This window comes from Drosophila eugracilis, unplaced genomic scaffold, assembly GCF_018153835.1.
Source record: "Drosophila eugracilis isolate 14026-0451.02 unplaced genomic scaffold, ASM1815383v1 contig_223, whole genome shotgun sequence".
NCBI lineage: Eukaryota > Metazoa > Arthropoda > Insecta > Diptera > Drosophilidae > Drosophila > Drosophila eugracilis.
This window is the reverse complement of record NW_024573067.1, coordinates 1,308-73,396: the sequence shown is the minus strand read 5'-3', so window position 1 is coordinate 73,396 and position 72,089 is coordinate 1,308. Positions and strand designations below refer to the sequence as shown.

General features: G+C 39.4%; 2 protein-coding genes, 3 non-coding genes and 1 pseudogene across 15 annotated transcripts in view; 5 read left to right on the top strand and 1 right to left on the bottom strand.

The window, feature by feature from the left end:
* LOC108118125 (serine/threonine-protein kinase GG21441) overlaps positions 1–415 on the bottom strand; it is a 4,569-nt gene extending 4,154 nt beyond the window's left edge. For 2 of the 5 annotated variants that reach the window (XR_001772916.2, XM_017230672.2), the window contains exon 1: positions 1–321. This exon is cut by the window's left edge and continues 27 nt beyond it. The gene's annotated coding sequence lies outside the window, so the exon portion shown is untranslated. The other 3 variants (XM_017230673.2, XM_017230674.2, XM_017230675.2) reach the window with 3 other exon arrangements.
* A 22,094-nt stretch (positions 416–22,509) lies between these two features.
* LOC121530106 (nuclear pore membrane glycoprotein 210-like) lies at positions 22,510–27,178 on the top strand. 7 transcript variants are annotated; one of them, XR_005993786.1, is made up of 5 exons: positions 22,510–22,545; positions 22,617–22,793; positions 22,855–23,442; positions 23,792–23,890; positions 23,956–24,523. XR_005993786.1 is itself a non-coding variant. In XM_041818500.1 (5 exons), exons 3-5 carry the CDS (start codon positions 23,313–23,315, stop codon positions 23,994–23,996), a joined length of 270 nt encoding a protein of 89 aa, XP_041674434.1. In that variant the 5' UTR covers positions 22,586–22,793; positions 22,855–23,068; positions 23,159–23,312; the 3' UTR covers positions 23,997–24,523. The 7 variants fall into 7 exon arrangements, 1 of the variants encoding a protein (XP_041674434.1); XR_005993788.1 differs by lacking the exon at positions 22,510–22,545 and adding an exon at positions 26,316–27,111 and having other exon boundaries at positions 22,580–22,793; positions 23,956–25,843; XR_005993790.1 differs by lacking the exon at positions 22,510–22,545 and adding an exon at positions 27,159–27,178 and having other exon boundaries at positions 22,584–22,793; positions 23,956–24,139.
* On the top strand, positions 23,471–23,601 carry LOC121530109. Its single transcript, XR_005993793.1, has one exon.
* Positions 27,179–28,314: 1,136 nt separating the features above from the next.
* On the top strand, positions 28,315–28,445 carry LOC121530108. Its single transcript, XR_005993792.1, has one exon.
* Positions 28,446–33,111: 4,666 nt separating this feature from the next.
* LOC108118124 lies at positions 33,112–51,487 on the top strand (annotated as a pseudogene).
* Positions 42,534–42,664, top strand: LOC121530107. The gene has a single exon (XR_005993791.1).
* Positions 51,488–72,089: the final 20,602 nt, after the last annotated feature.

Sequence of the window (72,089 nt, the reverse complement as noted above, 5' to 3'; positions counted from 1 at the left end):
GTGTATGTATGCAGGTAGAGCGTCAAGCCAGCTCGGAAGTTTTATTGACTGTTGTTTGGAGATTTATCATCACCATCTGCAGCCAAAGCTTGTTATAATATATGATAACAGTTTAAAAAGATAATATCGAGCCGAGATGAAAGTTATGAATTTGAAATGCACTTTAGTTTTGAATCGCTAACTTTGCACATATGAACTTGAGCAAGCGAAATTTCTCGCTTATTGAGTCCACTGTCGACAAAATATTGGTTACAAAGTGCAAAAAATATAAAACGATAAAGAGTTGAGAAAAATTCGAATATATTTAATTAAAATGCTTTGGACACTTACCGACAGAAAAAAATATACGACAAAATACCAAACTGTCATAACTGTGTGCCCCTGTTTCGATGATACTAATTTCCCAATAACCAAGCTTCGATGATATTAATTTCCTAATGTACATCATAATAATTTTTGCGTTTGCAGAACTTTTGTGTACAGTATAGAAGTATTTGAATCCATTTTGCATATAAACGGGAGTTTTTTTTTTCGTATATTATTAAATAACTATGTATTATTATATACCGATGTTAATATTAATAATAAAAATAAATCGACAACAAATTTTTCATATACATATTTTCAGTTACTAAAGAAGTGCCTGGCGGCTTAAAATGCCTGAGCCAATCGCGGTTTGTCGAAATAACTTTCCAATATTTGCAACACATACGCAAATAAATTCTTTTAATCAGTTATTGTAAACAGCAGTACGAATTTGAAATGAGCGGTGGACAGGAACGGACGCAGGTATCGCCGCTAATAATATTTCAAATCAGTAGTTTATCTATAAATGTTTTACAATGTTTAGCAATAATTTAATACATCCAATTTTTATAAGTTACAGAAGTTTGTTGTAAGATGTTTCGATCCAATAACGGATGGTTTTTAACATAAACGCACCGAATAAAGAAACGAAATACACAAGTTTTAGTTAGTTTTTAAATAAAATTTGTACTAATCCTATTTATTAAGCTAATTTTAATTAATATTTCCGATCGTATATAGCAGAAAAGTGGTAACCTTTCTTAATTCGATGTTCATATAATTATATTTTAATATTATAAGACGTCCATCAATTTGTTATGATTGTAAATAGTATAAATAATATATAATAAGGTAACATTCAGCAATGCTATTGTCGATATTGTTATCGAGAAAAGAGAGAGGAATAAAATTAAGTTGGACGAGAAATTTTAAGTATTATATGATAAAATAAGTTATGTTTTTATCCCGCTTTGGGCTGAATATTGGCGTTTACCCCACTATAATAATTAAATTATACAATCAATTGAAATATTACATTATTTTTAATTAATCTTATTACAAATCTTATTATTATTAATTTTTTATTTAGTATTTTTTAAGTCTTATCCGAGTTTATTTAGTTGACTTAGCATAATAAGACAGCTCTAAATGGTCGGTCATAAAACACATTCGAAAAAGAAAGGCATATTAAAGCAATAGACCACATTCCTTATCAACCAAAACATATGTATGTATGTGTACATATGTATGTATGTATGTATGTACATCCATATGCCAAATAAGATCATAGGGCTAACAACATACAGAGTGAAAGTGTTGTAAATTATTACAAAAGTCATATTCATTAGCATTATTTGACATTTGCCCATAACTCTGATACTATCAAATATTTTTATAAATTTTAAATTTTAAGCCAGGGGTGCTCAAATTCGTCTTGCGCCAAAGCATTACAAATACAAAAAACGAGCACATATTTAGTGACGCTTTTGTGTTGGTATGCAGCTGTGAACTGTGAGAAAAAAAATCGGTTTTCCAATTCCACGCGAAATAAACTGTAAATTGCAAACCGAAGTTACAAAGAATACATTAAAGTGCAAGAGTTCAAGGAAGTTTCAGGAAAAAACAAGAACAAATTTTATTGCAGTTACTGTCGAAATGAGGAGGAAAACGAAAAACTGTTTGTGGAATAGCAGCGCGAGAGTTACCGTACAGGCACGGTACGTTGAACCTGCAACGAAACCTGCCAGTGCTACCCTAGTTACGATACACAAACTAAATTGTTGCAACTTTGACTTTTATTGACAACGAGAACAACAACCGACCAAAGGGCCAGTCGTTAGACCCATGTTCGTCAACGCAGCACTTGACAGGAAACCCCAACTCTCTCTCAAGCCAGGAAATGGGACACCGACTCAGCGGATCTCCACTTGATTGAACTTCACTTGAACTGCCCACATATGTATGTATATGCACATTGTATTAGTATGTAAGATATATATAAGAACTATGTACTTTTGGCAGCGGCGGTCTCTTGGTCACTGCTTAAAATTATAAAATTCAGTCTCTAAGTTGACAGATCAGAAGAAAGTCATATTTTCTCTATTCATTCTCCATCCACCTCTCTAAGAAAAATATTAAAGAATACTAACTAATCACCAACTCCCACGAAGAAAGAAATTATCCGAATTAGCCGACTCCAGACCGAGATGGAGAAGGTAGTTTTCCTGTACAAATTATGGGAAAAAGGTTTGTGGCCCGATGGCGGTGCTGCTCTCGAATGAGCGGATGAGGCAGTGGCACCGGTAGGGTGCCCGCCGGGAAGTACGACAGCCGCTGGATGGCTGCTGATGGTGTGGCACCGGCAGGGTTCTTGTTGGGTGGCAGCGGCTGAATGGCTGCGGGGTGGCACTGAATGGATGGCTGCTGTCTAAGTGGTTACTTAAGGACTGCCGGCCGGCCAATAATGTTGCTCCTAGATGGCCGCTGATGATGTGGCACCTGTGTGGTGCTTGCTGCTATGTCAGTTTATGGTGAGAGAGTCTATACCTCTGGCCTTAAGCTCAGTGGGCGAATGCAAATAAGTTGACGGCGATGGCCGGAGTCAAGTTTACCAGCCAAGTGCTCTTCATTCAAATAAATGTAAAACAGTACCGAAAACCGAACTGTACGAAAAATGCTTACTTGGTAGGAAGGCCAACTGCGTGACAGTGGAAAATGCTGATGATTGCAGAATGAGCATAACTCACCATACCGCGGACCAATAGGACCCAAGCACGGCCCACAAAGGCGGTATGCTGAGTCGGCATCTAGAAACAGTAGGATGATCCAATAATCATCCGACATTTCTACCGACTGTTTATTACCCTTCAACTGCTAATTAAAAAGCTTACTCCCACGCCGACAGCGATCCAGATGTCCGTTGATCCAGCCGACTTTACTACGTTTTTCCTCTGAAGCATTGGCTTACTTAGCACGTGGCTATGCCTTATAATGTTTAGCAGGGGGAGGCCGCCACACCCGCAGTCTTTCTTATGCCTTCACGCTGGTTCAAATGTTATTATATGCGTGCCATTTCTTTCTATATTTGGGCCGTCATCCGTGGTAACTATTGCCGGACACTCATTGATTATCATTATACTATCGTCTACCAGCGTTATGGGGCTAAAGTGACTGGACTGCGTTTCGCAGTGAGCCGTGACCCCTGCGTGTAGATCTCGGGTCGGAGAATGGTGTGTTGGAGGGAAAAAGGAAAGACGGTAATCTTTTTACATGTAAATTTTATCCTAGGGTATGCGATGAGCACGGGAATAATATTATCGGACTGAAGGACTTTAATATTAGATGCCTCTATTAGGCTTATAACGGGGACCACTGTGGGGTGATCAACTAAAACGGACTTCAAATCTGCATGGTTACAAATAGGGGTTATGATATTTAATTTTGCAAGTGTGGCCGTGGGCATCAGATTCTGTATCTCTATAATTAGCATTCTATTTCTGGCCAAAAGAATTCGTATAAATGTGGGGTGTCAACCAGTTCATTCTTTATTGCCTTAATGATTTCGTTGACGGTTAATTTGTTGATCTGCCTTTGCGTTTCGGTGTTAATGACTACTTGTCTATTGTTTGATTCAATTAACCGGGATTCGGACATTTTTAACATTTCGAGGTCAGCTGCATCAGGAGTGCCCGATACCACTTTTAACACGGTGCCTAAAAAGTCTAGGCAATTCGGTGGTGTACCTTTAATAAAGATAAAATGTTTCTAATATGATCAGTATCAACGTCTAACAATTTTCTCGTGTGTGGTTGTGGAAATAACGCCGACAATCTAGCTGTTTCGTCTAACATAATTGAGAATTCTATCAAATTGCTCGAATGCCTAAAGTTATTCCTATGTTCCCACACCAATGCAACTCCGACGGTTATGGGGATGTACCGGGCATGAGTGTAGTCTGTCACTCTAGCGTTAACTACTGCTAATATTGTTAATATGATTCCTGTATCCTGCAATCCTGTAAGAAAAGGACAACTTACATCTACTGGCTTTTCCTTAGTGTGAGTATGTGTTGGGTGTGTTAGGTGTGCGTAAATTAGAGGAAAGAGTTATTTAAGGTTTTGCTTGTGAACAACCCTCCAATGAGGACAGCTGTTCCCAGGTCCTCTTGAACGTTTTTCCATGTATAACAAAGCTAACTTATTGCCTAGTCCTCTATTGTTCTTTAATTAGACTTTTTCTCCTACCTCAATTATTCTATTTTGTCTTGATGGGTTACATCTTTCAAGATTATCCTTTTGTGCTTTTGTAATATTAATTTTTATTGCTTGTTTAACCTCGTCGGAGGCGGAATGAATCACGTCGATCGATTTTTGGTTAATGACCGAATGTAATGTTTTATTGTATTCAACGGTCGCCCGCATAACTAGTTCCACTGTATAATTAATTTGCTTATCCAATTTAATGCACCTCGCTATTTCTGTCAGGGTGCTGTGTAGGCGTCCGTTTTAACTACTGTGCAGCGGGGGTTCATTTACAAGATTTATGGCATACTGATTTTTGAGTAACGAGGTGATTGTTTCAGATCTGAAAGAAGCTTCGTTATCACAGTATATTGTCTTGGTATTTGGGAATAAGTTTATTAGTTGGAAGATAGGGATTTTTACGTCCACTATTGCCCTAGACACTTTTGGTTATACTATCGCAAATTTGGAGAACCTGTCGATGCAGGAAAAATGTCAATATGCAGCACTTCGCCGACATATGACGGAATTGGATTCATCCCAAGTTCTTGTTTCTTGGGGTGTCTGTCATACTTCGCTGTAGTGCATATTTTGAAATTTGTTCGCTAATCTCGACATTTTTTGAAAGTAATAGTGACGAAGGACTTGTTTGATATTTTCCTGAGCAGCTCTTTGTGTTCTTGCAATGCCAACATTTCGTCGCTGGAAAATTTGACACCAATGCATGTTGAATGCTGGCCAATGTTGGCAAGTTACAATGAATACCGATGACTACTTTTGGGTTGGTGATTGGTTTAAATGTTTCTAAAAGGTTGGGTTTTTCCGTGAAATGTATGATATGGCGGGATTTTTTTCCGGAAAATATAAATTACCGCTTAAGCAATTTTTTTCCTCTTCTAGGATTATCTGATTTCTGAAACTATTTAAAGGTTTTTCCTTTGTTTCTAGCGTATAAGTGTTGGATTCTTCTTGCACAATCAGATTCGGGAGTAGTGTTTGTTTATGACTTTTGCACGGTAGTCATCTATAAATGCCTTCCATCGCTTTAATTTGTCATTTGGGTTCTTGTCTAAGACATTGAACGTTAGCGGTTTATGGTCAGCGTACATTCTTATGTCACGAGTGCCATACAGATACTGCCCTAATTTTCCTAGAGCCCAGACTATAGCGAGTAACTCTCTTTCGTTAGTTGCGTAACGGCTCTAGCACCGATAAGCCCCCGTAAGCTGACGCATCGGTTGTCAGATCGAAAGGGTTCTTAAAGTCTGGGTATTTGAGGGGGACATCTTCTGATGCCAAAATGTTTCGAAGTCTATCGAATGCGTCTCTTTGCTGATCGTTAATTTCTATTGGCATTTTCCTAGACATGTGTTTGCTTACGTAACCGTTTTCTTCCTTGAGTGGCCTGGCTATTGTAGGAAATCTTATATGGAACACCTATACTACCTGGCAAGTCCTAAGAAAGATCTTAGTGAGAATAAGCTGGTCGGTTCTTCGTATTCTTTGATGGGTGATACCTTTTTTTTAAAGAAATGCGTTTTTCTTGTGAGATGGTCATGTTGGCCTGGTTTAATTTTTCAGAACCCAGTCAATGTGCTTGACATGTTCCTTTTCATTTTCCGAATAGATAATGACATCGTCCACATTTGCTCTCTTAAGACGTCATCTATTGCCCTTTGAAAAATGCTACCAGCATTTTTGAATCCAAAAGGCAAGCGGCAGAATTCACACTTTCCTCCGTTGACTAAAAATGAGTTTTATTCGCGCTCTTGCTCCGCGAGATCTGGTGATAGCCGGATTTTAAGTCTAGGGTTGTAAAGTATTTGGCTTTGCCAAGGTTTGCCAGTATTAACTCGATACTTGGCAAGAGGTATATATCAGCAATGTTTTTTTGTTCAGCTTGCTGAAATTTTTTTTACTTTGCATATTGACGGTAGCTCCAACCTGCGTTAGCAAGCCAAAGCCTATGATTCCGTCAAATGTTGAACTGGCGGTCTGCTCGATGTTTTTAAGCCTCTGGCGTCTTTGGTCAGTTATCCTTTCTGAGGTGTTTGGTCTTTTTGAATTTTTTGTCTGCGTATTTTGAGTTTGTACTGACTTGGAAAGACGATGGATTCCAGTCCATAGATCATGCTGTCTGACGTGGATTGGCACGGTCGGCCAAACTCTCAGGCTTACGGTCAAAACCATTTTCCTTCCTATCTTTTTTTTTTAATAATGAATATAAATAATAACAAATAATCTTTTCGTTCCCTTTTTTATCGGGAGCGCGGTATTGACTTACGAAAGTCAGAATTCTGAGTCTTCTGCTCCATTGTGCTAGCATACATTGCTGCGCACTGGCTTCATTCGACGATGGCTTCGGCTTCCCGCTTGGGAGCAGGATAATCTTGCCAGAATGGAATCGAAATTAAGTACAGTGTTGTGTGATACCTGCAACGCTCGTGCTGGGCCCCTAATTTATTTCTGATTCTAGTAATGGCTTGATAATGGGCACTGCTGCCCTGGTGAGGGTTAAAGAGTTCGTATGCGTCCGTGGCAGATTGTCTCCACGCAACATACTCGTCTTGCTCACCGCTTCAAATTCTTCCTCTTCAATTTGAACCTGTCTTGGTCTGAAGCATTGGATTTCTTCTTCTTCACTATCACTCACAACTTCCCTTTTCTCTTTTCTCTTTACGGACCTGGAGAGTTCATTAAAAACTTGAACTTGTGTCACCTAATTCATACGAGGTGCAATGTATATGGCCGAATATTCCGTTCGGCTGGCATAATACTTTAATATGCTTTATAATTATATTCGTTATATTCAATTTTATTTTCACAAATAAAAAATTTTATATGGTCTGCAGGTCACAATTGCAGCTATTATTACTTTTTTTTTGCAATTTGTGAGTTTGTTTTTTGAAGACGTAAGTTTATTAATCAGCCCACTTACATGTTTTCCGTGAAATTTTTAAAGGTCGCTAGTTCGATTTACGTTGGGTGCCAATTATGGAAAAAAGGTTTGTGGCTCGGTGCCGGTGCTGCTCTCGAACGGGTGGATAAGTTTGACAGTATTTCAGCCGCTTGATGGCTGCTGAAGGTGTGACACCGGCAGGGTGCTTGTTGGGTAGTAGCGGCTGGTTGGCTGCTGAGTGGCAACGGCTGAATGGCTGCGCAGTGTCAGCGGCTGGATGGCTACTGTCCAAGTGGTTACTTGAGAATTGCCGGCCGGGCAATAATGTTCCTCCTAGATGGCCGCTGATGATGTGGCACCTGTATGTTGCTTGCTGCTATGTCAGTTTATGGTGAGAGAGTCTATACCTCTGGCCTTAAGCTCAGTGGGCGAATGCAAATAAGTTGACGGCGATGACCGGAGTCAAGTTTACCAGCCAAGTGCTCTTCATTCAAATAAATGTAAAACAGTACCGAAAACCGAACTGTACGAAAAATTCTCACTTGGTCGGCAGGCCAACTGCGTGACAGTGGAAAATGCTGATGATTGCAGAATGAGCATAACTCACCATACTGCGGACCAAAAGGACCCAAGCACGGCCCACAAAGGCGGTATGCTGAGTCGGCATCTAGAAACACTAGGGTGATCCAAGAATCATCCGAGATTTCTACCGACTGTTTGTTACCCTTCAGTAACGTTAACTTATATGTGAGAAACACACTTGCAAAAAAAAGATGTTAAGCTCAGTACACATTTCTGACACAAGTCACAACACACTAAAACGAGTAATTAATATTTAATATGTATATGTATTTTCATAGTGGATATAATTTCGGAAATGAAAATGTTTCTATGAAACATGTTTCTCAGATAATCAAAGTAAAAAAAAGCAGAAAGAAAACGAAAGGAAGAAGTAAAGTAAAGAGAATTTAAATTGTGTGACTGATAAAATGAGAAAAAGATTCTGAAATGCCAGGGCTTGTTTTTCAAAAAAATTTTCCAGTGGTATTAAATTTTGCGAAATAGTTTGAGCCGCTTGTTTATAAAGAAAAGACCAAAAGTAATACATTATTCCCAGGGCGCGTTTTTTCGAATTACGCATGACTTTAAAGTCATTTCAACTACAGTTTTATATTCAAAGAAAAATGGAAAAATTAAAAGTAAATTATCCTGTGTTGCAAGTGAAATAAATTCTGAAATCCCTGCGCTTGCTTTTCAGAATTATTAATGGCTGTAATATTATTTTCGAGGAAAAGGATAATAATTCCAGGACAAAAATAATGTATATTTTTGACACGGATTTCATTGCAAGAAAGGAACAAAATGAAATATATATAAAAGAAAAAAATTTTGTACAGAAAAAAATTGACAAAGAAAGAAATGATTAAGGACAGTGTTTAAAAGTGATCATGAAATCCAAGGCCGTGTTTTTGTGATAAGTTACCGAGAATTCAAGTGGAATGTCGGTATTATAGCTTTATAAAATACTGTTGCTTAATATATTTTGTGCGAGTAGTGACGTACAAATTTTGTTTTATGAGTTGAATATACTAAACATTTTTTCTCCACAGGTAAAAAAAATCCGCATGTTGAGATACCTGGGGAAAGTCACTTGTGCCCACACATATCAATTCGGAATCGGATTCAGTTTGCAAGCACAATTATGTTCAGACGACGAGAAGAGACGAGTGTGGCAAGTACGTTGTGACGCTCCTCTTACGGGACCCCGAGCAGAAGGGTTCCGAGCTATCGGCTTCACGGTCCTTTGCTCTTGCTCAATTCCTGCGTAATGAGCATCGCCTGAAGAGGGATCCGCCCCTTAAGGCCCGCTATGACTCGGTTATCCAGGAATACATCGACTTAGGCCACATGACCGAGGTCTCTCCCACGAGCAGTTCCACTACCTACTATCTTCCACATCATGCCGTCTTCAAGCCTGAAAGCACGACCACCAAGGTGCGGGTAGTCTTCAATGCTTCGAGCCAGTCCGCAAACGGGACCAGTCATTCTTTTCGCGGGCCCGGTCTTACAATCCGACCTGACGATTCAAATCCTAAAGTGGCGATACTTTAGGTTTGTCTTCAACGCCGACATCGAGAAGATGTATCCTAGTGATCCGTGTCCTGCAACAGCTCGCCGACGACGAAGAGTTGAAGTACCCGCAGGCAAGCCAAATTATCCGGCAGTTTATGTACGTTGATGACGTTCTCGCGGGGGCAGACTCCAAAACCGAAACCCAAGTTGTGATTCGGGAGCTAAAGGGCGCCCTAGAGTCGGCAGGGTTTCCACTTGGGAAATGGACGTCGAATAGCAAGGCGATCCTGGCCGACATTCCGAGCGACCACCTCTTTCGTGCTGATTTCCTCGACATCGATGCAGAGAGCACGGCCAAGACACTCGGCGTGCGGTGGAAAGTGACGAGTGATGAGTTTTGTTGTTCCGCCAGAGTTGACTTCCGGCTTGTCCTTCACGAGTAGAAAGGGTTTAATTAAGTATTATCACAAATAGGATTCGGAAATTAAGAAATATACACAATTATTCTTTTCTAAATACCTAAACAATTATATACATATACTGAATTAAAAATAAGTTTAATGCCTAATAATTTTAAATTTATCATCAAAGTAAAAAAGCTTCTGCTTAGTACAAGAGTTACGACTACAAAACACCCATAAACAGCGATTCTAACTCACAAATAATACGACCGATTGGAACACCCTCTACAAACATGAATTCAAGCAATACCTCCTCCACACCGAGCCTGAATACATTCACTAGCCCCACCGAGCTATTTAATTCTATAAGAATCCCTGACATTATCTTATCTAATGAGGGGGAACAATATATATTACCAGAATTTTGTAATAACGTTTAGAAAGTGATGTTAGTGATAAGGGGGACTGATGGCCAGATGTTAATGAGGGCCATTCGGGATCAGATAAAGTCAGGTATATTCAGTGCAACAATATTCAGTGAGTAACAGTACGAGCAATTGACAAAGATTAAGTTGGCTCTATTTAGATTCATCGAAACATAAGAAGTGGAGCACATCGCACTAAGAGTATGGAAGAGGGTCGCATCTCAATCCATTTTAACTTCATTCCTAACGGGCATATATGGTTCTTTAGGAAGTCCCGTCAGGGCTATGAGACCGGAAACATTGGAGGACGCCTAAGGCATGGGAATAAAGGAAAGCAATATTAATTGGTCCGTAAATAACTCGTGTAAGCCCCAGAATAAAAAACAAAGTAGCCAGGTAGATCGTTCCAGGCAATACTCAAACCAATCTAGGAACAAACAGAATAGGGATTATAACAGTATTATAACAATAAATATAATCGTACAGAAAATACGGAGTATTTCCCAGGAAATTGAATAATAATCGTACAAATAGATACTCCGCCCTAATGCCAAACGACGGCATGCCTAGCACCCAAAATTCAAACACCAAGAAAAACTACAGTAATAATAAATTTATTTCGATTGGACAAAAAGTGTTTAAGAATAACAACAAGAATAAGGAAGACAGTTTTCAGGCTGAGCACAACTTTGTTGAGAGCCCAAATTTTCAGTGCGAAGCCTCGCAACACAGACAGGGTTCTTTAGTAAGTTTGAGTTAGACGCAAACTTACCATACATCGAATTGCATTGTAATAGACCAAATCCTTTGAAAATATTAGTAGACAGGGGCCGAAGGATCGTTCATAGATTCAGATCAGGACAGAAGTAAACTCAAAAGACCCATTACAATTTCGATTTGGCAATGTTTCAAAGTTGGAACGACGATGGGAAATTAAAATTCCTATTGTTTAAATTTCACACTTTTTTTTATGGATTATTGGCAATGAATATTCTTAATCAGATTAACGCAATTATTGACATTGCGAACCTCACGCTATTCACACCGAACCATAATTACCCCCTACTCGTGGAACCTAATCATTGTTCTACAGTTCAAGAAGTAAAAGAAGAATCAAAGGCTCTCGTTAGGGTGCCGGTCAATGTTAAAGACGGCTATTTTCTTTGTGGAAAAATAAAACTAGGGGACAATTTTTTTATAACTGGTGGAATTTATAATGACAATAACATCTACAGCCTTCTCGAAGTAAACAATTTGAAAGATTTGAAAGGAACGGATAAAACGAAAAAGTATTTCAAGGATAGCAAAAACTACAAGGTAATTAGATGCAGTTTTATGTTTCCGACTATCTCATAAGAAACAATCTTCATCGTATTGAGGAGACTCTTAACATCTCAAAAAAACACTTTATTGCCCTTATATGAAACAGAAGATAACATAAATAATAAATAATTGCGATATATGTCAAACTATGAAATGCGATAAAAGACCCCCAAGACCAATCTATCAAAGGACTGAAACTCCCGCCCTACCGATGCAAATTGTACACATCGACATCTATACTATTAACTGGCGGACCATCTTAACCATAATCGAAAAATTGTCGCTTGTAGTTATAAAATTCCTAGCACATCTTCGCGCGGAGATATGACGTTTTTAGTTCGGCCGAGATATGTCGCTACCGCAAATCAAAATGCAAAGCGAAGAAGAAGAATTCAAATGCGCGGGCGCGCCAAAGCTACGACGAACAACGCCGACAATACCGAAGCAGAGTGAACGGTCATACGACCCAAGGACTTACGGGGACGGTCACGGTAACGCTTGCCAAAGGGTTATATAAGGAGGACCAGTTCCCGAGAAAACTTCACTTTTGCAGTTAACCTTGATCAGGTAAGATCAATCTACGGTTGGTGTGAGCAAACTTATCTGCAGAGAGCAATCGTCTCTTTGGTAAGATTCAGCCTAGCACTGACTCTCAAGTAATTGTTTGTTACTTAAGAGCGGAAGCTCCTACTTCGGATGTAACGGTTATAAAAACAAAACCAAGCGTTTTCATATTGTTGGTTAGTCCCCATCGCTCTCCTAATTCTTTTTACGGGACATTAATAATAACTTCCAAGTGCAGATTGTTATGACAACCAACCGCTGCTTCATGGGGTTTTCGCGGTTCAAACAAATCTGGTTGTACTCTAATTTAAAGTCTAGGGTAATAAACAAATTTTCTTTTGCTGAGTTCCTAGAATCATGGGTATGTTTACCATAGGCTAACGATCGCCGATGGTTCGTTCATTCAGCTTCCTGATATCGACCACCAGTCGTAGTCTACACTTCACTTTGGGATAATGTCATACTTTGACAGCTGTTTGATTTGGCTCTTATAGTTTTGTGTTAATATATTTTAATAATAATAACCGCATTTATTTGATTTCATTAGCGCTGATATTTACAATACTTAAATTATTCTGTAAACGATGCGAAAAAATCTCTCCATTCTTACCATCGCTTACAGATAGATAACCAATTCAATACTAAGCAGGGTTAGTTGGAGCTGAATTATGTGTTTATTATTATTGTTTTGGGGAAGACAACGAATTTGCCACCCTTATTTAAAAAAATTATTAAACACACGAAAGGTTTAAGTTTTTCAAGAATAACCGAAGCTGCACTGCAGTGACCAACAAGAGGGCACGCAAAACTCGACGGCTTTTTGATCGCTCCGCTTATAAAACTGGAGGAATATAAGCGATAAGTAAGCGAGAGCGGATCGAAAGTTCGGTTAAGTAAAGATTTTAGTCTACGGAGTATAATTTATTTACAAAAATGTATCAAAGCATGTAATACCCGATTGCATTTAAAATTTAACAATTTTATTATTGCTGCTCCGAACATCCTCCCCCTGTTGGAAGGGATCTGCTTCAAACCAGCTCCGATTTAATTGGCAAAACAGCTAGCTTGGCAACAAACTTATTTTGCAACAAAGACAGATAATTTGTGCTCCACTTCCTCCATCATCGTGCTGCATTTGGACCAATGCCATCGATTTAGCCGCTTTAAGATGCGCCACGTCTGCTTCTAAAAACAAATTGAATATTGAGGATTGAGGAAATTGGACAAAGACGAGAATGAAAAATTGCTGATATTTCGTAAACGAGATTTCGGATAACTCTATAAAAATAAAATTTGGCTGTTTTGAATTTCTAATTGATGCCTTCCTCGTCCTACAAATTGCGCAGCAATGGTTGAGAATGTTAACAATTCTGAACGATTTCCAAATGAGTGGCTTTGGTCGCGAAGCGTACAAAAATCTATATTTAGCATTTCTAAGCTGGCTTGTATCGAATCTCCGCAAAAGTCATCTGACCAAAATCTAAAACCTTTTCGTCTTTGCTATTGTTTGGAAGATCTACTGCAAGCACGGATCAGGAATTTGACGATCTTTTTGCACAGTTTTTTCAAACTATCTATTCACCTTTGTTAATAAACGCCCAGACTTACGCTTATGATATCCCCCGGCTTAACTTTATTTCCCGACCCACCTTGTCGGAATGTGGGGTTATAAATGATCTTCAGTATGTGAAGCCAGTCTTTTCGCCAGGTCCAGACGGGGTACCGGGCTGTGTGCTTAGGTACTGCTCTCCTCCCCTGGCCAAACCCTTTTTAAAATTATTTAACCTTTCCCTGGAAACGTCCACATTTCCCGCTATCTGGAAAGAGTCCCTTATCATTCCCCTTCACAAAAAGGGAAAAAAATCAGATGCTGAAAATTACAGAGGTATATCTAAACTATCAGCAATTCCGAAACTTTTCGAAATACTTCTTGTGCCTCACTTGCAGCACCAGTGTAGATCGGTCAAATCTCCATGCCAGCATGGCTTTATGAAACAACGGTCTACCACTACTAGATCGAACTTTGCCAAACATGAACCATTTCGGGTACAATGTTCAAACTACAATGATCTTTACAACATTACATCTAACTATTCTCCTAACTCTTTGAAAGTTTCGAAGTAATCCATTTAGCACAAAACTAACTTTCCTCGTATCTTTAATAATCCACTCGGATCTATCCCCGTGTTCCGAGCCGTACGTCAGACGGTCGTGGGTTGCACGTCAAGCAACGGGAGTCGCGTAAAAAAACGTACGTCTCCAGGATCCAAGCCACGCTTCAGATTCATGCAAAAATTTTGTGTAGTAAAAGACTATTGTTAGGCTGTTAGCGTTGAGTGCGGCAATATTTCCAGAAAAATGGCAAAGCTTTATTCTTTTTCTACTACGAGAGCTATCGATTAAATCCTGTACGGGGAGAGAATAAACTCGCCGAGAACAATCTTTATTCCTAACGGAAATGAAGCGATGTATATGGGCAAAAATACACTGAAGCTTTCCATAAAAATTTTGATACTTGCTGTTCCTGGAGAGATCTACCGCAGCCGAGGTAAACAATGTGACGTATATGCGCTCCTGAAGATCGCGAAGAAGCTCCGGCCAAGCTGCAGAATCCAAAAGCAGGAATGGTTATCCATTTTTCCAGAGCCTTGAGCCTAGTATCCTAGAGCCTAGATCCATAGGGTTTAAATCTGCTGGAACGGGTGCCATGAGATTCCATCTGCCCATTCCTTTTTTTATTATAAACTTTGCTTTTATTTATTGAATCTTCTATAAATTTTGAGACCAACAATAACATTACGAGTCTTAACATTAAAATTTAAAATTTAACATGACTGCATTCTGGTTGCGTATTCAAGTCGGTCGCTGGGTGGGTTAGTCATTGCAAAGAAGACGTGATTGGCTGCTCAACCTTGTTAGACCTCTCGCCAGGTGGGTGCAAAAATAGGTTGGTAAAATACTTTTCCTTCTGTTCTGCGATCACCTCTTTTTTTACGACTCCAGTTGCTTGCCCAGCAAGCCACCTCCCACCCAACCGACCGAGGGGCGCAGCCGTCTAACGTACAGCTCGGAACACGGGGATAGTGCCGAGTATATAAGGTTAGAAACGGCGAAATTAAGTGTGTGCTAAGTGGCGTAGTAAAGCAATTTTTAAGTTAGTAGGAGAAGTATTAGATGTAATGTCATTGTAACTCGAACATAATACCATAAATGGTTCATGAAGGACAAAGTTCGAGCTGCAATGTCCCAAGGATATTTAAGCGACCTATTTGCCTATTAATATCTCTGCTAATACGAATCGTAATAAAGACAATGCCTAGCACTGTCCAACGGTTAGCAAGGGTCGGTAATTTTATTAGTAGTAGTCTACTGTTATAAGAGGGAAGATGTAAGTTTGCATCCCAATTTTGGCCACGAAGAGCAAATATAGTCCATGTAGCGTTTGCTTTTTGAGCTATAGATAATTTTGACTTTGACTTTTCGAATGTCATTGTCAATGTGTCAGATATTTAGTAGAAGGTTTGCGACTTACGAAATGGTAAAGCTTACGCTAGAAGAAATAATTGGGAAATATTGAAAACTTTCTTTCAAAATTCGGAAAAAATATAGCGCCTTCCAGGCAGTTTGTGGATAGTTTTGTGAAGCGTGTGCATGAGACTGGATCGTTGATGGATAAAACAACACGTTTACTTGCTCGTCCAGTTCGGTCGGTCGAAAATATCGCTGCGGTGGCCAAAAACGTCAATGACAATCCGTCGACTTCAACTCGGCATTTCGCGCACTTCCCTGCAACGGATTTTAACCAGAGACCTCTGTCTAAGACCATATAAGATTCAGTTGGTTCTGCAGCTTAAGCCGCATGACCATACAATGCGACTCAGGAACGCTTGGTCGAAGTTGATTAATCAATCACAATCCGTCGACGTCAACTAGGCACCGTGCTCCTGAGTTGGACATTTTGCGCAGTTCCCTGCAACGAATTTTAACCAAAGACCTTGGTTTAAGGCCATATAAGATTCAGTTGGTTCTGCAGATTAAGCCGAATGACCATACAATGCGTTTTCGGTTCGCGGAATGGGCTCAGGAGCGCTTTGTCGAAGATTACCACGTTTACCGAAAAATCGTGTTTTCTAATGAGGCCCATTTCCACCTCGGTGGGTATGTTAATAAAAAAAAGTGTCGCATTTGGGGTTCAGAAAATCCACACGTCGTCTTAGAGAAGCCAATGCATCCAAAACGAGTCGTCGAAACTAAGTCGTCGACTAGCTTAATTCTATCAAGAGCTACATCACACACTGTGTAAGATGTTATTACGGGTTTAGACTTAAGGTCATTACTTTACACTTAGAGCCGTTAAGATTTAATAAACAAAGTTTCACATCATCTGCGTACAATAAAATAAAATAATATTTTAAAGCGATTGGAAAATAGCGAACCTAAATGGTTTCCCAGAGGGACACCAGATGTAGGATAAACCAGACCAGACAATACCTCGGTGGTAATATTAATAAGCAAAACTGTCGCATTTGGGGTTCAGAAAATTCAAACGTCGTCTTGGAGAAGCCAATGTATCCACAATCGAGTGACTGATTGGTCAGATAACTTTCAACACAACTTAGAAGACTTTGACTGGTAGAATATTTAAGTCGAGATGTATGTTTTCGTTGCGAACATACCACGGTGTGCCGGTGATTGTTCTCAAGATCTTCGACTGAGCTTGCTGGACTATGTTAATATGGCTATTGCTGGCATTCCCCCATAACTGGGAGCCGTACACCCACATAGGTTTTAGAACTGAGTTTTACAGCAGTTTATATTCAAGGCTAAGGGAGAGAGTTGATAAGCCAATGAAGGGTGCTGGCTTTTAACTTTAGGTGTGTTCTTTTGGCTTCACTGTCCCGGCGCAATGTAAGACTTTTGTCGAGGTGTACTCCTAGATATGTCACTTCGGTTGCTTGCGGAAGTATAGTGTTGTTTATTGTTAGGCTGAAAATTAAGAGTAGATTCAATAAATAAAAACAAAGCTATTAAAAAAAAAACTGGCATATGACCGCGGCTGGCTCGGATGTAGTCCAATCTGGATGTTAAATTTCGATCTTCCATAAAGTGGATAAATACAGATTCAATTTTTCTGCTCGATGGCGGATGGACTTATTCGGATCTTCCTCAATGCTACCCTCTACAGTAGCAATAGCTTCTTCTATACGCACCGTACGGCGTCTCAATTAGAGTAAACGTGGTGTGAAAACGAAATTAACTGCTCTGATGGACGATTCATTCGACGCACTACTTGCAATCGCCATCTTGAACAGTAAAGCCAACTTAAAATTCTATACCTCTAATAAAACACCCTTTATTAATTATTAGCGCGCCCGACTCGCTTCGCTCGGCATGCTTGCCTTTCGATGAGTTCAACAAAATCGATGTTTGGTCTGGTCGGTTTGGATCAGATATTACAGTTGCACCAGCGTCCTGTTAGTGATTTCATCAACTAAAATCAATGCCATGATATACACGTTTGGTGTGAATAGATTTACAATTAACAAAAATTCTTACGTAAATGATATAAGAAAACCTTTGGAACCTATCATAATCGGTCCAGCCGTTTACGATTCTATAGCGGACATACATGGCTACATTCATTTATATATATATAAGTTATCTTATAGTCCGTTGCTCGGTGGTAAAGCGGCTCCAGATCAGGCTGATGAGGGGCACCAGTAGGGTGCTTGCTGAGTAGTAGTGAGTGTCAAGATAGTTGGGAATTGGCGGCCGGGCTGCTGCTCCCAGATGGCCGCCTATGGTGTGCCACCGGTAAGGTTGTTGATGATGTGTAAAATGAAGTTTATGTCGAGAGGGTGACTGCCCCCCTATACCCCTGGCCTTAAGCTCAGTGGGCGAATGCAAATAATATGACGGCGATTGTCGGAGTAATGTTTATGGGGCTAAGTGCTCTTTATTTAAATAACAATAAAACAGAACTTTGGAACTTAGTTATCACAGTATATTGACTTTATATTGGGCAATAAGTTTATTAGTTGGATGATAGGGAATTTTACGTCCACTATTGCCCCCGACTCTATTGGTTGTACTATCGCAAATTTGGAGAACTTGTCGATGGCCGTTAAAAATAGTTTTTTATCGGTGGAAAAAATGTCAATATGCTGCATTTCGCCGCTACATGACGCAATTGGAGCTACCCCAAGTTCTTGTTTCTTGGGGTGTCTGTCACATCTTGCAACTTGTCACTATTTCAGTCGCCAACTTTGACATTTTTGGAAAATAATAGTCGCGAAGGACTTGTTTGATATTTTCCTGAGCAACTCTGTGTGCACGATTGTGCTCTGCGGTAATTATTACGATCTGCTCACTTTTATCAGAAATCTCTGACACAAAGTTCTTGCAGTGCCAAAATGTTGTTGCAAATTTGATACTAATGCATGTTGAATGCTAGCCAACGTTGGCAAGTTACAATGAATAGCGTTAACAACTTTTGGGTAAATTATTGGTTTTAGTGATTCTAAAAGGGTCGATTTTTCAGTGAAATGTATAATATGGCGGGATTTATTTCCGAAAAATATAATGTATCGCTTTAAGGAATACTTTGCCTCTTCTAGGATTATCTGATTTTTGAAACTATTTAAAGATTTTTCCGTTGTTTCTAGCGTATAAGTGCTAGATTCTTCACTGTGAACTGTTGCACAAACAGATTTGGAATCGTTTTGATGGGCATTGATTCGATAGGGCGTCGGCGACAAAATTTTCTTTCCCCGTAGTGTATATGACTTTTGCGCCGTAGTCAGCTTTTAATGCTTTCCAACGTTTTAATTTGTCATTTGGATTCTTCTCCGAGATAGCGAACGTTAGCGGCTTATGGACACTGCCTTAATTTTTCTAGAGCCCAGACTATAGCGAGTAACTCTCTTTTGTTAGTTGCGTAACGGGTCTCGCAGTCTTTAAGGGTTTTGGATATCATCGTTATGGGGTTTTTGTCTTGCGACAGTACAGCCCCGATGCCGTAAGCTGACGCATAGGTTGTCACATCGGACAGTTTCTTAAAGTCTGGGTATTTGAGGGTTACATCATGCCAAAATGTTTTGAAGTCTATCGAATGCGTCCCTTTGCTGATCGTTAAAATTTATTGGTATTTTCCTTGACATGTGTTTACTTACGGAACCGTTTTCTTCTTTAAGGAGGTTGGTTAGTGGCCTGGCTATTGTATCGAAATCTTTTATAAAACACCTATAATAGCTGGCAAGTCCTAAAATGATCTTAGTGAGAATAAGCTGGTCGGTTCTGTGTTTTCCTTGATGGCTGCTACCTTTTCAGGGTCAGTTGTTGCCCCGTTTCGGGAAGCCGAAGTATTGGACACTTTCTTTTAAAAAAACTGGGTTTTTTCTTTCGAGATGCTCATATTGACTAAGCCTAATTTTTTCAGGACCCAGTCAATGTGACTAACATGCTCTTTTTCGTTTTCCGAAAAGATTATGACATCGTCAACACAGACGTAACACGATTTCCCTATCTGCTCCCTCAATACGTCAACTATTGCCCATTGAAAAATGCTACCAGAATTTTTTAATCCAAAAGGCAAGCGGTAGAATTCATACTTGCCTCCGTTGACTGAAAATGAGGTTTTTTCGCGATCTTGTTCCGCGAGGGAAATTTGGTGATAGCCAGATTTTAAGTCTAGAGTTGTAAAATTTTTGGCTTGCCAAGGTTTGCCAGTATTAACTCGATACTTGGCAAAGGGTATTTATCAGGAATGGTTTTTTTTGTTCAGTTACCACCTGTCTCATCTGACCCCTTTTTATCGACCGCCCATGTTGGATTATTATACGGTAGTAATATGGGGTTATAATATTAGACTTCAGTAGGTCTTTTATTTCTTTATTAACGAACTCTGCGACACCCATTGGGTGTGGGTACGTTTTAGAGTACACTGGGTTGTTATCCTCATTTCGTATAGTTGTCACAACATTTGTGTTGTACGGCAAAGTTTAAGTTGCGTCGGAGAACACTTTAGACCTTTTTTTATCATTTTGATAAACTTCTTTTTTACTGACTCTGGAACGAGTTTATGTTGGTAAAGTTTACATTGTCGCAATCAAGAAACTGCAGGTCCTCAGACACGGAACCATACAACATTTTTTTAGTTTGCATATTGAGGGTGGCTCTCACTTGCGTTAGCAAGTCGAATCCTATGATCCCGTCAAATGTTGTTAGGGAATCTAATATGAAAAAATGGGGAAGTGGTTTCCAAGACACTTATTTGGAACTTTTTATGTATGCCGTTGGACCCGTGAATTGAATTCACCCGAAACGGTGAAGCTACTGGCGTTATATTTTTAAGCTCCTTTACGGGCCTTATATAACTTTTCGCTGCCCCTGTATCAATAAGAATTTTTAAAGTTCTCCCAGCCAACCGTCGTTCGATGAACCGTAGCCGGGACCGCCCTCTAAAAGGAGAAGGTCATGGGAGTCGGCCGAGTCGCTGTCGTCTTCGATTGCGCTCAGCGCGGCTACCGGAGCGCCTTTGATCAGTTATGCTATCTGACGAGTTGAGTCGGCCTACGCTCAACCTCGTCATAGTATGTATGGCATGACGCTTTGGTCACTTTGGCGGGTCGCTCAAGCCCAAGCATAGTTGCCCTGATAAGGTTTGTAGAGTTCGTATGTGTCGTGGCAGATTGCCTCGTCTTGCTGACCGTTAAAATCTGGTACTGACTTTATTACGTGGAGCGGTATATCGCATCGGGGTGCTCCTGGCTGTACTTAGACTCTTTGGTATATTAACGGAAGTGATTTGAGCTTCAAATTCTGCTCGGAGCCTAGCCTGTTGCGCTATGTCGCTATGTTTTGTGTATGTTTGTTGAAGCCGTAAACTAATTAATCAGCCCACTTACATGTTACTCTTGAAAATTTTGAAGGTCGCTAGTTTAGTTTGCTCGTTAGGCGCCAGTTATCTTATAGTCGGTTGTCCGGTGGCAAAGCTGCTCCAGATCAGGCTGATGAGGTGGCACCAGTAGGGTGCTTGCTGAGTAGTAGTGAGTGTCAAGATAGTTGGGAATTGGCGGCCGGGCTGCTGCTCCCAGGTGTGTGTCACTGGTAAGGTGGTTGATGATGTGTAAAATGAAGTTTATGTCGAGAGGGAGACTGCCCCCCTATACCCCTGGTCTTGAGCTCAGTGGGCGATTGCAAATAATATGACGGCGATAGTCGGAGTAAGTAATTATAAAACAGAACTGAGGAACTTAGCTGTACGAAATAGGGGAACTTAGTCGGCAGACCGACCGCATGATATGCTAAGTCGGCATCTAGAAAGACTAGGGTGATCCAAAAATGACACACGATTTCTACCGACTGTTTGTTACCCCTCAGAAGTGTTACCTTATATTCATACGTGGAAACACTGCAAGATGATTCTTCAGTTATCCCGTGTTATCTTCGGAAATTACCGGCCTAGATAAACCCTTATTGAAACAATATTGAAAGCACTCTGTTCGGGATACAACATTAATGTTGAAAGACTTCATAATTAAACACGCTCTGGTGTCGATTAATAAGTTATCGGATGATGCTGTGGAGTTAAGGAATAAGAACATTTCGTTTGCAGCATGCTAGAAAAATTTCTCGAGTAGAAACAAATGAACACCTACCCAATCGTCTACTTCTTTTATGGGATCCTTTCATAACAACGAAAGGTACCACCCAAAATAAAGTCAGTTTTTAATATATATGTTTTGATCTGTACGTGTTATTATTAATATGCTATCATAATTATATCTTAAAAATTTGGTCTGACGATCTAGAGTTTGTTTACTTTGTTTATCACATTTTTCTAGAATTTTAAATTTTTATCTCCACTAGAAATATTTTTGTCAGCTCGCTCCATACAAGCCCGGTCATTATGGAATAGTTTGGGATGGCAATATAAATCTGTGGAACGACATATTTGTGATACTTTAAATATAAGTTATAGTTAAAAGATTGAGCCGAATTTATATTAAAACTTTTAATTATTTTCTGAAATAATTGTATTAAATGGTGGACGGTGTTCGTTTAGAAGATATTTCCGTGGATCTCCTGCAATAGTAAGAATCAATTATTTTCCTTTTTCTATTTCTCGCCGTAACAGTTTTTTATACATTTTTTTATGGACTGAGTTGTAAGACAAACCCATATGTACCCATAATATGTTGTAACACGTTTCAGGTTAATCAGATAATGTACTTGTATGATAAATATTTGCAGTCCAGACTCTAGCCACCAGTGTGCTGATGATATATTAAAATATAATTCGTATTAAGGCGGTAGATACTTGAAAAATAATGAGACTGCATGTTTTCCCGGATATTAAATGTTTGTCCATCTCTATTTTTAGCAAGTAGCATCCAAAATTATAATTTAAAACTGAATTTATGCGCGGCATTACTGGTGTTGGCAAAAAATTACGCAGCTAATGCAGCGCGCTTAAAACAACCGTGCGTACTTTTGCCAATATTTAGGTGAAATCAATTAAATTAACACTGGAGGTCAACATATGTAACTAATACAAATGGTAAGTCGGTTTATTTCATCTTCTCATCTTCCTTTTTATTCTAACTTGGAGTTTTCCGCAGGACATCCGTAAAACCAATCTACAAGGGCTTTGGCCATGTGCGTCTTGATCTGACCGACCGTTGTTTGATGAACGAACCCAACCTTCTGTCCAACTTTGGTGCCATTGAAGTATCTAGCAGGGACCGTATTGAGCGTGGAACCCAAATCGAGGCGATCGTCAGGCTCTTCGACACCAACGAAAACCTCTTCCTCTTAGACAGAAGCAGCTTAAGTGTAAGTAAGTTAATTTTCCTTTATCGGCTGATAATAAGTAATATTTTTGGCATTCTAAGCCATATGGTCGGGCGATGTTACGGCCCACAGACGGGACCAGCACGATCGTAGTAAAGTACTATTTAAACAATCCGGTAATCGGAAAGGCTGAAATAGTGACCCACAACGCGGTGGACTTACACGTAGTTTCCCTTAAGGGGATGGAGATTCGCACTCTCTGATCCGCATTCGTTGCGGGGCCATAATGCCCGACACCTTGTGGGGTCCTTTTGATTTATCTCCCATGGTATTAGGTACCTTGCAAAACATAAAAATCTTCTGGAAAGTCAGCCAACCTCAGGCTGTTGAAATCTTAGACATATTCACGGCTACAGGTGAGTCTAGCTTACTATCTTTGCATTTGCGTGCGCGGATACTGCCTAGAGTTAAGAAAACTTAGCTCTATGCCCGCAATGTGCACGGATATCAAAATGTTCTTCGATGAGCCTGCTCGATTGAGTTATCAAGCAGGTACAGATACAGAGCATACAACCAGTGCCCATATACACATGCACACTTTCTTAAGCGATTATATGTAGTAGTTTATATATTATATTATATATATTATTTATTTATATATTATATTATATATATTATATTTATATATTATATTATATTTATTATATTGTATATAATATTTAAATTTGATTGGCTAGGATAAAAATTCCAAAATAAAAATTTCAGAGGTTGAGTACCAAAGTGAGGATTTAATATTGAGGCGAGTACGAGCCCTAAATCCCGGAAAGGTAATAAAGTTGCCACCAACCAGTTTAAAGCTAATTGGTAAGTGTGATCTCTCCGAGAACTTTTTATAACAAAAATATATCTTTTATTTGCACTTTTAAAAGCACTTCATCTGGTTGCGACAAATATAAGGGATTCCACTTAGCAGCTCCGTGCCGCAAGGTTCAGCTTAAATCCATTAAAAACGGTGCGCTCTTTAAGCTGGACGGTCAAAGCAATGGTATAGTAAACGTGACTCCAGATGGGCGTTTGCAAACAAAACACTTTCTAGGCCGTAATCTTATAATTGTAAGGTTCTAAGGCCTAAATCAGATAATTATTGATTAAAATTTCGTATATATCTCTAAGGCGAAAACAGCACACCAAACACTACCTATCGGTATTGAAGTGCAGAGTGTGCAATACATTTTAGTGACACTGTGTCAAACCTAAAATTTAGAAAGTCGGAAAACAAAATACCGGTGGAATGTACTTTGTGCTCAAAGTATCCCTTCACGAATAAACGAATTCTCCCATAAAATTGAGCACGTTAATGACCTGCGTTATGAATTCGCCACCAAAGATTTAGTTTATGCTCAAATAAATAATAATAGAACAATATTGAGGTGAGGTATTTATACTCTTTAGCATAAAAGGTAAAAGGAATGCAAAAAAATAATATTTCAAAACTTATTATGGGCATTATTTCTAGAAATTAAGGTAAGGTAGTGTTCTCACCGCCAGGTGAGAATTAGCCCTGGGACCATTGTTTTACCACCCAATAATTGTCACTAGCCGGGAAAAACTAAGTTCCAAGTTCACTCAAACTAAAATATAATAATACAAAATAAATCCGAAGATTAATCATTTATTTACTATAGATTTTAACGCAGATTAGAGCATGTGGAAAAAAGTTTTCAAATTGTGAAATTTTGATATCCCATAGGAAGTGACTTTACTGTCAATAAGAAAACATGTATTAGTTGGTTCTAAATACAGTCGAGTACCGCGACTATAAGATACCCGTTACAGTTTTATACAATTTTAAAATATTCATTTTGGTAGTGGGAATTCACAAAGCGCCACCTTTTGTCAAAAAAACTTTATAAATAGCGAAATAATGTTCCGATTTGAAAAATTATGTTAAATCAATAGAGATTGACCAAAATAGTTTATACAATGTCAAACGCAGATATAAATTATAATAATGTGGATGCCACAGTTTTTCTCGTTATAGTGGGTGTGGCTAGATGGGGAAAAAAGCATTGCGGCATCATAAAAAACAGCATGCCTAATCCCACATTTCTATCACTTATAGTTTCCAAGATATCAGCTTTTCTATAAAAAGCGAAAACCGTCGTTCGAGCTTGGTGGGCGTGGATATTGGTACCACCATTAGATGTGCTGACATCTCAAGTGTATACTTAATCAAAATTTTCTAGCTCCAATACTTTCTGAGATTTCAGCAACTTTAGTTTTCCGTGACATGTGAGGGATAGAGCGGGCGTGTAAGGATGCTGAACTAAACTTGCGCTGTGTCAGCGCTCAAGAATCTTCATGCTAAATCTCAACGTTTTATCTCTAATAGTTCCTGAGATCTCAGCGTTCATACAGACAGGCGGACAGACAGACTGACAGACAGACGTGTGGACAGACGGGCGGACGGATTCACGGACATGGTTTAATCGACTCGACTATACTTTATAGGGTTGGAAACGCTTCCTTCTACCTGTTACATACTTTTCAACGAATCTAATATACCCTTTTACTCTACGAGTGACGAGTATAAAAATTGTTTTTCAGTCTCCTGTGAACTAAATTTTTTTTTTGTTATTTTATGCATTCACATTAAATAGTCCAGCAAAGTCTCACTCGCTTTCCTTTCAGCTGAACTTGTTGCGTGAGACCAAGAATGTTATTGTCATCAGGTTGTGGAACTAAGCAGGAATCAAGTATTTTTGGGCCTATATTAAGTTGTCAGTGGTTAGTTCAAATAACTTCTTCCTTACCAAGGTGAGTTTAAATTAGATAGTGAATTCCCTGATGCTCATGGTTGCAACCTTCTACAACAAATGCTAACAAATTTAAAACCAAAACACCATTTGTGCCGGTGGCATTGTCATCAATTTCAAGCAGTTTAAATGAAAATAGTTTTTTCTGTTAATAAACTTACATTACAGTTATATAAATAGTATTATAGTAATTATTATTATTATTATTCTCACATATTCTTGACAAGTTTCGGATTTAAGCCTTTTGATTTGTTTCTGTAGTATGCGCCTTTTAATTTGCAACATGAAATTATTAGTTATTTATTTGTTACAACAATAACTCGATAAAATTGCCCAAAAGTTACCTACCATTCTTTTTTTTTGTAGAACAAGTAAAATAGGCTTAAAATTTAAAATATTTTTCGTTTGTCTAAATTATAATTGTCTTTTTTCATTGAAGCATATTTGTAAACTTTTTTCTTCCACCATGGTAGGCATTGCCCGAGTATTAAACCATCGGAACGATAAGATTGTGATAACTTATGGCGACGAGACCACGCTTGGCGGATTTGTTAGGTACGATTTGGAAGTTCTGGAGGCGAATGTGGTTAATATATAATTTTAATCATTTGTTTAACTTTAAAAAGCGGTTTTGCAGATTGTGTTTGTCAAGTCATTGGACATATTCAGTGGATCAGAGTATCGAGGACAGTTCGTTCTCCGTAACCACTTGCAGTCCAAAAAATATTATAACTTTGTAAAGAGTAAAAAGGTATATTAGATTCATTGAAAAGTATGTACCAGGCAGAGGGAAGCGTTTCCAACCGTATAAAGTATATATATTCTTGATCAGGATTAATAGCCGAGACGATTAAGCCCTGTCCGATTGTTCGTTCGTCTGTCCATAAGAACGCTGAGATCTCAGAAACTATAAGAGATACAAAGCAGACATATGTTTGAGGTCCCTACGCAGCAAGTTTATTTCAGAATCCACGCCCACTATAACGCCGGAAAACTGGCGTCCATAATATTATATTGTTTGTCATTGTTTGACTCTCTATTGATTTACGAAAGATTTTTCAAATCTGAACAATATTTAGTTATATAATATATGAAGAAATGTTGGATATAAGTCCTCACATGCACAGTTCCGTCATCATCAGTTAGTAAACATGCTTATTTGACACCTTTTGCGGTGAATATTTTACAATTGTGTTAACCAGTAACGGGTATGTTATAGTCGCGGCACTCGACTATAACGTTTCTTCTTGTTTTTTGTTGTTACCTATCGATTTACGAAAAACCGTTTTTCACAATTTTTTAACACTTTTCATAAGACCGGGTTATGAATGTTCTATCTACGACTGGATTGGGAGTTTACCGTTGATAACGTGCGCAACTACAAGGAAATTATTTCACACCTTAAAAATTTCTGAGTTGGAGTTTATTCACGGTGTTAGCTTACCGAAACGCGATCTTTTCATCCTGACATTAAGCGACGTAGCGACCAATTTCTCCATAAAGGGAACTGTGTCCCAGTACATAGACAAGATATTTGCACAACAGAAAATTTATTCGAAACGTCCTCCATTCGGAATTAAAAATGTGGGTTATCCTGTCTCCATGAATTTACCTTGAAACATATATATTTTTATTTTCTTTAGCAGCCTAATGCAAATTTAGTAAGCACGTAGTAACCATTGAAAACGAACTTTAATTTAACGCGGTTAATAGAATAATTTCGTCGAAAGACCTTGTCAACATTTTTCTTGATTGTGGCCACAGAGAGCACATTCCTATCGCTCAGGGTAGTGGATACATGCAGCTAGTGCTTTCTGAAAGAGGCATTGTTCATGTTGAATACAATGAGAGGACCCGCATACTAGTACTGAAGCAGTTGCGTTTTGGCCATGTGCGTCTTGATCTGACCGACCGTTGTTTGATGAACGAACCCAACCTTCTGTCCAACTTTGGTGCCATTGAAGTATCTAGCAGGGACCGTATTGAGCGTGGAACCCAAATCGAGGCGATCGTCAGGCTCTTCGACACCAACGAAAACCTCTTCCTCTTAGACAGAAGCAGCTTAAGTGTAAGTAAGTTAATTTTCCTTTATCGGCTGATAATAAGTAATATTTTTGGCATTCGAAGCCATATGTTCGGGCGATGTTACAGCCCACAGACTGGGGACCAGCACGATCGTAGTAAAGTACTATTTAAACAATCCGGTAATCGGAAAGGCTGAAATAGTGACCCACGACGCGGTGGACTTACACGTAGTTTCCCTTAAGGGGATGGAGATTCGCACTCTCTGATCCGCATTCGTTGCGGGGCCATAATGCCCGCCACCTTGTGGGGTCTTTTTGTTTTATCTCCCATGGTATTAGGTACCTTGCAAAACATAAAAATCTTCTGGAAAGTCAGCCAACCTCAGGCTGTTGAAATCTTATACAAATTCACGGCTACAGGTGAGTCTAACTTACTATCTTTGCATTTGCGTGCGCGGATACTGCCTAGAGTTAAGAAAACTTAGCTCTATGCCCGCAATGTGCACGGATATCAAAATGTTCTTCGATGAGCCTGCTCGATTGAGTTATCAAGCAGGTACAGATACAGAGCATACAACCAGTGCCCATATTCACATGCATACTTTCTTAAGCGATTATATGTAGTAGTTTATATATTATATTATATATATTATATTTATATATATTATATTATTTATATTATTTATTTATATATTATATTATATATAATATATTAATATATTTTATTATATTTATTATATTGTATTATTTATTATTATTTAAATTTGATTGGCTAGGGTAAAAATACCAAAATAAAAATTTCAGAGGTTGAGTACCAAAGTGAGGATTTAATATTGAGCCGAGTACGAGCCCTAAATCCCGGGAAGGTTATACAGTTGCCACCAACCAGTTTAAAGCTAATTGGTAAGTGTGATCTCTCCGAGAACTTTTTATAACAAAAATATATTTTTTAATTGCAGTTAAAAGCACTTCATCTGGTTGCGACAAATATAAGGGCATCCATTTTAGCAGCTCCGCGCCGCAAGGTTCAGCTTAAATCCATTAAAAACGGTGCGCTCTTTAAGCTGGACGGTCAAAGCAATGGTATAGTAAACGTGACTCCAGATGGGCGTTTGCAAACAAAACACTTTCTAGGCCGTAATCTTATAATTGTAAGGTTCTAAGGCCTAAATCAGATAATTATTGATTAAAATTTCGTATATATCTCTAAGGCGAAAACAGCACACCAAACACAACCTATCGTTATTGAAGTGCAGAATGTGACACTGTGTCAAACCTAAAATTTAGAAAGTCGGAAAACAAAATACCGAGTGGAATGCACTTTGTGCTCAAAGTATCCCTTCACGATGAAACGAATTCTCACACAAAATTGAGCACGTTAATGAGCTGCGTTATGAATTCGCCACCAAAGATTTAGTTTATGCTCAAATAAATAATAATAGAACAATATTGAGGTGAGTTTCACTTTATTATTTATACTCTTTAGCATAAAAGGTAAAAGGAATGGAAAAAATAATATTTCAAAACTTATTATGGGCATTATTTCTAGAAATTAAGGTAAGGCAGTGTTCTCACCGCCAGGTGAGAATTAGCCCTGGGACCATTGTTTTACCACCCGATAATTGTCACTAGCCGGGAAAAACTAAGTTCCAAGTTCACTCAAACTAAAATATAATAATACAAAATAGGATGGGCCTTATGAATTTCCACTAGCAAAATGAATATTTCAAAATTGTGTAAAACAGTAACGGGTATTTCATAGTCACTAGACTCGACTATAGAGTATCTTCTTGTTTAAAACTCGAGGGGCGCATGAATCAGTATCTGCAATAGGATAACCTTCTCTCAACTCTGAAAAGGAAGTTGATATCATCTTTCAGTCTCAAGATTCTGGTCATTTTTTGCGGTTGTCACAAAAGCAATAACGGATTATAAGTCGCAGTATATTTCTAAAAATATTTTTTTGGGAACTAATTGAAACTGATTAGGTCATAGAAAAAGGAATGAAAAGAATTAAATTATTTAAAAAGATGCCGACTTATGCTTCGTTGGTCTCGCGCAACAAAGATTGGAATTTCGTGATCCAGTGGAGACTGTGTGACTTAAGAGCCTTCGCCATGTTAGACGACTTTGCCAGTGGACACCTAGATAAATTATTTCGCTAATATTAAGGATTTGAGTTTTTTTCAAAATTATTGTAGGGCATTACTGTCTGTTCAAAGTGAACATGTCGTCATCAAGCCATCTGTTTTGCGGAGGGCGTTAATTTATGCCCCTGTTTCTAAATATTTTTTACAACATATAATTGTACAAAAAAATACGGTGCCGTGAACGTTGCCAAAGAAAAGGCCGAGAGATTGTTTCTATGATTTATTTTAGCAGTGCTGCGACTGCGTGATAACAGCGAGAGAGAACGAAATGTAATGTGCCAAGCGTAATGTGCGATCGGCGACTTGCGAGCGCTTATCTCGGCTTGTCTTATAAATAAACGAGATAATTAAGCATACAGTGATGCTGAGCAATTGTAAGCCTTGATTCTGGTATCAGCTAGATGACTGCTCCCGACATACTTCCCCCGTTGGAAGAGCCATACTTCCAAGCGAAGTTGCCCGATTGCACAGTCCGGAACTTGTGTGGATGACCGCAACTCGATCGACGCCTTCATCTCCGGAGACAGTGCTCTCCACCCTGTCGGGGCGTAAGCGGGGTAAGTTGTCCTCCTTGATAAGGCCAATTGCTCCGTTCCTGAAGCAACGAGAGGTGCTCCATTTTCTCCAGAATATTTGCTGCGTTTGGCACACACGCTGCCACCGGCTCATGCGATCGAGGTTGCGATGGGTCACGTCCGGTTCGTCCATTTATGAGAGTGTAGACCCAATGAAAAAGTGTGCAGGAGTCAGGACATCGATGTCGTCTTGGTTTTCTGAAATGGCATAGAGAGGCCTTGAGTTCAACATTGCCGAAATTTCACAAACTAGCGTTCGTAGCTCGTGAAATGTGAGAACGGATTTTCCAACAACGAGAGCAAAGTGGTACTTGGCAGATTTGACAGTAGCTTCCCACAAGCCTCCAAAGTGCGGAGAACGAGGAGGGATGAAATTTCACTTCATTTCCATCGACGTAAGGGAACTCCATAACTCGGTTAGAATCTCTGCCGTAGGGCGTCCAGCAAGCTCTGCGCTCCTGCATGTAAGAACTTGCGATGAATATGATCAATGATGGCTGAGGTAATGCAATGATATTTTGGAAGGATCATTGGGTGCTTGGCATCGAAATCCAGTTCAGAGTTTTTACTTACTTTTTACTTGCTTTAAAGGAAGAAGCCTGCTCTTGGTTGCGGTCTGGTCTGTCCACTTGCTTGAGAAGCTGAACTATCCGATAGAGTATCTGTTCCAACATGAACACATCTAAATATAAGTATAGCAGCCACTTGTATAAAGCCAAATATACGCACATAACATGTAAAATGACTTCCTGCAGAACGGTCACAAAATATCTTTGGGTAAACAAACCATTCCGTGGGTTATCAGAAATAAGATAATAATTCCAAATGTAAGATTCTATAATCATGTCACATTGTAAATCGATCCAATCTGTAAGTGCAGGCCACTTGAGCCTCCAAATATAATCACTTGAAATATTTCCTCCACTACACAAGGACTTGAGCGGGGGTCAAAATATAACTCTCCCGCCCAGGTCAAAACAGATGCGGTCTATGGAGGGTCTGCGAGCTTGAGATTTTCCGGTACCTTCCACTCAGATGTGTTGTTGCTACAAGGGACGTGCTGTGACGTTGTAGCGCTGAGTTGAAGTCAATCATAAAAGTTGTGGGCAATTCGTCAAATAATGCTCCCTTGCCTCAGTTAGTAAACACAATGGCAATGTGAAAGACGAAGCAATAAGTGCGGTGCGATGATTTCTAGTAGCTACATTTACCACTTGTTTGCAAGGTGTGTGGTCTACCATAGCGCATTCCAAATTCAACATTATGCGGCACCGAAGTTCTTAAAATGTGGAAAATTTGTCCCAATTCGGCAGCTCTTTTGCAGGCAACCCATCTTCCCACCTCTCCTTGTTCTGAAGGTCCAGCTTTGAAGAGATGAGATGGGTCAAAACACCGTAAAGAATTTTCTGCGTAGTTGCCATAGAACTGAGGGCGCGCAAGTGTGAATTGCCTTGTCGCTCAATTACCGCAAACCACTTGCTGATCCCTTCTCCACACTTGGTACATTGAATAATGGCCGAACGTGTGCCTGGAAATGCAAAAATGTATTATCAAAGCGTACAATTAAAAGTTCTAAGGCCCTGTCATAATTCTTTTCAGTGGGCTCCAGGGATCGAATAGTGTCCTGCGCCATCCAAGCAGGAACGAAAATGCTGGAGTTTTTCCACATTTCACAAGTCTTCGTTTGTTACCACCACCGTGTTGAACATAGCGTCTCCCTTTTGTGTTACAGTACGCGGTGATTAATCTTATGCGCGATCACTAGCCTTTCGAGGTTATGTTGAAAGCAGTCGAAATCGGAATTCATCCTCTCGACTAACACTAACCGCATCTGCAATTCACTTTCATCGAACTTGGCCAACTGTTCGTCACTTAGGAGTGTATTTAACGCCGCAAGTTGACGCGCCACGGAGCTCGACTTTGCCTAATAAAAGTCTTCGTTGTCTGGGGCACGTAGCACAAGTTCTGTTGTATTTGATTCTGACATTTCGAATTATTTTTGGATTTCCGATTCACTTGACTAACGGCGACGAAAGCGAGAATAGAAGTAGCGGGTAGAATGGAAACGAAAATCGAAAAACCTACGCTTAGCAACCGAAATTATGTAACGCTCGGCGTTGTGTATAAGTTTTCGAAATGTATAGCAGCCGATGCTGACTGCAGATTTGCTTTGCATGTATAAGCGAATAGCAGGCATAACCGATGCGAATTGAGATCATTGACCTTCACACCGAATTGTGTGAGAGGCGCTTGGAATTATTAAAACGATATTTAATAATTTCTTAACTTTCACACGCGTTCACGATCACATCGGGGTCACCAAATGTTTTGAGGAGGGCAATAATTTATGTACCTATTTCTAAATTTTTTTTACAAATTATAATTGTAGAAGAATATGCGGTGCCGTTAAGGGTGCGAAAGAAAAGGTCGAGAGATTTTTCTCTCATTTATTTTAGCAGAGCTAAACGAGCGAGCACTTACCTCGTCTTGTCTTATAGATAAACGAGATATTTCTAAGCCATGATTTTGGTGTTAGCTATATGGCTGCTCCCGACTTACTCCCCCCGTTGGAAGAGTCATACGTCCAAGCGAAGTGGTTTCGACAGGACAGCTAATTTTCTTGTTGCCCGGTTGCACACTCCAGAGCTAGTGCGGATCACCGCAAATCGATGGACCCCATCATCTCCGGAGACGGTGCTCTCCGACCTGCCGAGCCTCCACCGCAAGGGGGTAAGTTGTCCTCCTTGATGAGGACCATGCTGCCTAGCTGTATACGTGGCCATGTCCGATTCTTCCATTGTAAGCCTTAATTCTGGTATTAGCTAGATGACTGCTCCCGACACCATCTATTTGCTACTCGCAATGCGATTGATCTGTATTCTTATGATCTGTTTTCCTCTACGCATCTGCAATCAACGGTTATAAGTAGGTAGATTGCATGATGACACGGAAAATCCTGGAATTATTGGGGCTTTCTCAAGGGCTATTTTCATGTAAAATTATTGGGACTTCCTTCCTTCCTTTCATGTAAAATTATTCGGTCGATGCTCAACGACCTGTTCATTCGAAACAGTTTAAGACACCCAAAACTCATGTTTCGGAATGGGTTTTTCGAGTCTCTTTCATCGTGTCTCTTTGTCTGCGGTTGTCACAAAAGCAATAGCGTTATAATCCGCTTATAAGCCGCAGTATATTTCTATAAATATTTTCTTTGAAACTGATTTCTGATTGGGTCTGGTAATTTTTTAATTTGAAAAAAGAAAAAGAAATGAAAAGAATTAAAAAGATGCCGACTTATGCTTCGTTGGTCTCGCGCAAGAAAGATTTGAAATTCGTGATCCAGTGGAGACTGTGTGACTTTAGAGCCTTCGCCATGTTAGACGTCTAACCTAGATAAGTTATTTTCCTAAATTTCCGGATTTGAGTTTTGTTCAACATTATTGGAGGGCTTTAATGTCTGTTCCAAGTGAACGTGTCGTCATCAAGCTATCTATCTGCTACTCGCAGTGCGATTGCCTTATGATCTGTATTCTTCTACGCATCTGCAATAAACTGTAATAAGTAGGTAGATTGCATTGAAGACACCCGAAACACTCATGTTTCTCTTTAACTGTTACATGAGTGTTTCACTCACTCCTTTTTTAGTTTTAAGTGTTTCGGGTGCCGTGTGAAACAGAATAGTTTGTGCGTATGAGCACATTCGAAATTATCAGTACAAGGCAACCACCCTTATTTTATGGTGCCGATCACACTCTTAGTGCCGTAAACGCACAAATGATTCGGGTACACTTCTTGTTTGGGTGTACCCATGCATGTCATACATGTACCCTGCTGTCTTCCTTCTACTAGAAATTGGTCCCCGGGAGACTTGACGAAAAGATAGTAAAGCGAGGCGGACACTAAACTGCTGCAATAGTCCTGTTGTCGCTTTGTTATTTTAGGGTTGCAAGAGAAAATGGTGAAAATGGAGCTTGATGCACAGTTGGGATTAAGCATGTACATTCTTGAGATTTCTACGCAGCTTAAGCTTATTCTCAAGGTGGACCCCTTATTTCTTGGTCATTCTTATTATCACATCATCCACCATCAAACATAGCATCCCAATCAATAGTTGTTGCTTGCTACAGCTCACGATGGCCTTTTCATTCCATTCCGTGCTATTTTCAACTCAGCATCGGAGCTCAACTTTGTTTCGTCTCGCCCTGCGGGCGAAAGGCGCATGCATCAGTATTCGGAATACGATAATCTTCACTCAACTCTTAAAAGGAAGTTAATATCGTCTTTTAGTCTCAAGATTCTGGACATCGTGCCTTAACGTCTGCGGTTCTTAGGCAGTATATTTCTAAAAGTATTTTCTTGGAAACTGATTTCTGATTGGACCAGGCATATTTTTTAATTTGAAAAAAGAAAAAGGAATGAAAAGAATTTAATTATTTGAAAGGATGCATAATCATGCTTGGTTGGTCTCCCCCTGTGGAGTCTAAAAATTTGTAAAAAGGGACTTTTAAGTTGATAATCATTTGTCTGGTGGGAAAAAATAGAAGTAGCTTCTTTTGTTTTCTGAGATCTAGGCATAGATAAGAACATACGGACATCAAAAACAGTTTCTTCTACCCGTTACCCGACTAGCTGCCTTCAGTTTAGTTGGAAATTGGCTCTTAGCTACACGTGGTTCAGAATAGCAAGATGCTCATGGCTTCTTGAAACTTCATGAATTTGTGGTGCCAGCATTTTAGCTTACGGAAGAAGAACAAGATTTCATTACTTTTTAAAAATCTAGGGTAGCTCTTTTGAACCACGCTTAAGTGGGAGTTCTTAATAATAATAAATAAAATAAATAATTTTTTACATATTCTATAGTTTTTAATTCTGTCTTGATTCAAGAAGCACCACCAAGCCTAACATTTTCGTTTCCAACCGAATTGACCATCATCGAAATTGTTTGACTCTTTACTCTTTACGGGAATCGTAAATCCTGCATCCTGCGAGTGAGGGGGCGACTACGGCATTCTAACTTGCCATATGAGCGCCGGCATCCGATAATACTCCCAAGTTCCCATCATTACACTGAGCTGGTAATTCGGCACTTGTATGTTTTGACTCTGCACGGAGGTGCGCAGCTGACTTTAGCGCATACACGCCAGCGGTTCTGGATAGTGACAGGAAGGCAGGCAGTTCGAAGAGTTGTGCGGAAATGTGTCCAATGTGTACGGGCACAGCCCTCCCCTTCGGCTCAGCTCATGGGAGACTTGACGCTTCATCGAGTGAACCCCCCTAATCTATTAGGTCTATTAGGGCGCTATAGAGCTCAAGGGAGCACGGTTGCGAGGCACCAGCTTCTACAAGGGGTACATCGCCGTTTTCATTTGCCTTGCAACAAAGGCAGTGCATTTGGAAGCGGTGACAGGCCTCACCACGGAACATTTTTTGCTGGCGCTGGACAGATTCACCAGGACGAAAGGGATGGTTCAGCACCTCTACAGTGACAACGGAACCAACTTTGTGGGGGCGGACAATCTAATGAAGAAGTTCTACGGTAAGCTTCAAGAAGGTTACGATCAGCTTATAGCAACGTGGACAACGTGGCACTTCAATCCTCCTCAGTCGCCCAATACATTATACCTTTTTAATCAACGAGTGACGGGTATCAATATTTATCAAAAATGTTTTAATTCGACCGTTATACGTCCCCGCTATTTAAATTTCAGTCGTCATTAGCTACTGCTGTCATAATTATTTTGAAATAAACAGAGTAGATTAACGGGTATATGAAAGTCGTAGTGGTAGTAACAGTAAATACTTATATGTACAATAAAAAAGGTCCTTTCATTTGTGTTCTATTAACATTAAAAATTATAAATAGTTTTTAATTTTTTTTATTTTAGAAAAACTAATCTATTTTTAATTTTCTCTTCGTTGCAACCAGTTTGTATCGTCAGTCAGTCAGAATCATTATTAGATTCTTTCCTTCTTTTGGTCGCTTGTGTAATTTTGGATTTTGACCAGTCTTCTTTAAATAAATATATATATATATATTTCTTAGTTTACAGACAAATTTTTTTAAACTTACAGTTACCAACCTCGCTGGTATTTTCATCTGATGAATATATTGTTTTAACAAGTTCCGAATTTTTTTACTTGTGCTATGATTATATTATGGTTGCTTACGGCCACGACTACTTCCTACGCGTCTTCCAACTAATGTGGTATCACCCCGCTGCCTATGCAAAAAAAATCGCTAAATTTTTTCTGTAAATGAAATATTAGCTCAATATTTATTGAAATCTAAATTGTGTCTACCTTTGTGTTCTCATTACTATGAGAGTACGCGGATTGTAATTGCATTATGAACGTAAAGACCAGTACCTGTACCATGTCTCCAACTTCTTCTGTAATGCTCTAGGAGGTTTAATATCTATAAAAATTTGTGATTATTTTCTTAAAGAAAATGTGGAAAACGCGCTTGATCAGCCGAAGAAGTAGTACCCGAGACGGATTTCCCTTAGAGGGTCGTTTTCTTTTGTTGGGAGATTAACTTGTATATTTTGATGTAAGCAGAGATGCAATTATTTCAACCAGATTTTCCTCATACCGTTGGCACTAAAATCTGTTGGTACAATATAAATCTAAGTTAGCAATGTACTCTTCCCTACCCATTCGCTCCACTTTCAAAAGGCGGCAACATGTGCGGCCGTGTGATCCAATATTTAGCTGCGTTGAATTTGCTCCCGGGGAACTGCACAACATTGGTTGCGCCGATAAGCTAACGCTCCAGATCAGCAGCTAGCGGACCCGGAGCGATGGGCTATCTGCCAACGGCCAGCTGGAGAAGGCTTTAGTTCTGGGAGAGACTGAGAGCCAACGTTGTGTCCTATAACATAAATAAACATAAGGAAAAAGAAGCCCGAAAAGCTCCTCTTCTACCAGTAAAACCCTTTTCTTTGAAGATTACCCCATGAAACGCAGACTGCAGAAGCTTTGTATGTATGTATTCCAGGCAATTCACGCATTGGACAGAAACGTTTCGTTTATGAGGCTCCTTCACAGTAATTTTACGATAGAGAAGCTACTGAAGCTTGTAAATGGGGTAAACTGAGTACTTCTTGGGGTTTAGGCACTCGCTAGCTCGATCTTAAAAAGACGCTGTTCGATTTTTGCCCGGTTAACTATGCTCATAGCAAGCTTGATTTTGAAACCCTGTTCCCTGTTCTGTTACAGAGTTGAGACTGAGCAGACAGACTTTTCAAATTTATTTCAGCAAATTTATTTCCCACTATAACGCCCACAAATCACGAAAAACTAAAATCGCTGAAATATCAGAAACTTTTAAAGCTAGAGAGTTGAAATTAAGTATGTATAATCTTGACATGCCAGCGCATCTTATGGTGGTACCATTATCTGGCTTTCGCAAAAGCTGATAGAAAATTCCGATGTAACATGTAGGTTTTTGTGATGCCCCAAATTCAAATTTTTTTTCCCATCTAGCCAACCCAAAAAAAACCAAAAATGCAATATTCTCGGGAGTTATAAAGCTAGAAAGTTAGGCGTAAGAATACGTATTTTAGAGATGCCACTGCAACTTCACACGAGTTTTTATTTGGACACGCCCATTTTAACGCCCACAAAACGGGGAAAACTGTGGTGTCAATAATATTACAGTGGATGTCTTCGTTTGACCTTGTATAACATATTTTTGTCAATATCTATCTATTTACCAAAGACTTTCAAATAGGAACATTATTTTGCTATTTATGAAGAAATGTAGGTTATAAGGCCTCACATGGACAGTGACGTTACTATAAGTTACTTAACATGCTTTCCTTTACAATAGGTGGCGCTTTGTGATATTCCACTAGCAAAATAAATATTTTAAAATTATGTAAAACAGTAACGGCTAGTTGGTGTAGGCATCAATTAGTTTTTTGGCGAAGTCCCACCTTAACATCAACCACCACGCTAACGTAGGTGTGAATGACGGTTTCGTTTGTCCCTTAAATTTAAGCTCGATTTGTTTGATATTTTGCATAGTTTGTGAACGTGGCATGATTGAGATCACAGAATCCGAATCTGTGTTGCGAGATGTGAACGGTGGTAATTTCTGGTAGACTTCTGAGACCGTGCGATAGACATAGACCAATCTTTGGCTTGCCGTTGAAGCTCACCTTTCAAAATCGGACGGTGTGGCTTTGATTCGGCTGACTGCAAATTTGTCGAGCAGCTGGGTCTTCAGTCTGTCGTATTTATTTACCGCTGGCGGGTAAATAATTAAATCCATTTCAGCCATAGCAATGTCCACTTGAGCGAATCACGATTTCGGGTTGTTAGTGACAGGGCAGGCGAATTGTTGCTCGTACCGCCGGTGCCGATGGTACCGAGGAAGGAAGCTGCAATGCATCGAGTTGGTCTTGCAGAGCTCTGATCCTGTCCAGCAGTTGCCTATGATCTTAGGGCATTTTGCAGTTTGTCGCGTCATCAAAAATGAGCTTTCTCGGAACACCCGATCGCAGATTGTGGTGCACCTTGTTAAACATACACTCAGGTGTTGTTGGTTGCCTCAATCGCCTTTGGCTACGTGTGTGTTTGCCTAAAAGTCTCAGCATTTTTGGAAATTAAAATTGTGTTGTGTTTTGCGTATTTAAAGAGTTATTTACAGGTTTTTAAATTTTACAATCACACAATTCATAGCCTAAAGTTGCCGGCGGTAAATACAAGGTTATCAGCCAAGGGTTTTGGTTATTAAGCCTAGATTTTGGATTTCATTGAACTCGGATTTGTACAATATAGTTTTTATAATTTTCGAATAAATCTTTACCTATATACTTGTTTTTATACCGCTACTCGTAGATTCGATAGATATATACTACTATAAAGTATATGTATTCTTGATCAGTACCAATAGCGAAGTCGATTAGGCCATAACTTTTTGCCCGACTGTCCGTATGAGCGCTGAGATCTCAGAAACTATAAGAGCTACAAAGTTGAGATTAAGCAGACAGATTCTTCGGGTCTCTACGCAGCGCAAGTTTATTTCGGAGAGATCGAAGAAAGTATTAGAGCTAAAAAGTTAAGATTAAATATGTGTTCTCTTTAACTGCGTGAGTTTTCATCTGGCTACGCCCACTGTAACCGCGAAAAACTGAGGCATGTATAATATTATAATGTATGTCTTCGTGTGACCTTGTGTAACATATTTTAGTCTTATCTTGGTTTTTAATTGGTTAACCAAGTAACGAGTATTTTCATTATAATATTTTTTCTTGGGCATTTGTACCTGTTACTCGTGGAGTAAAAGGGTATACTAGATTCGTTGAAAAGTATGTAACAGATAGAAGGAAGCGTTTCCGACCATATAAAGTATATATATTCTTGATCAGGATCAAAGCGAAGTCGATTGAGCCATGTCCGTCTGTCCGTTCGTCCGTCCGTCCGTCCGTCCGTCCGTCCGTCCGTCCGTGTGAACGCTGAGATTTCAGGAACTATAAACGATACAAAGTTGAGATTCAGTGTAAAGGTTCTTGAGGTCCCTACGAAACGCAAGTTTATTTCAGCATCCTGCCATACCCACTCTAACAAACCAAAATCAAGAAAAACTTAAATATCTGAAATCTCAGGAAGTATTAGAGCTAGAAAGTTGAAATTCAGCATGTACAATATTGAGATGCTAGCGAATCTTATGGTGGTAGCATTATCCCTCACCCACTCTTACGCACACCAAGCTCAAATAACGGTTTTCGCATTTTCTGGAAAAGCTGATATCTGGGTAACTATAAGTGCTAGAAAGTTCGGATTAAGCATGAAGGTTTTTATGATGCCCCTTATACTATTTTTTTTTCGATCAAGCCACGCCCACTCTAACGTTCACAAAACCCGAAAAACCAGCAAATCGAAAATCTCGGGAACTGAAAGAGTTAGAAAGTTGTGTTTAAAAATACGTATTTAAAAGATGCCACTGCAACTTGCCCCTAGTATTAATCCGGCCACGACCATTCTAACGCCCACAAAACCCGAAAAAATGTGGCGTCTATAATATTATAGTGTATGTCTTGGTTTGACCTTGTATTACATTTTTTTTGTCAATATCTATCGATTTACCAAAGATTTTCCAAATCTGAACATTATTTCGCTATTTATTAAAAAATTTATGTTTAAGCCTCCTTGTTTGGGTATTATAATAGATGATTTCAGCAATTTACGACCAGGCATATATATTAAACATATATAAAGTATTATATATTAATCATACTTTATATATATCGCTGTTGTCTATACAAGCTTAGCTTAAGATATTTGAAGAGCTAAATCGAATTCCTAATATTGTGATATTACCCTATGATGTTAACAGTGTAAAAGCATTGAAACTGCAACTACGCCTGGTAGTCTCAAGTGGTCACAACTGAAATCAATGGCGCTCGATCTTTTTTTGTGTCCCAGAAGCTTTTTGATGATGGAAGCTGGCAGCCCACACTGCCGTCAAGGTCGCGCTAAAGAAAAACCAGAAAATTGTTTATCTTGCGCAGATCTGCTTTCTGACCCCTAACCGTCTCAGGAATTTACTTATCGAATGCGTAACACCCTAGCCTCATTTAGCCCGGCAATGCGTCAATCGTACGAGACCACTAAGGTGCATTGCGTGCGTCCGCGATTCCTAACGCTCTATGTTAGCCACAACCTGTGTCAGTTCTGTCCACTGAAACACCACTCCTCACTTGTGTTCTTGAAAAACAGTGCGAACCAGTTTGAAGTTAAGATAGAAGTGGAGGATGCAAATAATCGGCGGGTTATGAATGTCAGCGCTCTACGGCTGGATTGGGAGTTTACCGTTGATAACGAGCGCTACTACAAGGACATTATTCCACACCTTTAAATTTCTGAGTTGGAGTATATTCACGATGTAAGCTTACCGAAACGCGATCTTGTCATCCTGACATTAAGCGACGTAGCGACCAATTTCCGCACAAAGGGAACTGTGTCTCAGTACATAGACGAGGTACTTGCACAACAGAAAATTTATTCGAAACGTCCTCCATTCAGAATTAAAAATGTAGGTTGTCCTATCCCCATGAATTTACCTTGAAACTTATATATTTTTATTTTCTTTAGCAGCCTAATACAAGTTTAGTAAGCACGTAGTAAGCATTGAAAACGAACTTCAATTTAACGCGGTTAATAGAACAATTTTGTCGAAAGACATTGTCAATATTTTTCTTGCTTGTGGCCACAGAGAGCACATTCCTATCGCTCAGGGTAGTGGATACATGCAGATAGTGCTTTCTGAAAGAGGCATCGTTCATTTTGAATACAATGAGAGGACCCGCATACTAGTACTGAAGCAGTTGCGTTTTGGCCATGTGCGTCTTGATCTGATCGACCGTTGTTTGATGAACAAACCCAACCTTCTGTCCAACTCTGTTGTAGGAATTGGTGCCATTGAAGTATCTAGCAGGGACCATATTGAGCGTGGAACCCAAATCGAGAGCGATCGTCAGGCTCTTCGACACCAACGAAAACCTCTTCCTCTTAGACAGAAGCAGCTTAAGTGTAAGTAAGTTAATTTTCCTTTATCGGCTGATAATAAGTAATATTTTTGGCATTCCAAGCCATATGTTCGGGCGATGTTACAGCCCACAGACTGGGGACCAGCACGATCGTAGTAAAGTACTATTTAAACAATCCGGTAATCGGAAAGGCTGAAATAGTGACCCACGACGCGTTGGACTTACACGTAGTTTCCCTTAAGGGGATGGAGATTCGCACTCTCTGATCCGCATTCGTTGCGGGGCCATAATGCCCGCCACCTTGTGGGGTCTTTTTGTTTTATCTCCCATGGTATTAGGTACCTTGCAAAACATAAAAATCTTCTGGAAAGTCAGCCAACCTCAGGCTGTTGAAATCTTAGACAAATTCACGGCTACAGGTGAGTCTAACTTACTATCTTTGCATTTGCGTGCGCGGATACTGCCTAGAGTTAAGAAAACTTAGCTCTATGCCCGCAATGTGCACGGATATCAAAATGTTCTTCGATGAGCCTGCTCGATTGAGTTATCAAGCAGGTACAGATACAGAGCATACAACCAGTGCCCATATTCACATGCATACTTTCTTAAGCGATTATATGTAGTAGTTTATATATTATATTATATATATTATATTTATATATATTATATTATTTATATTATTTATTTATATATTATATTATATATAATATATTAATATATTTTATTATATTTATTATATTGTATTATTTATTATTATTTAAATTTGATTGGCTAGGGTAAAAATACCAAAATAAAAATTTCAGAGGTTGAGTACCAAAGTGAGGATTTAATATTGAGCCGAGTACGAGCCCTAAATCCCGGAAAGGTTATAAAGTTGCAACCAACCAGTTTAAAGCTAATTGGTAAGTGTGATCTCTCCGAGAACTTTTTATAACAAAAATATATTTTTTAATTGCAGTTAAAAGCACTTCATCTGGTTGCGACAAATATAAGGGCATCCATTTTAGCAGCTCCGCGCCGCAAGGTTCAGCTTAAATCCATTAAAAACGGTGCGCTCTTTAAGCTGGACGGTCAAAGCAATGGTATAGTAAACGTGACTCCAGATGGGCGTTTGCAAACAAAACACTTTCTAGGCCGTAATCTTATAATTGTAAGGTTCTAAGGCCTAAATCAGATAATTATTGATTAAAATTTCGTATATATCTCTAAGGCGAAAACAGCACACCAAACACAACCTATCGTTATTGAAGTGCAGAATGTGACACTGTGTCAAACCTAAAATTTAGAAAGTCGGAAAACAAAATACCGAGTGGAATGCACTTTGTGCTCAAAGTATCCCTTCACGATGAAACGAATTCTCACACAAAATTGAGCACGTTAATGAGCTGCGTTATGAATTCGCCACCAAAGATTTAGTTTATGCTCAAATAAATAATAATAGAACAATATTGAGGTGAGTTTCACTTTATTATTTATACTCTTTAGCATAAAAGGTAAAAGGAATGGAAAAAAATAATATTTCAAAACTTATTATGGGCATTATTTCTAGAAATTAAGGTAAGGCAGTGTTCTCACCGCCAGGTGAGAATTAGCCCTGGGACCATTGTTTTACCACCCGATAATTGTCACTAGCCGGGAAAAACTAAGTTCCAAGCTCACTGAAACTAAAATATAATAATACAAAATAGGTGGTGCCTTATGAATTTCCACTAGCAAAATGAATATTTCAAAATTGTGTAAAACAGTAACGGGTATTTCATAGTCACTAGACTCGACTATAGAGTATCTTCTTGTTTAAAACTCGAGGGGCGCATGAATCAGTATCTGCAATAGGATAATCTTCTCTCAACTCTGAAAAGGAAGTTGATATCATCTTTCAGTCTCAAGATTCTGGTCTCTTTTTGCGGTTGTCACAAAAGCAATAACGGATTATAAGTCGCAGTATATTTCTAAAAATATTTTTTTGGGAACTAATTGAAACTGATTGGGTCATAGAAAAAGGAATGAAAAGAATTAAATTATTTAAAAGATGCCGACTTATGCTTCGTTGGTCTCGCGCAACAAAGATTGGAATTTCGTGATCCAGTGGAGACTGTGTGACTTAAGAGCCTTCGCCATGTTAGACGACTTTGGCAGTGGACACCTAGATAAATTATTTCGCTAATATTAAGGATTTGATTTTTTTTCAAAATTATTGTAGGGCATTACTGTCTGTTCAAAGTGAACATGTCGTCATCAAGCCATCTATCTGCTACTCGCAGTGCAGCCTATCCCGGACCACTGACATAATTCCAGCAATAGCAATATCGACATTGTCCAACGTGATCGCAGAACAAAAGGTAAAGTACTTCACCAAGCTATCGGTGCACCCTAACCACCTGGCGAGAGGTCTAACAAGGTTGAGCAACCAATCACGCCTTCGTCGCAATGACCTACCCACCCAGCAAACGACCTGAGGGTCGCGCAACCAGAATGCAGTCTAAGTATACTGTTAGTTAAATTTTAATGTTAAGATTCGTAAACTTATTGTTAGTTTTAAAATTAAGAGTAGATTCAATAAATAAAAAAAAGCAAAGCTATAAAAAAAAAAAAAAAAAAATTTTAAATATTTTTCGTTTGTCTAAATTATAATTGTCTTTTTACATTGAAGTATAGCCGTGCACTTTTTTCTTCCACCATGGTAGGCATTGCCCGAGTATTTAGCCATCGGAACGATAAGATTGTGATAACTAATGGCGACGAGACCACGCTTGGCGGATTTGTTAGGTACGATTTGGAAGTTCTGGAGCCGAATGTGGTTAATATATAATTTTAATCATTTGTTTAACTTTAAAAAGAGGTTTTGCAGATTGTGTTTGTCAAGTCATTGGACATATTCAGTGGATCAGAGTATCGAGGACAGTTCGTTCTCCGTAACCACTTGCAGTCCAAAAAATATTATAACTTTGTAAAGAGTAAAAAGGTATATTAGATTCATTGAAAAGTATGTACCAGGCAGAGGGAAGCGTTTCCAACCGTATAAAGTATATATATTCTTGATCAGGATTAATAGCCGAGACGATTAAGCCCTGTCCGATTGTTCGTTCGTCTGTCCATAAGAACGCTGAGATCTCAGGAACTATAAGAGATACAAAGCAGACATATGTTTGAGGTCCCTACGCACCAAGTTTATTTCAGAATCCACGCCCACTATAACGCCGGAAAACTGGCGTCCATAATATTATATTGTTTGTCATTGTTTGACTCTGTGTAACATTTTTAGTCAATATCTATTGATTTACGAAAGATTTTTCAAATCTGAACAATATTTAGTTATATAATATATGAAGAAATGTTGGATATAAGTCCTCACATGCACAGTTCCGTCATCATCAGTTAGTAAACATGCTTATTTGACACCTTTTGCGGTGAATATTTTACAATTGTGTTAACCAGTAACGGGTATGTTATAGTCGCGGCACTCGACTATAACGTTTCTTCTTGTTTTTTGTTGTTACCTATCGATTTACGAAAAACCGTTTTTCACAATTTTTTAACACTTTTCATAAGACCGGGTTATGAATGTTCTATCTACGACTGGATTGGGAGTTTACCGTTGATAACGTGCGCAACTACAAGGAAATTATTTCACACCTTAAAATTTCTGAGTTGGAGTTTATTCACGGTGTTAGCTTACCGAAACGCGATCTTTTCATCCTGACATTAAGCGACGTAGCGACCAATTTCTCCATAAAGGGAACTGTGTCCCAGTACATAGACAAGATATTTGCACAACAGAAAATTTATTCGAAACGTCCTCCATTCGGAATTAAAAATGTGGGTTATCCTGTCTCCATGAATTTACCTTGAAACATATATATTTTTATTTTCTTTAGCAGCCTAATGCAAATTTAGTAAGCACGTAGTAACCATTGAAAACGAACTTTAATTTAACGCGGTTAATAGAATAATTTTGTCGAAAGACCTTGTCAACATTTTTCTTGATTGTGGCCACAGAGAGCACATTCCTATCGCTCAGGGTAGTGGATACATGCAGCTAGTGCTTTCTGAAAGAGGCATCGTTCATGTTGAATACAATGAGAAGTCCCGCACTAGTACTGAAACAGTTGCGTTTTGGCCATGTGCGTCTTGATCTGACCGACCGTTGTTTGATGAACGAACCCAACCTTCTGTCCATCTCTGTTGTAGGAATTGGTGCCATTGAAGTATCTAGCAGGGACCGTGTTGAGCGTGGAACCCAAATCGAGGCGATCGTCAGGCTCTTCGACACCAACGAAAACCTCTTCCCCTTTGACAGAAGCAGCTTAAGTGTAAGTAAGTTAATTTTCCTTTATCGGCTGATAATAAGTAATATTTTTGGCATTCCAAGCCATATGGTCGGGCGATGTTACGGCCCACAGACTGGGGACCAGCACGATCGTAGTAAAGTACTATTTAAACAATCCGGTAATCGGAAAGGCTGAAATAGTGACCCACAACGCGGTGGACTTACACGTAGTTTTCCTTAAGGGGATGGAGATTCGCACTCTCTGATCCGCATTCGTTGCGGGGCCATAATGCCCGCCACCTTGTGGGGTATTTTTGTTTTATCTCCCATGGTATTAGGTACCTTGCAAAACATAAAAATCTTCTGGAAAGCCAGCCAACCTCAGACTGTTGAAATCTTAGACATATTCACTAAAGGTGAGTCTAGCTTACTATCTTTGCATTTGCGTGCGCGGATACTGCCTAGAGTTAAGAAAACTTAGCTCTATGCCCGCAAAGTGCACGGATAACAAAATGTCCTTCGATGAGCCTGCTCGATTGAGTTATCAAGCAGATACAGATACAAAGCATACAACCAGGGCCCATATGCAAGTTAACACACCCAGTTCCCGAATTGGGAAACTGCCGAGTTGCGGGCCACATCCGGTGGCCAACACACGGAATAGGGAAACTACCGACTCTGCACTCTGGGGGCAATCACACAGAGCCCTGCCAGAAGTGGCCAAATCACCGACTCCGCACTCTGGGGACAATCCCACCTTGGTGACAGCGCTGCGACCACGCGAAGGCTTCTAGCTGCAGCCGGATCAGACCATTAAGTTAGTTTAAATTCAACTAAATAAAACATATTATACTATCCTTTACCTTAACAGGCTTAGGGGAAACAAATGTGTAACAATTAAATATTGTTAAACCAATTATACTATCCTTTACCTTAACAGGTTTAGGGGAAATAAATAAGTGAAACTTTACAAATCAATTTATAACTTAAAGGATCCTTGCCACAGCGGGCCCGAGTGAAAGTGAGAAATAATAATATAGAGGAAACTTCACAATTAGCGAAATAATGTTCCGATTTGAAAAATCTTTGATAAATCAATAGAGATTGACAAAAATATGTTATACAATGTCAAACGCAGATATAGATTATAAGAATGTGGATGCCCCAGTTTTTCGCGGCTTGTGGGCGTTATAGTGGGTGTGGCTAGATGGGGAAAAAAGCATTGCGGCATCATAAAAAACAGCATGCCTAATCCCACATTTCTATCACTTATAGTTTCTAAGATATCAGCTTTTCTACAAAAAGCTGCGTCAGCGCTCAAGTATCTTCATGCTAAATCTCAACGTTGTATCTCTAATAGTTCCTGAGATCTCAGCGTTCATACAGACAGGTGGACAGACAGACGGGCGGACGGATTCACGGACATGGCTTAATCGACTCGACTATACTTTATAGGGTTGGAAACGCTACCTTCTACCCGTTACATACTTTTCAACGAATCTAATATACCCTTTTACTCTACGAGTGACGAGTATAAAAATTGTTTTGGAGCTGGTTGTTGGTAGCATAATTCTTTTTAATTGGTAAACAGAGTAAAATTTCTTTAATTTGTATGGGATTTCTGGCAGCATGGTCTGGACAGTCAAAAATAGGCTGATGGTACATTGAAAGCTTGTGAGACTAGTGCCTTCTCTTGTCATTTCAGTCTCCTGTGAACTAAATTTTTTTTTGTTATTTTATGCATTCACATTAAATAGTCCAGCAAAGTCTCACGCGCTTTCCTTTCAGTTGAACTTGTTGCGTGAGACCAAGTATGTTATTGTCATCAGGTTGTGGAACTAAGCAGGAATCAAGTATTTTTGGGCCTATATTAAGTTGTCAGTGGTTAGTTCAAATAACGTCTTCCTTACCAAGGTGAGTTTAAATTAGATAGTGAATTTCCTGATGCTCATGGTTGCAACCTTCTACAACAAATGCTAACAAATTTAAAACCAAAAGACCATTTTTTGTGCCGGTGGCATTGTCATCAATTTCAAGCAGTTTAAATGAAAATAGTTTTTTCTGTTAATAAACTTACATTACAGTTATATAAATAGTATTATAGTAATTATTATTATTATTATTCTCACATATTCTTGACAAGTTTCGGATTTAAGCCTTTTGATTTGTTTCTGTAGTATGCGCCTTTTAATTTGCAACATGAAATTATTAGTTATTTATTTGTTACAACAATAACTCGATAAAATTGCCCAAAAGTTACCTACCATTCTTTTTTTTTGTAGAACAAGTAAAATAGGCTTAAAATTTAAAATATTTTTCGTTTGTCTAAATTATAATTGTCTTTTTTCATTGAAGCATATTCGTAAACTTTTTTCTTCCACCATGGTAGGCATTGCCCGAGTATTAAACCATCGGAACGATAAGATTGTGATAACTTATGGCGACGAGACCACGCTTGGCGGATTTGTTAGGTACGATTTGGAAGTTCTGGAGGCGAATGTGGTTAATATATAATTTTAATCATTTGTTTAACTTTAAAAAGCGGTTTTGCAGATTGTGTTTGTCAAGTCATTGGACATATTCAGTGGATCAGAGTATCGAGGACAGTTCGTTCTCCGTAACCACTTGCAGTCCAAAAAATATTATAACTTTGTAAAGAGTAAAAAGGTATATTAGATTCATTGAAAAGTATGTACCAGGCAGAGGGAAGCGTTTCCAACCGTATAAAGTATATATATTCTTGATCAGGATTAATAGCCGAGTCGATTAAGCATTGTCCGATTGTTCGTTCGTCTGTCCATATGAACGCTGAGATCTCAGGAACTATAAGAGATACAAAGCAGACATATGTTTGAGGTCCCTACGCACCAAGTTTATTTCAGAATCCACGCCCACTATAACGCCCATAAACCCTGGAAAACTGGCGTTCATAACATTATATTGTTTGTCATTGTTTGACTCTGTGTAACATTTTTAGTCAATATCTATTGATTTACGAAAGATATTTCAAATCGGAACAATATTTCTTTATATATTATTTATTATTTATATTATTATTTATATATATATTATATTTTATATATATATTATTATTTATATTATTTCGATATACGAGTATTATCTAATATAGCTTACCGAAACGCGATCTTTTCATCCTGACATTAAGCGACGTAGCGACCAATTCCCGGATAAAGGGAACTGTGTCTCAGTACATAGACGAGGTACTTGCACAACAGAAAAATTTATTCGAAACGTCCTCCATTCGGAATAAAAAATGTAGGTTATCCTGACTCCATGAATTTACCTTGAAACATATATATTTTTATTTTCTTTAGCAGCCTAATGCAAATTTAGTAAGCACGTAGTAAGCATTGAAAACGAACTTCAATTCAACGCGATTAATAGAATAATTTCGTCGAAAGACCATGTTAACATTTTTCTTGCTTGTGGCCACAGAGAGCACATTCCTATCGCTCAGGGTAGTGGATACATGCAGCTAGTGCTTTCTGAAAGAGGCATCGTTCATGTTGAATAAAATGAGAAGTCCCGCACTAGTACTGAAACAGTTGCGTTTTGGCCATGTGCGTCTTGAGCTGACCGACCGTTGTTTGATGAACGAACCCAACCTTCTGTCCATCTCTGTTGTAGGAATTGGTGCCATTGAAGTACCTAGCAGGGACCGTATTGAGCGTGCAACCCAAATCGAGGCGATCGTCAGGCTCTTTGACACCAACGAAAACCTCTTGCTCATAGACCAAAGTGTATACAATCTATCTGAGGTAGTCTTGGACCGAGATTATGCTTGGAAAGCAGGACAATCTAGGACCAGGGGAGATCTGCTATATTTTTAGGCAGCAACGTGGGCGAGACTCAAATAATTTTCCAGTCCATAATCCCCGCCACCTTGTGGGATCTTTTTGGTACCTAGCAACAAGAAGAAGATTCTCTTCTGAAGCGAACGGATGTGTTTTTTCTACTCTCGTTAACTTTGTTGGCTATTTACGAATATATGTACGCTTAAACCGATACGAATTTCTTTGTATAAATAAAACCTTCAGCCGTTTGCCTTCCGCGCAGTGAACTAAACTGTGTAGCTTTTGTTTCTTTTGTTTAAACTCTCAATTTACTTAAATTATTTTCACATTCTCCTATTTCTCGTCTTTCGCGATAAACGGTTCCTCTCCCGCTCGCGCCTCTCTCGTGTTGTTTATCTATACCTTATCTTGATTTCAATCTATTCCCCCGCTCCCTCACACTTCTTATAGTGTGCATATCTAAAACTTATCTTGTTTTTATTCTTCTTTTTCTGTTCTCGCACAGTGGGCTTTTTTCGATTAAATAGTGCTTAAAAATAATAATTATAAATCATTATGTCTGAAATTGTCTACTACTTAAAATCTTGTAACAAAATAATTACAACTAACCAGCCGGGCGTTTTGTGTTTGCTTTGTGATAATACGGTTCATGCCAAATGTGTGGGGGACTCAAAGGGAAATGAGATCTTTTATGCGGCAGACAAAAAATGGTTTTCGTGAGGTGCTCGGCGCTAAAGCCAGCGATTTGCTCACGGCGCTGGACACCCAATTTAATAATGTCCAATTGTTAAATGAGTCTCCAAAGCGTAAAAATCAAACTCTTGTGTGCCGCAGATCACTAGTTCCCTTCTCGCTCCCACTTCTTACCTTCAGAACACTGAAGTGTCGCCGCAGCTGTTTGGAACGCCTTTGGCCAACACTCCGGTGAGTACGAAAACTTCTGCATCCGAATTTTCTGGACATGATGGTAGGAAATCGTTAGATAGTTTGTCTGCTTCAAGGCTCCTGGCTCCTACATAGCCAATCTCCATTAACATCAACCCACCCGATACACTGCAGGGGAATTTCGTGCCCGGACTACCGGCGTGCGCTGGCGGTGCAGGATTAGAACCTGCTACACCAAAGCCCCTAAAGGTAATCCCACCTGAGAAACATATATTTGTTTCCCGGCTTTCCGAGGATACGTCTGAGTCAGACGTATTGGCATACATACAAGCCGAACGAAAGCCGACACTAAGGTGGATAACATAACTAAATTTAAACAGAATAAGTATCATCATTTAAGATTCGCGTCCCCTCGGTGGAATTTGACAAAATGTGCTCAACCAAGTTCTGGCCGGAACACATTTTCGTCCAAGAACATCGACCGGGACATAAAAAAAAGAAAATTAATCGATCTGCGGCGGTAAAACTCCCCCAAACAAAAGCCACTGAGCAAACCCTCGCAAAAAACTAAAATCGTCTCTCATTCTTTCCTATCAGAACACAAGAAGGTTGCGTACTAAGCTTCCTACTTTGTTTTCTGAGAGCTTTTCTTTTGCATCCCAAATAATTGTTTTTACCGAAACATGGCTGGTTTCGTAAATTCTTAGCTCTGAAAATTTTCCGAGTAGGTATGTAATATACAGGCTTGATCAATCACTCGGATCTGGGGGTGGAGTGTTAATTTCTGTCGACTCTAAACTTGTATCCGAGGAGATTAACCTTCAATTCGGCGATATCGAATTCATTTGTGTTAAACTTGCGCTTCCTGGTAGGTTTTTATTTATTACATGTTCTTACATCCCTCCCAAGGCCGACCCATCCACGTATGAGTTTCACCTAGCGGCCATACAGTCCGTTTTTACGTTATTATCAGATGTGGATCAGTTAGTGGTTCTGGGTGATTTTAACATACCACCAATTAACTGGTCAAAAAATGAAAATAGTTTAGCTTTAACACCTTCCTCACATAATGATTTTATTGCAGGTATTTTAGACATGACCCTGGAACAAATTAACCATGTTAAAAACTCTTTAGGTCGGTTACTCGATCTATGCTTTATCTCAGATTCGGACTCCGTATATATATCTAGGGTTCCACCACTTACACGCCCTGAAGATCTTTATCGTCCCACTCTGGAGCTGGCGATCGATGCACGCGCACCGCCGAATACGAAACGGGCATACGTGGGGGACTAAAAAATGTCATAATTGGAACACTAACCCTACCGAAGCCGACCCCAATAACTCTTAGTATCAACCTTACGTTCTCATCATTACAGACGGAATGGACAGATTCGAACGATCTAAGAAAAGATTTAGGGAGCACAGCGGAACCCTCAAGATCAACAACCGTCGTCTTTAATCTACTTCACCGATTTCAGTCAGCAAAGTTCAAAACTCCAATAGCCCCAAAACTGTTATAATACTTGCTAACCGCTTCTCTTGGAACTATCGGACATTGACACTGACATTGAGGTGGCAGGGTGCTCATCAACCGACCAGACCCATCGAAACTCACAGTACTTCTACCGGACTAAGGCAGCAGACTGCCAGAAACTTAAACAATATTGGAAAAACTACAACCAATAACTCATCAACTAACAACAGCAACATCAAGAATCCCAGCCGTCCTTCTGGATGCCAGGAACAACCAGCCTCCCACAAGCCACCCCCTATTGTGGTTAATCATTGCGAAAACTTAAACGGTCTCATTAGATCAATAGACAAGATAGTTGGCACATCTCGGTTGTAGTAGGCTGAGTACAGGTCACATGAGTCCCGATAAAACTCTCGATAGGTGTATATGTTAAGCACATTAAGGATAACACTGATCTGTAAGCAAGCCCAATGTTGGACATTCTGTATAAACGAGCGGAATAAAGTGGACGCGCCTTAGCAAAGTTGGTGTAAATTACCGATGCACTAATATAAAACTGTCTCTTCACAAAGTATTCCTAAAATGCATTTCCAATAACTCTAGCAGTAGACTCTGATGCGGCTTACAGAGCTATTACTAAAGCATTGACTGCCAAAAAGTGCCGTCCCATTCGTGACGCAGCCAAAAAAAGAGAGATCCTGTATCGTGTTGTCAAACGTAGGTATTCATCATTCTATACCGGATGACAACATTAACAACGTCTTACCTCTGCTGGTCACACGGTTCGGTTTGGCAACAGGCAAAGAGCCGATTTGGACAAAACAGTTTGTCAACTTGTGTTTTTGTCATGCTCGAACCGGCGGCTATTGACGACAAGAAACAATAAAAGAAATACATGAGGTCAGAGACACTTTGTCGGCAACGGTTTCAAGTTGAGTTCCCTTATAAAATGGATTACGTCGCTGCAACCGGTGTCGAGCATTCGGCCACATCAAAAAGCATTGCCAAAAATCCTCTACGACTGTGGCGCCTATCAGATGGGCTTGGCTTACAGCACGGCTTTGAGGACATCTTAAGGGAGGTTCACCGGGGTCAAAATTGTGGAGGCGCTGGCGGCAAACCATAAAGCTAGATATAAAGGTTGTGGGTGTGTATCAACAGTTTGCTAACCTTGGTGGAAGGAAGTGTCACATTCCTCAACAACTGTCTAGCTCAAGCTCCTACGCTAACGCTGTCCGAGGACAAGATCATCACCCCCACAGGTGTGTTTCACTCTGAGTCAACAACATTTTCCCTCCGCTGGCAGTAGCAATAACATGAATGTAATCTAGGTCAGCTTTAACAACAACAACAGCAAGTTTTTCAACAGCGATCTCAACGCAACAACGATCGTCAATAGCAACTTCAAAATGTTCATACAATCCAATGGAACATTGTCTGTCCTTGTTGCCCAGTTCGACATAGAAAGATGTTCCAAGTGATGGTGTCGATGATGGGACTTTGTTTTTAAATTGCTACCTTAACACGCTTTGGAACGGCACAGGCTTTCCCTGGATCTCTCCCTCGTAATGTAGCGCAACCATGAGTCAAATCGGCCTTTAAAATCGTGTGTGGAACGCCGCCATGACCTGCTAACAAAGCCCTTGAGCTAGGAAAGCTCCTTTGTGCCTAAAGTCTTAGGTATTGATATTATGCTAGTTAATAAAACACACTTTTGTTTTGGCCCAATCCTCAGACTCTTTAAAAACTCTAGGCTCCATACGTTGTAAAGGAAAAGACCACTTCGTCGTAGATATATGTGGGATATGGGTATATTAAGGTATTAGGGCTTGACTTTAATTTCATATGGGGACACACTGCACCGGAATTCCACAACCCTCGTAGCTTTTTCCATCAGCCAAAACGCCATTTAGAACTGTCTCTTTTCATCAAAGAATGTCGATACCCATCACCCTCTTCCTAATAGAAATTGCGCCTTACTAATTAAAGTTGAAGTCAGTCGATTGCGAATATTGAAGAGAGCAAGTGTCATCCATAGAGTGCGGAAGTCGTGGAGTTTAATACAAAACCTTTGTTTCTCCAATTTACCCTTTATATATGTCCGAAATAAACATTATCAATTTGTACTAGGAGGAGGAATAAAACGTTACGTTCCGTACGCCATAGCCATAGGCCTTTGATGTTCACCCAACTCGGAACCAAGAACAGTTTCCTCCGCTGGGCAGCAATAGCAGGAAACAAAGTCAGTTTCGTCTTCAAAATGCACCACCTCGACAGGAGCGGCAGGTGCCCCAGCAACAGCAACAGCAAGTACACTCTCAGCAGTCTCTACCCCAACAAAAGCGGCGCAGCACGCAGCACGGTCAACGATCTTCAATGGCAACGTCAACAGCAAATGTTCTTGCAACCTAACGAAAGACTGTCGGTCCTTGTAGCCCAGTTTGACAAGATGTTCCAAATGATGGTGTCGATGATGGGGGGTCTTGTTTCTTAATTGCTACCACAACAGCTGAGGTCTTCCCTGGAACTGTCCCGGTTCATGCAGCGCAACCATGAGTCAAATCGGCCTAACATTGGTGTGTGATAAGCCGTCGGTCTTGCTAACAAAGCCCTCGGGTTAGAGCCGAAGAGTCACCATCCGACAGGCAAATCGGAGGCGGCCAGAGGAGGCCCGTCGACCGAACACCACAGGAGGGCAGCGGCGTGGGGACGACATGAGGGACGTCGAGTGGCAGATCCAGGCGGGAGTCAACTTGCTACCGGCCACCCAGACTCACATCCGGGAGCGTTGGGCCGGGTTGCGGTTTGGGCAGCACCGCAGAGTCCAGGTGCCCAATGGAGATGACACACTCCAAGTCATCTTCGGGAGAGGCCCGAACAGAGTAAATCTATTTAAAAAAAAAAACCTTTCAAAAAATGCGTTCAATGTACAAATCCCAAACTGGATGGGCGATTTTGAGAAAAGCGCCTTATATGGAACCAAAGACAGAGACGAGAAATATATACAGATATGTATATAATAAAGAAATGTTGTAATAAAACATTTTCAAGCACAAGTAAAATAAATTAAAATAGTCCACGTCATTTAAATAAAAGAATAAACACATAAACCATAACAAGACATTTATTTATCTAGTGCTTCCCAAGCATTCACCAGCTGAAGACGAGTCCATGTTGTTGAAAGACTTGAAGTGGACTGAAATAAAACCCGTAACAGATGGTCTTTTATACCCGCAACTAGTATTTTTTGTTTTTTAACACCATATGTTTCCTAACTCTGGTCACACCTCATTTTACAGCATTGTAACAGGGATCTGTTAAGTTTCAGTGTTTGGTCAATTGAAACCTAAAAAATTATAAATTTGAAAAATATTCAAGTTTTAAAAATTTATAATTTATAATTATAATTGATTTGTGATTACTTTACATATTGCAAAGAAAAGCTGCGATGAATATAAGACACATCTTTTATATTCTTTTTACAATGTATTGCACAATGGAAATCGAAATGCCAATAAAGGAAGGGATAGAACCGCGCATGAGTTTTCATAATAACTACAAATAAAAATAAATAAATATTATTAAACATATTAACATATTAAAAATACCATTTTAAACATATTAACATATTAAAAATGTCATTTTAAACATATTAACATATTAAAAATACCTTTTTATTTTATAGACAAAAGTATATTTATCTTTATTCATATAATAAGGTATTTTTCTCTTGCTTTCTCTGTGAAATGTAAACGTGGTGTAGTGTTGAGCTGAAATATAAAATAATAAATTAATGTATATAATATATATAATAGACTTCACTTCAGTTCACTTCTCTTTCAAATCGAACGGTTGTGTTATTGGCTTTTGCGTGTTCTCGAGCGATTTAATCTTTGTATTTATTCCCGAATCACCTCGTTTTTGTTACTTTTTGCAAACGTTTATCTACTTCAAAAATCTGCCTTCGATTCCGCGTCGTGCAGTGAATTTATTGTTTTATGGTTGCATGAAACATTTATTGCAAGCGAATTACAACAATTATGGTATGTACTATATCATATATTTACTTTACTTTGTGCTATTAGTAACGGAACTTTCACTGCTTAGCTCTGTAGCACAACATCTGTAGATCTCTTTTCTGCATCTCCCACCGGCTTGTAGCTCTCGAAAACACACTCTCTCTCCCTGTAGCTTACATTACTTACTGCTCTTATACAACTCGTACTCTCTTATAACGCCTCGTAGCTCTCGCTAACACTCTCTCGATCGCTCTCTTGCCCCTAATTGTTTCTCTCAAGTCCCTTTCTTCTTCCCTATAATATTTTTCTGGCACAGAGGCTTACATATTATTAATTATTTGCCAAAATGTCTAATATTATTTGTTGCGTTAAAAAATGCAATAAAATTTTGTCGGTTGACCAAGTAAGCGTCCACTGTTGGCTGTGTAATAACATTGCGTTCTCCAAGTATGCAGAATGTCCGTCTGATGTTTAACAGTCTCCTTCATTGTCACCGCTGCCGTTCACCACTCCAATCGTGACGACACCGGTAACAGCCCATATTTCGGATCCCGAAAATGTTGCTAAGGTGGGTAGGCATTTGTGCGACGAGCAGTCCGAGGTAGTAGCATTGGACCCTCCCGTGCCAAATGTTCTACAAGCTCAAAAGAATTTACCCTTGACTCGCCATAGGAACATAGGGTACGGTTTACCTGCACCCACTGGTAGCGTGGGTAAACCACCCGCCCCGCCAAATCCCTTGATTGGTATTCCTCTAGAGAAACACATTTTTGTTTCCCCTGATACGTCCGAATCGGACATCTTAGCTTACATTAAAGTTAAACTTAAAGTCGATATTAGGGTGGAAGATATCACTAAGTATAAATATTCCTACGCCAGGAACGTGGCATCTTTCAAGATCCGTGTTCCTCGGATGGCTTTTGACGATATCTGTTCGACCAATTTCTGGCTGCAACATGTTTTCGTTCAAGAACATCAGCTTAAAAATAAAGTTAGTTTTTAGGACGCCAACCTAAAAACTAACATCATCCATAATTCTTTCGTACAAGAACACAAGAGGCTTACGCTCTAAACTTTCTAATTTGTTCTCGGTAAGCTTCTCGTTTGCATCCCAGGTCATTGTGTTTACCGAAACCTGGCTAACTCCAGAAATTCTTAATTCTGAAGTTTTCCCCAGTAGGTACACAATATATAGGCTTGACCGATCCCTCGGAAATGGTGGTGGAGTCCTAATTTCCGTGGACTCTAATCTCGTTTCCGAGATAAAATCTTGAAACTGGAGACTTAGAATTTATCACAGTAAAAATTTCATTCTCTAGGTTAAATTGGTACCTAGCAGCCATTCAGTCTGTCTTCTCAATGTTATCGGACATGGATCAGCTGGTGGTCTTGGGTGCTTTCAACTTACCCCAGGTGGCATGGTCCATGAACGATAACACCTTAGCTTTAACACCTACGTCGCATCACGACTTTACTGCTGGCATGTTAGACATGAGTAGTAAGTTTTCGCTGGTTCTGTCACAGATTTATGGGATATTAAGTTGTCACATTAGTGATAAAAACATGGTTTCCCCCACCCCGAAACCCATGATCCGTCGTCTGATAAGGATTCCCCCTCACCCTTTTAGTCAGTATGGATTCTGGCACAGAAATCATAAACCCATAAATTATAGTTTTTAAAATCAAAGAAGTAATAAAATGTGACGATTGTGTCATGATTAGTTTTCCGACCCCCCTATCCGTAATTTGGGAATTTTGAAATGTATTCCTGACCCTAATTAGGAGGATTGGGAACGTCTTAACGGGTTGAATTTTCTCAAAACACACTGTCAATTTCTATATATGTAACCTCTATCTACGTGTGTGCGTGTGTATGGTTGAAAGGGAACCCCAGATGTGTGTGAAGAGGGTCGGATACTTATCACGATATGGAGAACCGATATACGTTCATGGACGCACCATAATAAAATTGTCAAGTGCATAGTCAGGTATAAGTCAATGTTTCAAGTTGTTTATTCAAATGTAGGATTTTTTGGATTTCAATACTTTAAACAAAGGGACACAGACTAAATAGTTTGCATTGCAGTCGTCGTTTCTTAACGCTCTTCTAGGACGATCTAGAACATATCTGTATGCCCTTTAAGTATAAACAGGAGAGCAGTCAAATTGTTTAGCATCATTAGTTCGTCAGGAGCACCAAAATCACCATGAGCGTAATATCTGTGGAATTCGTCGATTCAATTCAGGCTTTGGAATTGTTGACGGACATTGAAATCGGTGACCAAGACTCCGATGTGGTGGTCATCGAAGACTCGGAGCCAAACTATGTAATGTCTCTAGACGAGGAAGATACCATAGACAGGAATCTGAGGGAAGTATTTGCACCCTACTCGTCATCTACTCAAACGATTCCACAAGAGTTGGAATCACTCAAATGGGAAGATTTCCCGTTTGGAGAAGAAACGATGGATGTACTTGGAAATGAGTTTTTGTATGAGCACTTTCAATGTGCTCAAAGGATTGATATAGATGACCCGGAAGAAATTGTTTTTCCTGAAGATGACTACCTCTTTGACGACATAAAAGTGGATAATTTAGAGCGCGGCGAGACATTAGGTATATTGCAAGTGTGAAAAAAAACAAACCTGCATTATCCGTTAAAAATGTAAAAGCGCGATTAAAATTTGCAAGGGCACACAAAAATTGGACTGTGGACGATTGGAAACGTGTTGTCTGGTCTGACGAGTCCAAATTTAACCGTTTTCAGTCCGACGGAAAGCCAAACACACCATGTAAAACAAACTGTAAAACATGGTGGCGGAAGTATTATGGTTTGGGGATGCTTCACGTGATGGCATGTTGGCCCTCTACAGTTAATAGAAGGTATTATGCGAAAGGAGGACTACCTGCATGTCTTACAGACCAATCTTCCCAATTTTATTGAAAAATGTGCTTATCCCGAAAAGGAAATTGTTTTTCAACAAGATGGGGATCCGAAGCACACGGCCAAAATTGTTAAGGAATGGATTGAAAAGCAACCTTTTAAATTAATGGAATGGCCAGCACAAAGTCCCGACCTCAATCCGATTGAAAATCTTTGGTCAATCGTGAAAAGACGGCTTGGGCAATACGAAGCACCTCCATCCAACATGGGCAACCTTTGGGAGCGTGTTGAAGCAGAATGGAGACGTATTCCCAAAGATATTGAAAATTTGGTAGATAGCATGCCTGGCCGTGTAGAGGAAGTTATCTCAAATAAAGGTCTTTGGACAAAATATTAATATTATTATAATAATTAAAACTTCTAGAAACGTGCAAAATTGAGTTTATGCGAGTTTTTTCGTTTTTACTGTAATTCTCCTCGAATTTATCTATGCCATGATTGTTTTTGCTTAAAATTTATTAAGAATTAAATAATCAAAATAAAACAAAAAAAATTTTTGGATTATCTTGTGTGGTTATGTGGGTGACGAAAGTCTAAGTTCTGAACATGCACTCAATTTTGCTCGCCACTGTATATATATATATGTCGGAGCAAGTTCAGTAATTTGAATTGCGCGCCTAAGTCTAGAATTGCACGCCTGGGTCCTGAGGCGAATTGTGTAGTGTTGCAAAAGGCGAGAGCCTTTGTATACTGTACAACACTAGAAAAAGTGAGACGACAGCATATGCGGTTGTCAGTGTGTCTCAGTGTAAGGTTGATAGAATGAGACCACAATAGAACCCGTATGGGTGCAGAGAACTGAAATCGTTCAGTTGGATTGTAAAATAGTAAGAGATCAACACACGCTGAGCCTCGCTTCACTATTTTTAGCGATAATAATAAAAAGATGGCTGAAATAAACCCACAGACGCAACCAACAAACGATGAAGCAATTGATGCTTCTACATATATATATATATTTATATATTTATTTATAAATAAACATACTAAATAACAATTAATTTTTTTAATAGATTATTAACAAGGCAAAAGAGGTCTCAGAATAGATCACAATGGCTGTGTAATGTTTGCTTAAATTTCTCTGGATCTGGGGATGCTGCTCTAAGACATAAAACTGTTTGTAGCGGAAAAGTCTCCAGGCTGCCGGAATAACACAAGCGAACTCTGGAGTAGCTTGAGGTTCCGTTCGTCGTGTACGCTGACTTTGAAAGTGTACTGGAGCCGAGAAATATTGAAGTAAGCCCGAAATTATTTAATTTAAACTCTCATATACCTATAGCTTATGCCTATTATATTAAGTGTGCCTTTGATTAAGCTAGATAAATTTTTAATAAAAACAGGTAGTAACGCATGATCAAATTTTGTAGACTCTCTTGTATAAGATTTATCAAAACTGAATGATGAGTACTTGTATAAAGTTAAACCAATCATAATGACTCCTGAAGTAGAGTTTGAATTTCAGGATTCATTAAATTGTCATATTTGTAAAAAAAATATTATTAAGTGATAGAGTTGGCGATCATTGCCATTTAACGTTTATTTAGGGGTGCAGCTCATTCTAAATGTAACTTGCAGTATAGACTATGTAAATTTATACCAGTGTTTTTCCATAATTTTTCTAAGTATGATTGTCATTTATTTATTGAAGACTTGGCTAAAATTCCTGGTAGTATTAATGCAATCCCAGTAAATAAAGAACAGTATATTTCGGTGTACAAAACCATAAAAACTTCAAATGGAAACAATTTTGAAATTAGATTTTATGACACATTCTAACTTAATTGATGATCAGTTAAATACAGTAAAAACATTTTTTAAAAATGAAATAGAATTCAGGCTAATGCGTAAAAAGGGTATCTTTCCTTGTGAATATTTAGATTCAGCTAGTCGACTTGAGGAAACTTTCCTACCATCAAGAGCAGCATTCTATAGTAACTTGACAAAAAAGGAATGCTCTCAAGATGATTATGAACACGCACATAATGTTTGGTCACAATTTTCTTGTTCAAGTCTAAAGGATTATCTAGAGTTGTATTTAAAAACTGATGTTTTCCTATTGACTGATATATATGAAAATTTTAGAAAAATATGTTTACAAGTTCATTACACCCTGCTAAGTTTTTTACTAAACCAACTAGAGTTATTAGTGGATATCGATATGTATAGATTAATTCAAAATAGCTTTCGAGGGGGCTTAGTATAATGTTGCCATAGACATACAAAGGCAAATAACAAATACTTAACAGATTTTGATCCAACAAAGGAATCATCCTTTTTAATGTATTTGGATGCAAACAATTTATATGGTTGGGCAATGTCACAACCTCTTCCATATAAAGGGTTTCAATGGTTGTCCCCTAATGACTTAAAACATTTTGATATGCATAACATATCTATTAACATAGACTGAATGCCAAAAATAAATTTGAAAACGATTTTTTTAAATTAATAAACAACTTGGTCTATGGGAAAACTATGGAAAAACTTGAAAAACGTGTAGAGGTTAAATTGGTAACTCCACAAGAGTTGGAATTACTCAAATGGGAAGATTTCCCATTTGGAGAAGAAACGATGGATGTACTTGGAAATGAGTTTTTGTATGAGCACTTTCAATGTGCTCAAAGGATTGATATAGATGACCCGAAAGAAATTGTTTTTCCTGAAGATGACTACCTCTTTGACGACATAAAAGTGGATGATTTAGAAAATAAATATCTAGATTTAATGAAAGATAAAGACCATGAGGTTTTAATAAATGTTGCAAATACCTTAGATAATTAAATAAAAAATTGTATAAAAATAAAATTAAATAAAAATAGATATTTCAAATTCAAATGTAACAAATCTTTTATTCTTTGACGGCCCATATTAACTGAAATAAATAAAACAAATATTTACTTTATCAACAAAAGTGTTTATTTAATTATTTTCTTTATTTCAGTGATTTTGTTTTGAAATCAATATTTTATTATCTGAAATAAAGTTATATAGTCTGAAATACTTTTTTGTATTTTTTTATTTTCTTCTCATTCTATTTTCTAGAGTATTATATGTTCGCTGCCCCCCTTTCGTACTCAAAATTTTTATGACATCCACAAGTGTCGATTCCTTCCGTAGCTGAATCCTTACTCCAGATACATGCTTTTTGGTGTACACCGTGGATAGAAGTTATCATTTCAACTTCTTCACACTCAAGTAGTTTTGTATTTATAAAGAGAGAGAGAGCTTGAGAAAAAATTTAATTTGATCTGAATACATAATGTACATCCAAGACTTTAAGACTTTTTACCACCTGCTTAACGAATTTATTCTTAAAAATTTCTAGTTTTCTTCATCTTTTCTAACCTGACTTGTGTAGAAAATAAAGTACCCTGTATATTTCTGTCTGTTACAATGCACGCTTGTATAGGTATTAGATAGAGATCTTGAAGTATCGATATTTGTCTCGCTCTAAGGAATAGAGAATAAGAATATATGTATAACAATCTTTTGTTTCTTCTTCAACTTCAAAGTCAGTCGCAAATAAAATTCCGAAGCGTACACACGGTGTTCTCTGATTTGGCTTCTTCGAATTCTGCCGCTCAAGAGTTTTAACATTTTTGATAGATTAATTACAGATTATCAAACAATGTCTTCGTTTTTTATACTAATTATATACTAAAATGTAAGATTTGTCTTTGTGTTTGTCGAAGAGTATATAGATAATATGTTATATAGTAAATGAATTTTCAGTTAATATATTTTTTTTACAAATATTTCTTAAGGCTCCTCTTAAAATCCCAAGAGTTTCCGATACGAGGTGGCTGTCGATCGAGCATGCAGTTAAGCGAATTTTGAATCAGTGGATTGAGCTGAAGCTACATTTTAATACCACTGCATTAACAGAAAAATGCCACAAAGCCTCAATTTTAAGCGATTTGTTTAACGACATCAACTATTTATATTTGGTATCCTTAAAACCAATTCTCGATGATATGCAGCGTATAAATAAGAACTTTCAGTCGAAAAATTCCAATCCGACTAAATTGCTAGGAGACCTAATACTTGGGATAAATACGTTGAAAGTCAAAATAATTCCTTCTGACGCCGACGTCAAAGCTAGAGGGGTTCTTGGCTTCATTAAAAGATGATCAAAGGAATTTAACGACCCCTAGTTACCAAAACACTTTTCATTTCTAAAAGTCTAGTTTATGATTCATATAAAGCGGAAAACTAACCAAAAAAACTAAAAACTTTGGCCAATTTGTCTGTTTTTCTCTCTTTAATACCAGATTATAAAGCCAATAGTAACGAAGTAAATAAGAAAAAAATGTATTAGAAAAATATATATTCCACAAAAGCACTGTTGTTTATAGTTCTGTTGTTCAACAGCGTCTTAAGGCTGAGTCACTACCCAAGTACATGGAAAAGTGCTATTATTACAATGATTCCGAAGCCTGGAAAGCAACCCACCGAAGAAGACGCATACAGGCCAATAAGTCTATTACCTGCACTGGGCAAAATGATGGAAAGGGTAATACTGGATCGGATTCTTCGGCTTGAAAGTGTGAGCAGAGCTATTCCAAGGTGGCAGTTTGGTTTCCGAAAAAGTCACGGCACCCCTGAACAGCTTCATCGCGTGGAAAGCAAAATGTACACAGTTGCTGTGTTTATGGATATCCAACAAGCCTTTGATAGGGTATGGCACGACGGTCTCCTAAGCAAGCTAAAGATACTACTTACGCCGCAGCTCTTCCTCCTCATACAGAACTTTTTATCGGATAGGAATTTTAGCGTTGTTGTCGATGGTGAAAAGTCGTCAAAACGTCCAATCTCAGCGGGTGTACCACAAGGCAGTGTACTAGGCCCGACACTTTACTCTCTGTATACGTCAGATATGCCAGATTCCTGGTGTTGTAATGAAGTTGACGATGATGACATGCTAATCGCAACATACGCCGACGACACAGCGGTTATGGTCCGGAATCCTAGCATAGACGTTGCAACCATAGGCCTGCAGGAGTACGTATCAAATTTTGTTAAATGTGCCTGTGTCACTTTCTCCACAAGGACAAAAAACTGCCCAGGCATTTCCATGCTCGGTTCTGTACTTCGTCACGAGTCACAATACAAGTACATTGGTGTGATTTTGGATAGGAGGCTCACCTTCCAGAGGCACACAACAATGGTGAAGCAGTCAGTGCTTTCAAAGGCAGCAAGTATGTCCTGGCTACTCACGGCAAGAAATAAGCTTTCTTTGTCGAACAAAGTTCGAATTTACAAATCGATCATCAGTCCAATCTGGAAATATGCACTACAGGCGTCCAAGTCGAACTTAAACAAAATACGTGTAGCGCAAAGTAAGATTGTCAGATCGATTTGTAATGCCCCATGGTACATGAGAACCAGAGACATAGAAAGAGATCTACAAATCCCAAATATAGGCGATGTTTGCCGAACGCATGCTGAATGCTACTTCAGACGCCTTGACAATCATCCTAACTCCCTGGCGAAGAGGCTAACTTGCAGACCAAGAAGGAGAAGACTCAAAAGATTCCACCCACACGATCTCCCGTTAAGATATATGTAACACCTTGAAGTCTGATGTAATTTAATGTAATTTAAGCTGTTAATGGATTGAAATATTGTATTTGTATTGTAACCTTTATACCAACAATTTGTTATCCCCTATATTTAAAACCTGCTCAAGCTGCCACATAGGTAGCAGTATACCTGTTAATCCTGAATAAATATCAACTGTTTAAAAAAAAAAAAAAAAAAAAAAAAAAATATATATATATTCCACCATCGAAACCTCATTGGGTAAATCTAAGGAATATGCCAGTCTCGATCATGCGTTCGTGGAGAGATTAATAGCGAAGTCGATTGAGTTGAGTTCAGGCATGAATATTCTTGAGGTCTCTGGACAGCGCAAGTTTATTTCAGCATCCTGCCGCGCCCACTCTAACGCCCACAAATCACGAAAAACTAATTTCGCTGAAATCTCGGGAAATTTTAGACTTAGAAAGTTAAAAATTAAGTATGTGTAATCTTTGGATTCCATCCCATCTTATAGTGGTACTATCATCCGGCCACAACCACCTGTGAACAGCGCTTAATTCGCATCCCTATCGATAGCCCGATAGTGTTGGGAAACGCCTACTTGGTAGTGTTGCCAAGGGACGATAAGAAGAGCTAGAAGAGAACTGAAGGAGAACAACGTGTTCAGAGCGTTTTATTGTTTTAATTCCAAATGTATTATCCTACTCAATTATCCACATATTAATAAACCTACATACCACTCGAAAAGCTACCCTTCACAGTTAAGAAGTGGGATAGTTGAGTTTGGATATGCGTGGAGCGGAAAAGTTGTGCTAGAATTCCGGGAAAAGCAGCAAGAATCATCGGCGTGAAAAGTTTGGAATGGGATGTGTTCCCAAAGGTCTATGTGACAAAGGAAATTGCAAATAACGGATGTTGTTGGAGCAGTAGATTAAGTTTTATTGTTAGTTTTAAGGATAGATGAAAAGAAATAATTAATTGAATACGCAGCCAAAATGTAAACAAATCACCTTAAACCAATGTACAAAAGCTTATCAGTTTCACTCAAGCTTGAGCATAGCCGAGTTGTTGTGATCTAACTGGTAAGCTTTTCTGTTCGTGGCTATGCGAAATGTTATGCTGCTCTCGGGAGAACATTAACCGATCGAACCTCGAAGCAGCAGCAATAAACTTTTGGAGTCAACTTCGTTTCGTTTGTTTCGCTTCTTGAAAATTCCCCAGCCGCTAGTCGCAAGTCTTTTTATTTGCTTAAATTTTTAAAAGTAATTTTTCCGGGAAAATTCTCCCGGATTTTCAGATGTGTTCCATTTCTACGTGGCAGACGGATTCAAGGCAAAGGGATCGGGAATCTATGTGAACCCGTGGAACCAAGCAGAAGGATCGGGAATCTTAGTGCGCCCGTGGAAGCAAAGCATACGTACAGGATTCTTAGTGAGCCTGTGGTCGCAGAAGTCTCAGAAGAAGTCTCTAGAAGCCAGAGCACATACACACATTCACAGGAGTTGTGTGTGTTGGTGAATTTCACAAGCGCATGTAAGCCTCGCGAGGTAAATATGTATAGTTGTCTCGCTCACGATGTAGTTATTGTTGACACGTTCGCACAAGAGAACTGCCAATTTAGTTAAAAATAAATTCGAGGACAGTGAATAATGCCAAGAATAGCGGATCTCATAGGTAACGAATTAAGGTTCCTGCTACGATCGAGAAACGAGTCAGTTTCCGGCACAAGAGGCGAATTGGTTCAAAGGCTTATAGATTTAGAACAATCGAAAGACGTAGAGCTGCCAGCATCAGTGGAGCTCACCATGCAGCAGAAGAAGCGATGTCAACGCAGTCAGCGACAATTTCTCAATTGCAGAACGAGATGAAGGAGCTAAAAGGCATGATTGTGACCCTTCAAATGGGCAATGCAGCACCAGCAGAAGCACCAAATCAGCAGCAGCAGAACATCATCGATTTGGACATCGATGAGATCAGCAACGAAAGGAGTATTCCTACGCAAGCTACCAGCAATGTAAGGCAAGCATCAGTCAAGGAAATCGCCAACACTTTGCCAAAATATGATCCCAACGACGCCAACGCCATTTCAGTCAACCAGTTCATCGATCGCTTGAACAAGGTAACTGACGAGAAGTTCCTATTGCTCGCCATTTGTATAGGTCTAAAAGGTCCAGCCAAGATGTGGCTAAATTCATCCCCCATTCTACACACGACATGGAAAAACTTCACCGAAGCCATACAGGACGATTTCGGCGCAAGCCCAGACGAAGCTGAAGTGCATTTTAGCATGGCCAATGCAACCAGGCGATCAAAGGAGACGGTAAAGGAACAGCAACGAGAATTGCAAAACAGTATTACAGCCATTCATTTCTCGACCATTAAGCAACTCTGTGACGCAACCGAGTCTTATTTTGTAAACAGAGGTCCATCATTTGCAAATTAGAAAGAATTTTCAACAAAAGCCAGCACCTTTGAACAAAAACCAGACACCGATGTTAAGCCGCCCAGGTCGAAGGAATCACTGAAGTGTTACAATTGCGGAGATATGGGACACTTCGCCAATTCGTGTCCGAAAGAGAGAAAAAAGTCACGCTGTACCAAATGCAACAAATTCCACGAGCCCAATGGAGCATGCCAAGCCTCCAATGTTATGCGCTTAGGACCGGAAATCAGGACAAGCTTTTCACCAGGAGATGCTGCGTGCACTCGCACGATTACAGAGCCTTTATCGATACAGGTAGTCAGGCCAGTATCATCCGCCAATCAGTTGCACCGCAAGTCAATGCTGAGCGCTCCAAGTGCTCTATCAAAATTAGGGGCATTTGCGGAGGTTCATGTATCCTCACAGAATCGATGATTTTGGACATGGACATAGATGGAAAATTGGTCACAGCTAAAGTGTACGTAGCAGACGACGATCTATTGCAGGAGGACTTCCTTTTGGGACAGGACGTCATCATCAGCGCTCACCTCGAGCTGGATTTCGAGTCAAGGATCAAACGAGCAGTTCATCAGCCGATAGCAAGATGCAAGATGCAAGATGCAAACGAAACCAAGATCGCAAAACTTCTGGACAATTTCCACAACGAAATCAAAAGTGAGCAAATGCGCAGCTTACTGGAGAAGTTCGCCGATGTTTTCTCGACAGGATTAGAAGACATTGGAAAGACAAGCGTAAGGCAAACATCATTGTCGAGAGCAGTCAGCCAGTAGCTCAAGATGCATATCGAGTTTCCGAGCCAAAGAAGGATGTCGTCAGAAAAAAGGGTTGACGAGCTTCTCAAACAGGACATCATCACAGCATCCACATTCGAGTACGCCAGCCCTCCAGGCTGCCGGTTCAGTGATACCGAGGACTTTGCGGGTGATTATCTTCGGCGGTCTTAACGACCAAAGATCTTGTTTTACGGCGCCATTTAGCATTCAACACCCAAGGGCTCACCCTGTAGAGAAGTTGTTCCACTTTTGCTGTCCAAAACAAGTGGTGACGTACACGCCATTGCTCAGGCCCACTCCCATCATGCAAAATACTCGGTCCCAATGCCCTCAAAAATTTTTGCAAACCCATTTTTTTTTGCTGAAAAAAAAGGAACATTTCATTCTTAATAGAATATTAAAATGTTGCATATAAAAATCGCAATTTCAGAAATTTGCAGCCCCCTTGAAAGTCATCTGTTCTGTTTATCGAAAAACTCAATATTTTTCTTTAAGGAGCTAAATAATAAAGCAATACTTTAACAAGATTTTGAGGCCTCACTTTAACTGATTAACGAAAGTAAAAATGGAAAATATTATGGAGGTATAATTTTATGTGTTTAGTTCAATATTTGGTTTAAATATGATGTCTTCAGGTATATGTTCTTGGTAAAGTACATATTTAACAATTTAACCTAGTATTTGTTCGTGTTTCGAAGAAAAGTAGGTTTTCTTGAGTGTCAGCTTACAAAAATTATAATTCCAAGTCACTTGTTCCTTTTGAATTTATCAAATACGATGACATAAACTCCTTTGCTCTGTTTGTCTCATTTTACAAAACACTTTTGTTAGAGACATAGACTGGTGAAGTTTGTGCAGAAATGTTAGAGTATTATTAGCACATGGACGCGATACTGAAAGGCTTTAGAATTTTGTACCCAGAATCGGATGGAAAAATTGAAACAAAACATAGAGGATCCGCGGAAGAAGAGGATTAGCAAATGTTTTCTTGGCGACACGTTTCGGAGCAAAATTTCAACCCATCGACTATATTAAAGAATCCAATAGTGGGAGGACGGCCACGATTCGGCTATGATGAAGGGCGTTTTCAAAGTTGGATAAATAGCTTCACGAAGTTTCAGCAGAAAATGAGCATGCATGTCAACTTCTGCTCATGCAGAATTGTTATCGCTGCTATGAAAGCGTGCTTTACCCCGCAGCGGTAATGAGGTAGTTGTCCCCATGGATAAGCTTCCAAAGCAAATGGAAGCAGCAGCAACTAACGATTTTGGGACAGCGAGGAGAGCATTTTTCCAGCTGGGCCTGAAAAATTCTGCAAACAAGCCTTTTTGGACTGGACCTCAGAGATTTTTCTGGAAAATTTCTATCTCATTTTAATAATTTCAAATAACTTGAAAATAGATAGTCAAAATTTGCAGTAGTACCCCTGCACAAAAGGCATTTTTGTAAGGAAAATATCCCCTGGTACCCCAATGTCAGCTACCACGATGCAAAAGTACCAGCTCATGGGGCCCAGATCGTTGAAAGTACTCGTCCCTTCCACTTACGTCTAGGGCGAACAAGCATCCGAAGCCAGAATAAATTTATAAAAATGACGATAGACGATCGCATGCAAGACAAATAAAGTCGCTTGGAACACCAGCGACTGACGTTTTTAGAGCATCTCTGATTCATCAGATCCGATGGTTTCAGTATCCGCTATCAAGGAAAGAGCACATCAAACAAAAAACACAAGGTTACTCAAAAGTAGTTATTGATCTCTAACACCGCCAAATGTCGATTTCCTAAACAGTTACCCTACCAGTGATATCATCGATGATGAAGATGACTTTGATACTTTGAATGTTTCCTGACAACTATTCTTTGATTTGATGTTAGAAAATGAGATTAAAATGTAATTAAATATAATTATAAATTGTTCAAGATGCATTATTTAAGGTTTGCAAGGGGGGAGGGAGGGGGATTTGGGGCGGGCGGATATTTATAAAAATATGTGTTTTCATATTCACAATTTATTGGATAGACAGCTCCACTTTCTTTGGATGTTTTCGGCATTTGTACTAGAGTGCATTGGGTTACTGCGGGCGCTGGTGGTAGCTAAAGAAAAAATTTCCTGATCGACACGAAATTTTGTCCGGACCTTGCATATATAATAACTATACGTGTGCCAAGTTTCAGTCTGTAGCTTCATTTTTCAGAAGTTTATGCAAAATTTTGGGGCTTGGGGACCAGTGTGCCATGAGGGGCCTACTTGCAGCGTGGCAAAGCCTCACAACAGCTTCGGAGAACTGGCGGATACGGTCAGCTGGCCAGCCGAAGATCCTTTTCAACCTCCAGGCTATATTTCTCAAAGAGTTCGCTCGCGCTAGCTGTAGAGCTGCAAGCCACCAAGAGTTGTCTGACAGCCCCGAGAAATGTCCATGTTGCCATCACCGTTGAGGCTGGGGACTGTCTCCCCTGGTATTTATGATTTCCCTCAAAGCTTACCCAAAGTCACATCTTCTATGCGGTGCAAGCAACTGCAAATCCGTCAGCGTCGAAATTCAACAGGAATGAATTCGATAACCTCCTTGACAGAGCGTCATCATCGCAGCCTCCGGAGTGCATCGACGACGTCACGGACCTAGTGGCTCCGGGCACTGCTGAGGTCGCAGCGTGGACTTTACTGCACCTGCTCGGAGAATTTCTTACGAGACTGGAGTGGTTCCGGGCCAAGTTCTGCGATCTCTGTTCGAGGGGGAGAACCACCTATTCGCTTACGCTGTCCGCGTTTCCCTAGAAATGGACGTAAATGGGCGCTCTGACAACATTAAGAGGAAGAAGTTATGTTTGAACTGTTTCGACCGAGGCCAAAGGCACGGCTGAAGTACGGGCAAACCATCGCAGAGTACACCAGGCAGCCAGCGACGGTCTATGCAGAAAAAACAAGAAAGACCAAGATGAGAACCGAGACATTGTGGTCAGGAAAGAATGCGAGAGGCAAGACGTGCTTATCAACGATCAAGAGGAAGGCCCGAATTTGAGATAATTATAGATTAATTATGGGAAAGAAGATGGAGCTCAGTAATAAGTAAACTAGGTGCTTAACAGGATATGTGAGGAAAAAGACTCCAACCCATGGGGTTTTCGTATAAACTCGCCACACAAAACGGCTTCTTGGTATATAGTGCGGCCACCGCCATTCCAGTAGCCAGCCTGGGGAAAAGGATGGTAAGTGGAAAACCATTCCCCACTGCAAGAGAGTACGAAAAGGAACGCTCACCCACCGGGAAGCCCATGTAACAAACACAAGCCCATATGTGTGCCTAGAAGAGGTCCTCGGAGTACAGACAAAATACTGGTGACAAGGCACCGAGACCAGATGGAACTCAAATAAAAGTCCTTAAAACGTAATTAGTCAACAAAAGAGGTACGTTGATATGTATAACGCTTGCTCCTTAACAGAAGGTGTGTCCTCTGAAGCCGCAAACACAGCGATTGGCACTCATACCAAAGTGGGGACAAAGCCGGTGGAGGAACCTTCCTCGTGGTTGGTGAATCGCTCTGTGGCAGTTACCAAATTCCTGAAAGAATGTATCCACTCCAGGTTGGAGGGTGCCCTTGCTGAAACCAAAGTGGCCTCTGAGATGCAGTATGGTTGAAAGGGGCTATCAACCATCGACGCCATCGGCCAACCAGCGAATAGAGACAAAGCCATAGAGGGAAAAAGGTGTGGTTACATTACAGGCCTGAGGGTATTGCATAGCGGCAACCTCCTGGATGTTAAACGACGGATCCTTAGATTATGATGCCGGAAGGGGCCCGACTTCACCGATTGGCTTTGCGTGATGACGTAGCCA

What these genes read in the sequence shown, in the direction of transcription:
- LOC121530106 (XM_041818500.1), top strand. Translation starts at nt 23,313, where the DNA reads ATGCCCGACACCTTGTGGGGTCCTTTTGATTTATCTCCCATGGTATTA. An exon ending in AGACATATTCACGGCTACAG is followed by an intron (nt 23,443 to 23,791) that starts GTGAGTCTAGCT and finishes TAAAAATTTCAG; the next exon opens with AGGTTGAGTACCAAAGTGAG. An exon ending in AACCAGTTTAAAGCTAATTG is followed by an intron (nt 23,891 to 23,955) that starts GTAAGTGTGATC and finishes CACTTTTAAAAG; the next exon opens with CACTTCATCTGGTTGCGACA.